This window comes from Helianthus annuus, chromosome 13, assembly GCF_002127325.2.
Source record: "Helianthus annuus cultivar XRQ/B chromosome 13, HanXRQr2.0-SUNRISE, whole genome shotgun sequence".
NCBI lineage: Eukaryota > Viridiplantae > Streptophyta > Magnoliopsida > Asterales > Asteraceae > Helianthus > Helianthus annuus.
The window spans coordinates 60,880,508-60,952,596 of NC_035445.2; the positions used below are offsets into that span (position 1 = coordinate 60,880,508).

At 38.8% G+C, this 72,089-nt stretch overlaps 3 protein-coding genes across 4 annotated transcripts; all 3 read right to left on the bottom strand.

Moving 5' to 3' along the window:
* Positions 1–4,191: 4,191 nt before the first annotated feature.
* Positions 4,192–4,785, bottom strand: LOC110900965. Its single transcript, XM_022147819.1, has one exon. It carries the CDS (start codon positions 4,783–4,785, stop codon positions 4,192–4,194), a length of 594 nt encoding a protein of 197 aa, XP_022003511.1.
* Positions 4,786–15,807: 11,022 nt separating this feature from the next.
* LOC110898019 (probable transcription factor KAN2) lies at positions 15,808–22,211 on the bottom strand. 2 transcript variants are annotated; one of them, XM_022144758.2, is made up of 6 exons: positions 21,320–22,211; positions 21,143–21,219; positions 18,125–18,173; positions 17,842–17,998; positions 16,860–16,917; positions 15,808–16,253 (listed from the first exon to the last, which is right to left on the bottom strand). In XM_022144758.2, exons 1-6 carry the CDS (start codon positions 21,921–21,923, stop codon positions 16,146–16,148), a joined length of 1,053 nt encoding a protein of 350 aa, XP_022000450.1. In that variant the 5' UTR covers positions 21,924–22,211; the 3' UTR covers positions 15,808–16,145. The 2 variants fall into 2 exon arrangements, with proteins under 2 accessions (XP_022000450.1, XP_022000449.1); XM_022144757.2 differs by having other exon boundaries at positions 16,860–16,920.
* A 23,451-nt stretch (positions 22,212–45,662) lies between these two features.
* On the bottom strand, positions 45,663–46,817 carry LOC118485766 (zinc finger CCHC domain-containing protein 9-like). The gene is made up of 2 exons (XM_035982208.1): positions 46,457–46,817; positions 45,663–46,003 (listed from the first exon to the last, which is right to left on the bottom strand). The coding sequence occupies exons 1-2, from the start codon at positions 46,815–46,817 to the stop codon at positions 45,663–45,665; spliced, it is 702 nt and encodes a 233-aa protein (XP_035838101.1).
* Positions 46,818–72,089: the final 25,272 nt, after the last annotated feature.

The window sequence follows — 72,089 nt, forward strand, 5'->3', positions numbered from 1 at the left end:
GTTCTCAAGATAACCCTCCCCTATATATATATATATATATATATATATATATATATATATATATATATATATATATATATATATATACACATATATATTTACATATATATAGGGTCTGGATTTAGGGAAAACGGTGAAAAGTGTGAGAACGATTTTGGTGTTGACTGGCATTGATGCTAAATTACACTAAGGGTTATTGTCAAAAAGCCCACTCACATGAATTGGGTGTTCAAATAAAACGCCATAAAACATCCAATTCAGAAAAAACGCCATGAAAATACCTAGTTAAAAACGCCATAAAACACCCAGTTCAGAAAAACGCCATGAAAAAACTCAGTTGAAAACGCCATAAAACTCCCAGTTCAGAAAAACGCCATGAAAATACCTAGTTAAAACGCCATAAAAACACATAGTTCAGAAAAACGCCATGAAAATACCTAGTCTAAAACGCCATAAAACACGAAGTTCAGAAAAACGCCATAAAACCTAGTTCATTTTTTTTCATAAAGTATATCAATAGTATACTCGTTGGAAAGATAAAAAACGCTGAGTTTTATGGTGTAATTTGTTTAGAAAAATAATCACGTATAAAAAAGTTATTAGCGTTTAAATATGATGGGGGAAAATGGCATGTGATTAGCATGTGCACCCTTATTTGGATCTTCCAATTTTACCCCTCCTGGTAGTTATAAGGTTCCCATTATTTACAAAAATGTTAGCGCATCATCTTAGCCACAAATCACAAAGATCCTATGGCTGAAAATCGTTCTCACTGTTCTCACACTTCAAATCGTTTTCTCCTGATCCTATTCCTATATATATATATATATATATAGAGAGAGAGAGAGAGAGGGAGAGAGAGAAAGGGTGGGCTTCTACTACAAAGTGTGTTTTTTCTACAAAGTGTAGGAAGTAATCTTGACCATTGGACGAGTTTATTTGATGGTTGAGATCATCTTGGTGGCATTTTGGTAATATATGTGTCTTAAAAATATGCTAATTAAATTTGATTCGGTGTAAATGTGTCATTTAACTTGTTTTAAATAAGGAAATAACCGTCATACCATAAACTCCCCACTTTTCTCACAAGTTTCTCTCTACTTTCTCTCCTCTGAAACTAGTGTGTTTTAAATAAGGAAATAATTGTCATACTATAAACCTCCATAATTCCGAACCCGGTGTTTTTATATTGTGTATTTAAGACACTAAGGTGTCTACATCGAATCAGACACTGATGTGTTTTATATTGTGTATTTCAGACACTACACTAGACACTACATTGGTGTGTTTTATGTATAACAATTGTGTTTAATTATGAAAACTGATATAACACAATGTGAAGAACCCAAGAACTAACAAAACACAATGTCAAGAAAATAATGAATGTGTTTAATGTTTCGAAATGTATGAGAGGTGTGTTTTATGTTTCGAAATGTGTGAGGGGTGTGTTTAATTGTGAAAATTTATATAACATACTGTGAAGAAACAAAAACTGATTAAACACATCGTCAAGAAATACTTGAATGTGAATATGAATTAGCGGTCTGCATGATAAAAGATAATTGAACGATTTTGAAATCAAAGAAGATATTATATCTTCCGTAATTAAAATAATTATCCAATTACTATTATGCCCTCTTGTATAAAATAACTAAATGTCACATGTCACGAGGAGATTGCTTCCTACACTTTGTATAAAAAGTAGGTTTTGTAGCCAACTCCTACCATATATATATGCACCTATTCTCATTTACATGTATATAAACCATATAATTAAATGCTAAAACTGAATTTATATTCACAAGTCCAAATTACATACATTGTGTGATTGTTTACAAATGTGTAGTTACAATATGTACATGTGTATGACCAATATGTTATTCGCCAACAAACCACATGTTCATATATGTAGCTCAAGACTCGAGAGAATATTCTTAGTGTTCTTCATTGATACACTAGATACATATATGTAGCTCCAACATGTTTTTTGTGTTCTTTATCAATACACTAGATTAACATATATGTAGCCCACGTATTTTGCCCTACTATCTTATATAATGATAGTTACGCTTGCATGTTACACGTGTAGTTAGTTTTGTTGATATTTTATTTTTTAAAGCTAGTTTGTGCATCCTATCAATTTTGTATTACTATTTGCACACGTCACAGGCCACCATCAACGCACAAAAAAATAGACATAAAAACCTCAACCGGGTATCACCGGCTACATCATCACTGCTCAAGAGCGCCCGAGGATAGATCGATGAATAGTTACCGAAAACTCTTTATTGGTCCCTTTCTTCTCTCTTTATAGATTGTAGAGAGAACATAGAACTTTAAATAATTTAGAAAGCAAATTAAGAGTTAGAGAGAAAACAGAGCACGTGACGATTTAGAGAAAGAAAGAACTTCTCTCTCTTTATCTTTAATGTAGTGTGTGGTACAACAAAAAAATTAGAAGCAGATACGTGTCATGTACACAAAACAAGAGTACCCTGCTTCACATGATTGTAAACCATGCTTTAAGTAATGTATTATTAGCTACAATATCCTTTGCTCACATAAGAAAATTTCCAAATAATTGTTACTTAAGTGGTTTACAAATCTCTTTATAAACACAAATAAACGTCCCCTAGTAACCACTTATAGTGTCAATATGAGATGCCTTGAGCAATAGTTAACTATAAAACTCAATCAAATTAGCATGAACTCATCATAATCATGTACCTTATGAATAACGTTACTGAGAGAAACCCATGTTATGTTGTACCCAAATGAAAATCAACTAAAAAGACTAATTCTTATCGAACCTGTCAGACCCGCTTTTCAAGTAACAAAATGGCGACCAAAAGACATTAAAAATTTGAACTTTTTGAAACGCCCTTTCTTTTTACATTCGAAAGTAAGGATATTTATAATATTAATATACAATTTTTTGACAAAATTTGGGTATGGCCCGTCCATATAACGAACGTATACCTGTTTTAACCATCATCTTTACAACCAAAACTACGACCCATTCAAAGACACGACAAGGACTTAACTTTATGTTTTAAAAGACTAGCTAATAACAAGGTTATTCACAACAAGATATTTTCAACTCAAAATTTCGATTCAAAATAGCGGAAGCGCATGATGGTCATGATTCGTGCGTGTGTTCGCTCCAAGTCGTCGTGCTGCCTAAGTTGAGGATTTACCTACAACATCATATAAATGAACTTCGTCAGTTATATTAATTCATGACTAATAATCCAACTAATCCGATTTATACTTTCATATCATACATTCATCTTCTTACCCGGTGAAACGGGTCAAAACATACTATCTCACACTTGAGATAAAACTTGCCATTCCTTAATCCGTTATAACGGTCATTTGCAAGCATACATAAACATCCATTCGGTTCGTTTATAACGAATCGAATACATCCCTTTCATCACATTTACATTCATTCATATCAATCCGTCTACAACAGATTTAAATCATTACTTTCCTTTTTCCTTTGTAATAACATACATTTTCTCGATTTGTTTTAAACAAACCGACTATACTATTTTCCGTTCATAAACATTCATTCCCAATAACCCGTTCACACGGGTTAGGCTGCTTACTTCATTTTTACAATAACATAGCAAAGTCTAAACTTTTTTTAAACAAAAACATTGAACAACTAAATAAATTTTATGCCGGAATACCATGTACCTCGATCTTGTGTGTTTTCCGTTTTCCTAGCACTTGAGCTTTCTTCTTTCACGCCATTTCACTATATTAGCTTAGATGATCGAAACATGAGTTCATGCAATGTATTATCTTTGAGATTTCCTTCTAATTTGGCTGAATTAGCAATTAGGGTTGAACCCTTGTTTCTCCCTGCCCTGATCGATCTCCAGAGACACACACAGTGTGTATTTTTTTGTTTTTCTTTCTTTTTGATATTTGGAGTTTCAATATTTTCACATTTGGCCCTTCTTGTTTGTTCATTCATTTAACTTAGTCACCTACTATCACTTAACTAGCATTTTAACACATTTCACCAACTAAGTTAAGTCTTTTAATTATTCTAAGTTATTTTCATATAATCCCCTTTTTGGGGTGTTACAAGTCTACCCCCCTTAAAAGTGGTTTCGTCCCCGAAACCTGATCATATAACAAATTAATTATTTACATACCGAAGAGAAAAGGGTAGTGCTTTCACATTTCAGCTTCCGCTTCCCATGTAAGTTCTGATCCTTTCCGGTGTTGCCATTGCACTAAGACTTGTCTAACGGCTTTATTGCGAAGATTCTTTACTTTAACATCTTTCATGGCTATCGGTCTTTCGACATAATTTAACCCCTCATCCAATTCAATGCCGCCAAGAGGCACAAACGCCCTTTCATCCGCAAGGCACTTTCTTAATTGCGATACGTGGAAGGTATCGTGAATCCCCTCTAGTGTAGATGGAAATTCTAAACGATATGCAACCTTTCTGACTTGAGCCAAAATTTTAAACGGTCCAATATAACGAGGACCTAACTTACCCCGTTTACGAAAGCGGATTATACCCTTCCATGGAGATACTTTTAGCAAAACATAATCTCCGACTTGAAACTCGATAGGACGTCTTCTCTTGTCTGCATAAGCTTTTTGCCGATCCTGAGCTGCTTTCAGTCGAGCTCTAATCAAATCAATCTTTTCATTTGTCACTGCTATTAAATCACTTGGCGCAAGCTCCCTTTGCCCTACTTCACCCCAACATACGGGAGTCATACATTTTCTCCCGTATAGTAATTCATAAGGAGCCATTTGAATGCCACTATGGTAACTATTATTATAAGAGAATTCCACTAGTGGTAAATGGTCATCCTAACTTCCCCCAAAGTCTAAGGCACACACTCTCAACATATCGACAAGTGTTTGAATGGTTCTTTCTGACTGACCGTCAGTCTAAGGCACACGCTCTCAACTTCCCCCGTGTGATTTTTGATGTTCTGCTTTCACTTGGGAGCATGTTAAGCATTTCGTGACATACATAACAATATCGCGTTTCATAACCGGCCACCAATAATTGGTCTTCAAGTCCCGATACATTTTTGTTGCCCCGGGATGGATTGAATACCGTGACTTATGAGCTTCCTCGAGTATCGCGGTCTTGACTTCGCAAAACCGTGGTATCCAAATTCGACCGAATCTTGTTTTGAGTCCGATCGAATTTTCTTCTAATTTTTCGGCTATACCTTTCATTCTTTCTTTCTTTGGGTCTTCCGCTCCAAGAGACTTAATTTGGGAGTCTCGTATCATTTCAAGTAAGCGTGGTGTAACTATCATCTTCATGGATTTTACTTGAATCGGAGGTGGATACTCTTTTCAGCTTAACGCATCTGCCACCACATTCGCTTTTCCCGGGTGATAAAGGATATCGCAATCGTACTCTTTGATAATTTCTAACCATCTCTGCTGCCTCATATTTAAATCTTTCTGTTTGAAGAAATATTTGAGGCTTTTGTGATCTGAGTAGATTGTACATCTCGTACCATATAGATAGTGCCTCCAAATCTTTAAGGCGAACACTACCGCTGCCAATTCTAAATCGTGTGTTGGGTAGTTTACTTCACGCGGTTTTAATTGTCGTGAAGCATCAAAACACACCCTAAACCCTGCTGTGAGGCATCTGAATAAACAACCAGGTCTTCTGTCCCATCTGGTAATGTTAAGACCGGGGGACTCGACGGTTTCTCCTTTAACATTCGAGAGGCTTCATCCTGTTCTTTACCCCACACAAACTTCTCTTTCTTCCTCGTCAGTTTTGTTAAGGGTAACACTATCTTCGAGAAATCATGTATAAACCTTCTATAATACCCCGCAAGGCCTAGAAAACTTCTTATTTTAGTTGGATTTTTCGGGGAAACCCACTTGATCACGGCCTCGATTTTTTACGGATCTACTAAAACACCTTCCGAATTTATCACATGACCTAGAAACTGCACCTCTCTGAGCCAAAAGGCACACTTTGAAAATTTTGCATAAAGTTTTTCCTTACGGAGAATTTCAAGTACTTCACGCAAGTGTCTCGCATGTTCAGCCATGCTTCGCGAATAGAATAGAATATCACCTATGAACACGATCACAGATTTATCTAGCATGGGTCGACATACCCGGTTCATAAGATCCATAAATGCTACTGGCGCATTCGTCAACCCAAAGGACATAACTAGAAACTCGTAATGTCCATATCGGGTTCTAAATGCAGTCTTTGCAACGTCTTCTTCTCGTACCCTGACTTGATGATATACTGAACGCAAGTCTATCTTTGAGAACCAATTCGCCCCTTGTAATTGATCGAAAAGATCGTCAATTCTGGGTAAGGGGTAACGGTTCTTTATGGTTATTTTGTTCAGTTCCCTATAGTCGACACACATGCGCATCGACCCATCCTTCTTTTTTACAAACAAGACAGGTGCTCCCCAAGGTGACACACTCGGGCGTATAAAACCCTTATCAAGTAGATCTTGTAATTGCGTCACTAACTCCCGCATCTCAGTGGGGGCCAATCTATACGGGTCTTTCGCTACCGGTTTTGCACCCGGATTTAATTCGATGCGAAACTCTATTTCTCATTCGGGAGGGAGTCCCGGTAATTCCTCCGGAAATACGTCCAGAAATTCGTTCATGATCTCAACATCTTCAAGCTTCGGGGGACTTTGTTGAGCGTCTACCACATAAGGTAGGTATGCCCTACTCCCGTTAAGTACATACTTAACGGATTGAACGAGGGTACAGAGTTTCGCTTCCACATTTCTCTCGCCTTGTATACTTAATCGCCTTCCACTTGGAGATTGAACAAGTACTGTTTTAGCTTCACAATTAATCTCTGCATGGTGTCGGGCCATCCAATCCATACCCAGTATCATTTTAAATTCCCCCAAAACCATAGGTATGAGGTCGATATCAAATTCTTCATCTTCTATAGTGAACTTGCAATTTCTACAAATCTCGTGTAATAAATAGTTCTTACTACCAGTTATCTCTACCTCTAAGGGTACCGACATTCGTTCAATCTTAAAAGAGGGATGATTTACTATTTCACTTGAAATAAACGACATTGTAGCTCCGGTATCGAACAAAACATAAATTGGCATGGAGTTTAATAAAAAGATACCTGAAACTAGATTCAGATGAACCTTTTCTTTGGATGTGATTTGGAACATCCTCCCTTTCGCCCTAGAGCCCTCTTCCTTCTTCTCCTCTTTCTTTGATCCTTGCTGAAGTTTAGGGCACTCCGATTTAATATGCCCCTTTTGAAAACAGTTGAAACAAGTCTTCGGGTTGTTAGGGCATTTGTAGGCAGGATGTCCCTCCTTACCACATTTATAGCACCCCTTCTTGCCAAAAGGCACTCCCCAGTATGAAGTTTCCCACATGTCTTGGCCCTTTGACTTATCCTTCCTTCCATGCTCTTGAAACTTCGCCTTCTTAGACGGACTTGAATTGGTCCCTTTTTTCCGCCGATCTCTTTTCACCACGCTCATCTTGTCTTTTGAGTTCAAGTTCTCTATCCCGAGCCAGATTGATAAGCTCATCGAGAGTTTCACATTTTGAGGGAGTGATAAACTCCCTATATTCTGCCTTTAATATGCCATGATAACGATTGATTTTCATTCTTTCTGTCTTCACAAAATCTCCATAAAACTTCATCTTATCCAGAAAGGTGTTTGTAATCTCGTTGATTGTTTCATTTTTCTGTCGAAGGCGTAAGAAATCCTCCTATATCTTATCGATGGCTGACTGAGGACAATGATATCTCAGAAAAGGCTCCTTGAATTCCTGCCAAGTCATCGCTTGAAGCTTATCCTCACCTATTTCCTTGCAATACGCGTCCCACCAATCTTTCGCTTACAAGGTGAGTTGTCCAGTAGGGAACATAACTTGGTCTTCCTTATCACATCGACTGCGTATGAACACTACCTCTATGTTTGAGATCCATCTTTGGCATGCTATCGGATCAATCTTGCCATCATAAGTTGTGGGATGGCATGACATGAAATCCTTGTACGTGCACCTTCGTTCCATACCCTTACTTTTAGACCTTCAATCATCTCTGTTAACTCCTCAATTTTACTAGTCATCATAGCATCTACCACTCCTAAGACACGGCTTTCGACTTCTTGAGCTAACTGGGGAATGTTAGCATGTATAACCTTTTCTGCTGCTTCCATGACCTTATTATCAAATGCTTTTTGTCGCGCTACTTCAACATCGTTTACATTTCCTGTGTCCATCATCTACATAAAATATTCATCATATTAATTTGGAGTTCTTTTCACACTTTTAGTTCACCATATTTACTTGTGTTACCACGCTACATTCCATTTATAATTTATACTTCATACATTATCGTCATTGACGGTCATGTTGTATCGCTTTGACCATAATCTTTCATCATAACAATTTAACATTTCTCCCTTCGTTTATGGTTCCCTCATCATTCTTAATATACGAATAACCTTAATATTGATTATGGGGCCTTAGAAACCGATTAGAGCAAGTCCCACATTCAAAATAATAAAAATAAAATTTTTTGAATGTTTTATGGTCTCTCGCGGCACGCGACAGATTGCCTTAATTCTGTCGCACTCCGCGAGCATTGTTGCGTGTCACGGCAGGAATCCTGGATTCTGTCGCGTGGCGCGGGGGAACCACATTTCCAGCAGGTCTGTTGCAAAATCCTGCATTTGTCCAGCTCCAGTTTTTTATTCTAATCAACTTGAAACTCTCATAACTTTCAATCTACAAGTCCGTTTTTCGTAATTCTTTTTCCTACGCGTTGGTAATTTAAATACGGACCCGTTTCACATCATCATATGCTTTAAAACTCAGTTTCTAAGCGATTTTCCTAAAAATTCCCTTTTTCATCTCTAAATATATGTATATTCAAAGTTTACAATTTACTTACTTGCATAGCGCTTCGGAATGAACACACCTTCATTTGAGCTTTCGGTTTGAACACACCTTCATTTGAGCTTTCGGTTTGAGTTCAACTAGGCTCCCTCAAATCTAGGCTCTGATACCAACTTGTAAGACCCGCTTTTCAAGTAACAAAATGGTGATCAAAAGACATTAGAGATATGAACTTTTTGAAACGCCCATTCTTTTTACATTCGAAAGTAAGGATATTTATAATATTAATATACAATTTTTGACAAAATTTGGGCATGGCCCGTCCATATAACGAATGTATCCCTGTTTTAACCATCATCTTTACAACCAACACTACGACCCATTCAAAGACACGACAAGGACTTAACTTTATGTTTTAAAACACTAGCTACTAACAAGGTTATTCACAACAAGATATTTTCAACCCAAAATTTCGAATCAAAATAGCGGAAGCGTATGATGGTCATGATTCATGCGTGTGTTCGATCCAAGTCGTCGTGCCGCCTAAGTTGAGGATTTACTTACAACATCATATAAATGAACTTCGTCAGTTATATTAGTTCATGACTAATAATCCAACTAATCCGATTTATACTTTCATATCATACATTCATCTTCTTACCCGGTGAAACGGGTCAAAACATACTATCTCACACTTGAGATAAAACTTGCCATTCCTTAATCCGTCATAACGGACATTTGCAAGCATACATAAACATCCATTCGGTTCGTTTATAACGAATCGAATATATCCTTTTCATCACATTTACATTCATTCATATCAATCCGTCTACAACGGATTTAAATAATTACTTTCCTTTTTCCTTTGTAATAACATACATTTTCTCGGTTTGTTTTAAACAATCCGACTATACTATTTTCCGTTCATAAACATTCATTCCCAATAACCCGTTCACACGGGTTAGGCTGCTTACTTCATTTTTACAATAACATAGCGAAGTCTAAACTTTTTTTTTAAACAAAAACATTGAACAACTAAATAAATTTTATGCCGGAATATAACGTACCTCGATCTTGTGTGTTTTCCGTTTTCCTAGCACTTGAGCTTTCTTCTTTCACGCCATTTCACTATATTAGCTTAGATGATCGAAACTTGAGTTCATGCAATGTACTATCTTTGAGATTTCCTTCTAATTTGGCTGAATTAGCAATTAGGGTTGAACCCTTGTTTCTCCCTGCCCTGATCGATCTCCAGAGACACACACAGTGTGTATTTTTTTGTTTTTCTTTCTTTTTAATATTTGGAGTTTCAATATTTTCACATTTGGCCCTTCTTGTTTGTTCATTCATTTAACTTAGTCACCTACTATCACTTAACTAGCATTTTAACACATTTCACCAACTAAATTAAGTCTTTTAATTATTCTAACTTATTTTCATATAATCCCCTTTTGGGGTGTTACATAACCCAACTATCAAAAGTCTGGAATTAGAATAAGTACATTTACCACACTTTAAGAATCACATATTTAAATATTTGCTTATTATGTTATAATATAACAAACAGAAAGTAGTTACTTGATAGATGTCCTACCATGCAACATAACATCATATGCACACTTTACATATAGGCATAGTTTAAAACAATTCAACACAATTTTCAAAGGTTGCTCAAGACTCTACTTACTTACAACCTCCCACACAACAATCTTGTAATCCAACTATTGATATGTTGTTAAAGTTAAACTAAATTATTCTTGTTAATGTTACAATTTATTAATTGTAAATTATTCTTTGTGGATTTTGTTGTTAATGCATTATTACGTGATGTTTTTATTTTGAATACCCATTATGTGATTTCCTTATAGTATTTATATGAAAATCCATTAAGTGATTACATAATTAGGTAGTAACTGTTACTGTAATAAAAAAACATATCATACATAATATTTCACAGAATGCCTAATATTTCAGGTTTAATCACTTATTAATGATAAATGTAATGTAATACAAAACATTAACCAATCAACCTATAATAACCACGTAATGTTGTATATTATAGATTTAATCACGTAATAAAGTATAAACAATTACGTTCTTACTATGGAATGTGTAATCCCATAATAAGCATAACTGTAATAACATCAGTTATAACAAATGATATTAAATATGTAATCATGTAATGATTTATATTGAATGTGTAATCACGTATCCTGTAAAAAAAATTAAAAATTAAGAAAACTCCAGCAATAGCCTACTCAAAATAAAGAGAATAAAATGCTTGCTAATACGGTTTAATTTAAAACAAGTTATTATCATATGAAAAAGTCATAGTTGTTTGAAAATCATCGGGGAAGTAAGTTTATGAGTCAACAATATTGAATTTTCCTAAGATACCATTGTCTTTAAATGCCTAGTAAACTTCTTACGAATTGGCCCTCTTGTGCAATAACAATTCCCTATATAGACAACTAAACAAAGTAAATTATTACAACATAATCATTTGCACATGTCACATAAACACCATTCGCATAAAAAGGGATCATAATTTACATACTCTTAATTTACAACATTTTTGTGCATAGAGGTGTTGTACATCATGCTTTAGGAGGTTTACAAAAAAAAATTGTTTTTACACTTTTAACCCAAAACCTTATTGATTTTTTTTTACTTTTAACGCCAAAACTTTCGTCTTTTGCAATTTAACCTCACAACTTTTTTACTTTCAACTTTGGTCTCCTATACTTTTGATCATTCACAATTTTTTTGTTTTACCTTCGATTCTAAATTTTACGAGTTAATATGATGTAACGTGCATGTGTGGTTCAATGTTTTTATGTCGTCTATTTTTTCCTGATTAACAAGTTTGTTGTAACGCACGGGTCCTAAATTGACTTAGTTTATTTTTCTATATTTTACGTTTCGGTCTAACTTGTTCACATTGTCACGCTGAACGTCAGTGCTGATGGCCTTCATCGCAAAGCAGGGGGCTTAATACTAGTTGTTATAGAAAACCAATATATGAGTAGTATGAAATACATAGGTAACCAAATAATTAAATGCATAATAGAAATACACAAAGAAAATTATGTAAAGCATACGAGTAACGCAAAACATACATAACAGGAAACAACATTACTTATACAATAATCACATAAACATATGCAGACCAATGGTTTCTTGCATAATGACACCAAGTGTTTATCCTCCATCAAGTTTATGCATGTCAAAGTCCCCAAATATATTTTATTGGAGTGTGTGTTTACACTTATAAAAACAGAATAGTAAATTGTAGTTTGTATCCCTTTTGCATATACTTTTTGTTTTACCACCTCAAACTTTCCAAACGTTTCACAATGCCTCCCTGACGTCAACGACCATTAGTTTGACTGTTAAATTTGGGTGAAAAGACCAAGCTACCCTTTTCTTCTTACATTATGTGCCACTTCGGTTTTGCTATTATTACAATCACCATTCCAACCCGTGTCCACATTCAATGAATTTTTGCATCGGATCAGCCCCATAACCACCAACACAACCTGATTCAAAAACATCCCCAAAAGAAGATCGAATCATCCAAACATCTTATAATTCATATGCTTAGCAAACCCAACCTCAAATTCATCTAGATAAACATTCAAGAAGTTTAATTAAAACATTATAACATTATCAGACTGACCTAGCTAAAGTGTGTAATCAAACAACCAACCATTTTTGGACAAACCTAAGTATAGTGATCAATCAATCTAGAACTTATAAACCATTACGTACCAATCAAGCATCCAACCCACCTGGTACAATCACTAAACCTTTCCCACACTACAATTAATCTAGAACTTACAAACCATTGCGAACCAATCAAGCATCAATCCAGACGTTGTGCTGCTATTGTTTTTCGGCATCACTCTGGCCACCGTCACTTTAAATCTTATGTCTTTAAATCCACAACTACAACTTCCATATATCCTCAAGCGATGCCACCTGCACCCACTGACACTCCGCCTTAACACCACTACTGCACCACCCGTCCAATGTTGTTCACCCACCAGTACCACAACCTGCAACATCACACTGTGACAACCATCAAAATACCACAACTCCACCAACCACCGTATCACCACATACAATGACTGAACCACTTTGACACCTTCGTCAAGCACCACAACTACCCCTGTTCACCACCACCTCATTCACTATAATCATCCACCATCAAACACACACTCCCTTTGTTAATTTCAAACCCCGACTACCTCTTGACAAACCATCTCATGTTCGTTACACCAATCATCACTCCAACATATATGTTGTTTGTGTTGAATCGTAGAAACAAAGATAGAAAGGAAGAAAGAGCTAAGTATTGTTGATGTTGCTGTCGTTGGAGAGAAAAGATTCGATAGAGAGAGACAGCAAGCAGTGTGCAGTGGCGGCTAAATTTTGAAGTAGGGTTTGTGTCACACCCCCAAAATACCACATGCGGAAACCACCGCAAGGCGTGTGACGTACCAGGATCTAGCTACTAATCACATTGAACTAGCAATAAGATAATAAATTCGAAATCTCATTCAACGTGAAAAGTGTAATCCAAAACATCTGATTAAAACAATTATACGTTCAGCGGAAGCATTTGAGGTTGTACTAAGTAATTGAAACCAATTGTTCATAAAACATAGCATAACTTTAGACGTGTTATTAAACGGTATGACCCACGACATCCTCAGCTCCCCCGATTGCAAGTTTCGTTCAATGAAGACACCTAACGACCTGCAAGCATGTAGAAAAAGTGTATCAACATAAAGCTGGCGAGTTCACAATTTTGTTTAACAATACCTCAAGTGCGGACATTTCACAATACCTCAAGTGCGGACTTGATAACCTTTTTAACATATGTGCGGACTGATTATCCTTAAAATACATGCGCGGACATATAAAAGAAAACCTTATGTGCGGATGCTTTTGTTATACATATGCGGACCAGCTTATACTTTTAACTAAGGTCGGACCCTATTAAAGCTTTTATAAGTTTGGACATCTTAAATTGAATAAGTTCAGGCCTTGTTTAATCGACACAAATGCGGACCTCAACTATAATCTCTAAGTGCGGTCTGTATTGCTATTTATAAGTGCGGACAACCAACGGATCACATGTGCAGACAACATCAGGACTCACAAATGCGGACACCACTGAAAAATAACAAGTGCGGACAAATAAAAATACTTATGTGCGGACCAATATGTAAGTTTAACAAACACGGACAACTTTGTGACTTCACAAAGTCTGACAATCAGGAATCCCTTTCTTCAAGGTTTCCACGAACAGAAACCCCCAAATGCACAGTAACCAATAATGTCAGGTATCAAATCAATCAATCTAGCAGTGTTAACATACCACAATCATCAAACAATCATTGCACAATCATTTGTCTAAGCCACTACGTATTCATTGGCATAATCAATCACACACAATCAATTATTTGGATTATCTAGGGTTTCTATAAATCAAAAGAACAAGATCAACAACATATCATATAATCATAAACACTTACCTCTGATTAAATCCAGATGGATTGAAGATCAAGAATTAATGTGTGTGAACTTGTGAAGCCAAATGATTGAAGAAGGATTAGAGATGGTTAGAGAGTGATGAAAATGTCGTACAGAGAAGTTATGGGAAAATTCTAGGGTTTTGAGTAGTTTATTAGAGTTTCACATACACTAAACACCCCCTAATATTAAACTTTTACACAAAAGCCACATAGTACCATGTAATTTACAATTATAGCATACAGTTCACGTATTTGTCATGCAGCACATAAGTTTCGTATAAACCATCCGTTTATAATTATTATCCCGCGTTAGTTGCCAATGTTCAAGAGTTATCATGTATGTGTTCCGGTAATTCCCTGAATTACCAAAGTAGACTCATTTAACTAATCCTAGTTAAATGCAGTGCCATGAATGTATGATTAAATTAATTGTGGTTAGGTTAAACTAGTCCCTAAAGTTGCAGGTTGTCACAGTTTGGTTTGCATGTTTTGTGGAGAGAGAGTGTGTGTATCAAAACAGCTAAAAATTTTAAAAATATTAGAGTTTCGTTTAATGTATGTACACTTTTAGGAGATGGGGGTGAATGTGGTGGTGATGGATGATGGTGGAGTGGTGGTAATGGTGTGTGCTGGTCGAGTGAAATTGATGAGGGAGAGAAAAAAGTGACAACAATCACCTCACCATTTGAGATTACCATTTTTCCCTTCAACATATACGACAGGTTGACAGAAGTTGATGGCAGGGATGCATATTGCAGCATGCGGAAAGTAAACGGTGGCAATACCCAAATGTTTTTGAGATAGGGAGACAAAGTGAAATTTGTTCCAAAATAAAGGGAGGCAAAGTGTAATTAACTAAAAACATAAACATATAAAAATTTAGATAATGTAGAGAACATTCCAAAACAAAGGGAGGCAAAGTGTAATTACCTGAAAACATAAACATATAAAAATTTAGATAATATAAAGAACATGAACATCTCGGTGAACAACAATCCACACCAACTTGTAGAGTTCACTAAGACTCAAACAAGAAGGTGCGGCCTCTAGTCATTTTCCTATTAGCCTTTAATTTGAATACCAAATGAAAATATATATCCGACACATTTTGAATCATTTTTATTGATTTTCCCATATATAAAAAGGAAATCTAAACATTCTTTAGTTCTCTTTTGTTAAGGTGATGCTATCCTTTTCTTTACTTTTCTTGTTTTAGCAAGTGTAAAGCATATGACACTCCCATGGAAAGAAGAGGGAGCTCTCTCTTACACCTTTCGTAAAAATATACTCTTCCTTTTTCTGCTCTATGTAAAGTGTTGCATTACAATTACCAAAGATCACCTCATCGTCCTTTTAACAAAGCTAAAGGACTCTCGTCTCTTTCTCATGCAAAAACCAGTTAAAATTAACTGAGACTTCATCTTTCTTGCATAAAGAATATATATATAATTATAAAGATGTAATATTTTAAATGATGATCACATATTTGATGGGAAGGACATGCTTTTCAAAACCTCCTCCCTTTTGTTGCCTTCTGTCTTTAGTTCTCTCTTTCACTTTTCTTTTCCTTTTTTCTGATATCATAGTGGGGACCTGAATCTTTTTCACTAGCAACCATTTAAAAACATAATGATATTGAAATGAATAGTACAATCTATATGTAGAACATCATAATCATAGTCATCATCATCATCATCTCAAACGCCAACATGCATCATGTCAGTACTAGTACTGTGGCCTTCCCAAAGTGAACTCTAGATTCATAGGGAAATGGTTTGGTGAGATTATGTCTTGTAATCTCTCATAGTTCATGCCCTTTGGATTTGTTTCCTCCTGAAAGAAATTATGGCATCAATGGACCAAGATTAGTTATATATCAATATAAGACCAAAAGGCATGTTGATTTTGCAAGCTAGAGGCACTCTAAAAGTTATAATTAAGTTACATACACTTATACATAACCTAGCTAGATTTATGTAATGCACAAGGCAACATCTTTGAAGCCATCCACATATCAACATTTTAATAGCTTATTGGTAATTATTAATGATGTTTAACTTTTTTGGTATGTATATTAATATGTGTATTAGTGTATATACATACATATTCTACTATCCTTATAGTGCTCACTTTAAGGGTTCGGAGATGTTGCACCCTTTAAAGTGTGTTCTTTTATTTGCTTTTAGCCTTAATTCCCTTATCTTTAAAAAAAATATAATCAAGCCTTAATATATTTGTATGGCTTGACTAGTCTTTGAAAAGCTTTCATCTTTTCTACTCCTTTTTTCCCACACGGGATAATATTCTTGTTAAATAAAGCTAGAGCATTATAGAATGCTATCAAAAGTGGTGAAAGTGAAAATTTATCTACTCTTAAAAAACTATCAAATGACATTTAACTATAAAACAAAAAGAGCACAATATATATATAAGATCTACCTTTAGAGATGGTATATTTACTTGAGAATCTTTATGTTTGCCATGCAACCAAGCTTCCCTGCTACATAGACCAGTACATTGAGAAGGGAATATTTCCAATCAGTGGGAAGCCCATGCAGAAGGAAGGAAAGGAGAGAAAAGGCACACTCATATAAAGAAAATAACATCTCACTGGCTTAAGATAAAGTTAAAATCATCCCATGTGCATTGCCATTACCCATGACATACATAGAAGATGAAATAGGGGTAAAAATGGAAGAAAATTTGGTAAACATACACGCTATACACAGATAAAAACAGAAAGAAAGTACACAGAAGTCTCAAAGAGAGCAAATTTAGCACCCAAAAGTTTCTCTCATTATAATGGGTATTCATTCTTCACCTAAAGGTCTTAACTTTGACATCTAGTTTAGCAAGTAGTGGATCCCACTTAAAATGACCTTGTGAACCCACAAAATCAGTGGGAAAGAGATATGTTCGTCTTTGGCTTAGTTTGTTAAAGCTGGTTATTAAGATATTCTTACTATATAAAGTAACAATCTCTGATGCTAATTAAACCCTGATTTCGTAGATATGTATTCAAAGACACTCCTACATCTTTTTAATGAGTTCTAAGATCACCAATATGACACGTCTACATGGTACAAACTACAAACCTAACAAAAAAATAAAATGATCCTAATTAAGATCTATCTTAAATATGCACCAAATATTAAACAACTATGAACATTGTTAGCCATGCGTATAAAGCTCTAATATGACCCTACTAACTTGTGTACTTTTCTTAGTGTACTTTAGACAATGAAGTTGCTTGTGTGTAAGTGAAATGTAATGATCCACTTGGGAATAGCCCAGTGGTATTGGTGAGTTTAGATAGAGCTTAGGATAGGAGAAGTCAGGGGTTCAATCCCCATAGTGTGCAACGTTAGCCATTCAAAAAAAATAAAAAAATAAAAAAAGTGAAATGTAATGTAGTGCTAACCTTGAAGAGTTACTCCAAAGTCCATACTGATGATCTCCTTCAAGATGACCCTTAGGACTTCCTCCATGATCCGTCGATGAGCCCGTCCTCTTTAAATTTCGAATATCAAGCAATATATCATCACAGATATTTCGCGAGGATCCATTTCCATGAACATCTGATAGCCCCAGTTATAGGTTAAACACCATCCTTTTGAATTTAATAAATGCAGACTCCAACCCTCCAAAAGTTGATAATAAACTTAAGAAGAAATCGAAACTGAAGGTCAAAGAAAGTGATATACCTGAAGAAGTTGCTGCTCTATGATCAGTTGTTTTAATAGTTCTATACATCTGAAAAACAAAAAACATTAATCTTAGAACCCTTCCATTTATACTCATTTTTTTTTTGTTTTTTTAGTTCTTCCCATATTATAAGAATATGAACCTATATGTTTAACATTAATCTTTTTGGACACTTCCATTTATACTTTTTTTTCTAGTCTTATAAGAAATTAGATTTATATGTTAAACGAATAACTAAACTAGCTAAAAATTTTAGCAATAGTAAAGACAATAAGAACTACATGCATGATAAATGCCCAAAACTACCTAGAATAAAATTACTCCAATATATTACTCTCTCGACCTTATTTTCACAAAAAAAAGGTTTGCTAATTTACGATATAAAACTAATTAAATACAATAAGTATTATGTTAACATATTCATAAGTATTCATGACTTAACTCACACTTATAATTTGATGGCACTTAAATTCACTGAATAATAATCAAGGCTGAGTACAAATTAAGAATGAGGTAATGACCACATATGTACGTGACCATGCACAGAAACTGCGTATATTTATGGTGCATGCCCATACAGGTGAAAGTCATCTGGCTAAATTGACTCAACCATGGTTAAGTACGGTTATGAAACCACAATTTACGCAAGGCATACATATGCATCCACACATACATATCATTGATGAATGATGGCGTTTTCTGTACCTTTTTAAATCTCTAAGTTCTGAAAAGGGAGAATATAGATATTATAAAGAGTTAATTACTGTTTTCGTCCCTGAGGTTTGTCAAAAATAACGGTTTCAGTCCATTAGTTTAAAAATTGCGATTTCAGTCCATTAGTTTCATTTTCGTAACCATTTCAGTCCACTAACTTAACTCCATCCATTTATTTTGTTAACTTTGAGTTAACTAACTAATTCAGGGACGGTTTGCGTCAGTTTTAGAAACACAGGGACTTAAGTGTAAACTCTAAAACATTAAAACAAAAAAAATATTAAATTCCAAAAAATCAAAAAAATTCCAAAAAAACCAAACAAATTCCAAAAAATTCTAAAAAATAATAAAAATTCTAAAAAAGTCTAAAAAATCCAAAAAATCCGTTTCGGCGCGAACTGTTTCGAACCCAAACCGTTTCGAGCTTAACCGTTTCGACGCGAACCGTTTCGACCCGTACCGTTTCGACCCGAACCGTTTCGAGCTGAACCGTCCGTACCGTTTCGACCGGAACCGTTTCGAGCTGAACGGTTTCGACGCGAACCGTTTCGACCCGTACCGTTTCGAGCCGAACCGTTTCGACCCGTACCGTTTCGAAGCCGAACCGTTTCGAGCTGAACCGTTTTGAACCGAACCGTTTCGACCCGTACCGTTTCGAAGCCGAACCGTTTCAAGCCGTACCGTTTCGAACCGAACCGTTTCGAGCTGAACCGTTTCGAACCGAACCGTGCCGTATCGAACCGAACCATTTCAAGCTGTACCGTTTCGACGCGAACCGTGCCGTATCGAATCGTGCCGTATCGAACCGAAACGGTTCGGCTTCGAAACGGTACGGCTTCGAAACGGTTCAGGTCGAAACGGTACGGTTCGATACGGTTCAGCTCGAAACGGTTCGGTTCGATACGGCACGGTTCGGTTCGAAACGGTTCAGCTCGAAACGGTTCGGTTCGAAACGGTACGGCTTGAAACGGTTTGGCTTCGAAACGTTACGGCGCGAAACGGTTCGGTTCGAAACGGTTCAGCTCGAAACGGTTCGGCTTCGAAACGGTGCGGGTCGAAACGGTTCGGCTCGAAACGGTGCGGGTCGAAACGGTTCGGCTCGAAACGGTGCGGGTCGAAACAGTTTGCGCCGAAACGGATTTTTTGGATTTTTTAGAATTTTTTAGAATTTTTATGATTTTTTAGAATTTTTATTATTTTTTAGAATTTTTTGGAATTTGTTTGGTTTTTTGGATTTTTTTTATTTTTTGGAATTTACTATTTTTTTTTTTTAATGTTTTAGAGTTTACACTTAAGTCCCTGTGTTTCTAAAACTGACGCAAACCGTCCCTGAATTAGTTAGTAACTCAAAGTTAACAAAATAAATGGATGGAGTTAAGTTAGTGGACTGAAATGGTTACGAAAATGAAACTAATGGACTGAAATCGCAATTTTTAAACTAATGGACTGAAACCGTTATTTTTGACAAACCCCAGGGACGAAAACAGTAATTAACTCTATTATAAAATATGTCACTTGTTTCTACCAAAACTATTTAAAAAGAAAGACCACACCATGGAGTCATGGATTGTGTGTAATCTTGTCTCAACTTGGGCTATGTGTCTGTGTTTTCATTTTCTTGGTCTTTGTTGTCTTGTAAGATATAATATAGTATCTGGGTGTTATTTTGTTTCATAATAATTAAAGTGTTTTGAATATACATAAAAAGTTAAGTAACTAATAAGAAATTATTGAAAAAAAAAAAAACTTAAACTTGTTAAGTAACTTAGTATATATATTAGTAAAAAATGTATTAGTGGTTGTCTAATAATATCTCTTAATAACAACAAAATGAACTTGATAGCCAAAATTGGGTTTAGTGACTTTTTATATTTTAATTAGGAAAAAAAACAAAAAAAAAACTATATATAGCCTCGTAATTTTTTAGAGAAAAGTTGATTGAAAAAATGTATAGCTTATGGAGAAGCGTCAGGTCTACAGCAGTAGCTGGAGAAAAATAGGTCCCAAGAATTAGAAATACCTGTCTGCAGGTAAACAAGCATCGGTATTTGTATGTTTTAACCTAATTATATAACAAAGCTGTATTTTTTTCTTAATAAGATTGTTTCAAAGTCAAGATAAAATAAAATTAAATAGAACAGTTAGCATCTTCATCTGCATATATTTTTATTCATACACTGCACAAATAATGAATCTTAATAAAGTTTGAGGAATAAAGATTCTTCATTAACTCAAACAAATGACATAAAGGTAAAATTATTATATTGAAATTATTGGAGAATTGAGAAGATGGTTTTAATTACCTGCAAGTGAGATTTAACATGTGCTAAAGTTATATCTTTCACATCCATTAGCTCAAGAACTGACTTGGGTGTTGCTCCTAAACTCATTAAAAGAACATTTTCATCATAAATAAAATGCAAAATATACATACAGATAAATAAATTTAAATATTCTGAAAAACACTAGGTTAAACATACTTTCATGGCCACCCAAGAGATCAACAGCATGAACAAACCGAGCATGAAGGGTTGTGGTCCACCGCATCCTGGGAGTTCTCATGTTTCGCTTAGCCGAAAACCTCGCTGACAAGAATCTTGATTGGGGAATGTTATTGGCATGAGTTAGAGAAGAAGGTGAACTGTTAGTGGGAGAGATAGTACAAGAAGAATCTAGTACTAAAGAAGACTGTTGTTGATCATGGGGAATGGTATTATGGTAATAAACTGGAACCCCTCTTATGGGTCTCAAGAAACCTAGCTCTGATCTGAACCCTAGAGTGTGGTTTTGGTTGGTGAGATTGGTGTTTTGTGGGGAGAGGATGTGATGGAGATGGGATAGGTTTGGATTGGTGGAATGTGTTGGGTGGGGTGAGTTGAGTTCAATAGATGGTTTAGGTATTGTTGTTGCTGTATGGTGGTCATGTTGTGAGTTTAAATAAGCTCTCTTCCTGAAATGCCCTAAATCTTGATCTTGTTCTTGATCATGATCAATTTGTGTTGATGTTAAAGTTTTTGAAGTGGGTTTGGTGTTAGGTGGGCTGATCTGGAGAGATAAGTCTGGTTGTGCTGGAAAAAGTTCCATTACACTTTCAAATATCTCACTCCAACTTTCTTTCTTGTTCTTGATTCTTGGTTGTTTGTGTTAGGTTATGTGTAGGGTTGGAAATGGTTGTTATACAAAAGAGCAAGAAGAATACTAGGGCATGAGGAATGGGTTTAATTATTATAAAGTTGTGATCTTGGATATGGAGTATGATGAGAGAAGTTTTATGTTGTTGAATTCAAGACTTCTTTAGACTGGATTTTGCCATCAATGGTGATGGGATTGCACTATTTTGAAATTGAGAGGGAGAGAGAGAGAAATGACAAGGTATGAGTTGAAGGATTGTATCTCTCCTCTGAAGTATATATGAGAAAATGACCCCTAGAGAGAGAGAGAGAGGCGTTTTCTTTAGGGTGCTACTATCTACACCCCCCCTATTTACTTTTTTCACCCCCCTCCTCTCACATACTTACAGGTGGGGCCTGCGTGGGACTGACAGTTTTCCTCTCACAAGGGGGGGTGTAATCAGGAAGGAGGGGGGGTGTGTATAGAATGGGCCTTTCTTTATTCTTTGGACGTGAGGGAAAGAAAAGAAAAAAATGGGAAAAAATAGGAAATGAAAAACAAAAAGGAAAAAGGAAATAACATTTTGAAAGATATCATTTAGGACACACGCTTCGCGACGGATCTGTTAAATCAAACAAAAAGTATACGTAAAAACGTTAAACCACGCAAGCGTGTTGCACCGTCTTAACTCGATAAAAAAATTAGACTAAAACCTAAATCAAAGAATACAATAACTGAATCGGTTTAGGATTCGCAAGTTGTGAAGGGGTCGTTAAACTACCAAAAAATAGACGTAAAAATTTGAACAACACGCACGCGTTGCAGTGTTTTTACTCGCAAGGTTTAGACCGCACGTAAAACAACAATTTATAAAAGATGAAAACTATAGGGGATAAAAGTCAAAAGTGGAAAAGTGTTAAGATTCAAAATGAAAAGTGAAAACTAAAGGAGTTGAAAACTAAATGATGAAAATTAAAAAGGTTTATAAATGATAACTAAAATGGTTGATATGTATAAAAAATGAAACTTGAGGGGTTAAAATATGTAAATAAAATTGAATAGTAAAAAACTCTCACAAGATATTTTTGCTAAATTAAGGATAGATAATACTATGGAAATGAATATGTGTACCTTTTTATTTCTAGCTTGACATTTAGCAATCATATTACCTTATAAACTTAAAGTACAAAGTCGGTGGCATACGCCACCGACATGCACATGCCATTCCCCCTTTTCACTCAAATGCATATGCCATTTTCCTTTTTCATACAATACTTTGAGTAAAATACATTTAGACTCCTTGCTTTTAGTTTTTTTAAATTGTGTTTTGAGTCCATTTTGATATTTTCTCTTTTCACCCATACTTTGAGTAAAATACATTTTGACCCCTTGCTTTTAGTTTTATTAAATTGTGTTTTGAGTCTTTTTCCTTTTCAAGTTAAACTTCATGCATATGCCATTTTCCTTTTTTCACACAATACTTTGAGTAAAATACATTTAGGCCCCTTGCTTTTAGTTTTTTAAATTGCGTTTTGAGTCCATTTTGACATTTTCTCTTTTCACCCATACTTTGAGTAAAATACATTTTGACCCCTTGCTTTTAGTTTTGTTAAATTGCGTTTTGAGTCTTTTTCCTTTTCAAGTTAAACTTCAGTTTTTCACCCATACTTTTAGTAAAATACATTTTGGCCCTTTGCTTTTAGTTTTGTTAAATTGTGTTTTGAGTCCATTTCCTTTCCAAGTTAAACTTCAATTATATTGCAATATTAGACCATTGAGGTTTAATCTCAAAAGTTTATAATGTTTCAACTTTATTGTTGTACGGTATATCTATACATTTTTAGCTTATTGCTTTCTTTAATTATTTCCGTTCGCTAATTGCTTTTTTAAAAAACTAAACGTTTGGATTCAACCATACATTGAGTTGAACTAAATACGTCAAGACATGCGCTTTCATATGGTTTGCGCATGACATAGCGCTTGGACTAATCTATTTGCAACGTGCCTATGACGCATCGCCCGTGGATTGCATTATGAATATTAAAATTTATGTGTCGGTATAAATTCGAGTTGGTATACGTTTCGATATAAACTCTTTTGGGGAACAAGTCAGGTCAAATATATTTGGTTTTTGATTGTTTTATGTATGTTTTCCAATTCTACGTTTCGACCATACCGCAACACGCTAAGAGTATAATTTTTTCCGTTGATATGAATATCACTTTTAATTACACGTGTTAGTTTTCCCTTAATACACATTTTATGCTTTTTGTACGTTTCCTATGTATGAGTCGGGTCACACATAAATACGATATACTTTACATTTTTATCCAGCTACAATGCTATTGAATTAAATTGAATACGTCAAAATGTGTGTTTTCATATGTTTAACGCATTACATAACGCTTCGACTAATCTATCCGATGTTTGCAATGTACTTGCGTCGCAACGCGCGCAGGTTTCCCACTGGCTTTGCCTCCCTGCCCCCATACGTTCATGATGTTGCAATTGTAGCCCCTTGACTTTGGTATATTCAGTGTTTCATAAAATGACAAATTTAGTCCCTAAACCTTCTACTTTGGATTTCCAAAACCACAACCTCATCTTTCAAACTTTGCTAGCACCAACACTCTACTTTGGTTTTCCACCATCACCCCTTAGCTTTTACACAGTTACGCCACCAACCCTTTTCTTTTACATTTCCACCTACACCCCCTCATCTTTTACACATTTCCGTCACCACCCCTACCCCTTGCACTATTACTCCATTTTTACACCCGCGAAACTTTAAAAAATTTGCAATTGTAACCCCTAGACTACAACTCCTACTTTTGCAAATGATAATGCATTGTGTTTTTCGAAATGTCTTTGACATTGTTTTGTACACTTTGTGTCTACCTTTGTGATTTACATTTTTTTTCTGTAATTGTCTTTTACGCACTGAGGTTTACGAATCGTGTTTTGTCTTACTATATGTTTCCACCCGTCGCGCGCCGCCGCAGCGCGCGGCGGGCAAAATCCTAGTTTGATAATGATAAGTTATATTCGTCGTATATCATTTCTCTAAAGTTATTCTACAAAAGCTCATAAATAAAGAAATTTACAAAAAAATATAATTAATCACAAAATATAACACAATATCGAGCAAAATACAATATAATATCGAAATACATAACACAATGTCAAAGAAAAAAGACACAATTAGTCACAAAAAAGACACAATGACGCAAATATAGAAAAAATACAATAATAAATAAAAAACACAATGCTTAAAAAAAAGTCTAAAATTTACAAGCTAAACATCTAAAAACGAAAACCTAAAATCTTAAATAGTAGAGTTCGATAAGACGTTTTCAATGCCACTTAAATGAGGTTAATCGGAGTCCATTTAATACCTTTATTACGACTTTTTATTTTTAGAATACTTCACATTTTATCCTAACCCCTTGTCTTGTAACCTAACTTTATTTTTCATCTTATTTTTATGCATGTAAACACCCAAAATGCCATGTCTTATATTAAAATGAGTTTGCATAACTAAAACGCCATATGCTGTTTTTTTCAGGAGTACCGTGTTCAAGCTGGAAGGAGTGTCAGAACTCTCAAGGGTGATTTGTGAGAGCATGAGACCAGGATTCTATGCACACGTCGCTTTTGTTTTATGTTGGGCGAATATCCCCAACTATGAAGAAAGATACAAGGCTCCAGAATCACTCTCAAGAGTATTTTGCACAGAAATAATGTTGGTAACTCTTTTGCTATATTTAATTGATGCAATTATATTATGACTTTGTTTTGTTGTTAAAAATGTGGTTCTTCAAAATTACAGAATACGCCCGCGTATGAAATGTCACACCCCAACCTATTGCGGAAACATCGGGGTGCGAGCACTAAGCGTTCAGATTGCTCATGAGATTCCATAACACTAGATGTTTCAATAGTAATTAAATTGATTTCATGCATTGTCTAAACCATACAATCATCACACTAAGTATCAAATTACATCATCAGCAAATATTGTCTCAAAGTCTCTAGATTAACTACGTGACGTTTCTAGGCATCGTCCTAGCTTGATTCCATTAGATCCCGTAGCGTCCTATCAGCCTGAAACATGTATTAAAATATCAATACAGAGTATTGGCAAGTATACAAGTTTGAATAATAGCATAATAGATTTAAAACAACTCATATCCACAGCGTAAGTATAAAAATAGTTTCAGCCGTGCTAGTGTCGTAGTCCACGCAGCGATAGCTCAAGTATCCCGATGCTTTGGTGTTTACCCAAGACTCAAGGTAAACTAGAATCCTCCTAACAATACCCCCTGAGAATAATGGGAGGGGTGCATCTCCTATAGCGCTACTATTGTTAAGGCGGAACTACGCACTCTGGATTAAGCGTCACATAGCACAAGAATCAAGAATCAAGAATCACAAGTTTCACTTACACGTAGGATAGAGTTTAGATTCAAAAGTTTCAAGTATCGTAGTTTATAGAATACATGTTACATCCCAAGGTTTAAAACAAAAAAGGATCGAGTATACTCACAGTGATTACTTAACAGTATAGACTGTTATTGGATCAAAGGAGCTCGTTTTAGAATTAGCCTGGTTAGATTACAACAGATAAGAGTCGGGCAGAATAACGAGATTGCGCAAAGTGTCGGATCAGTCACTGGATCGGATGGCTGTCCGATCGGATGGCTGTCCGGTCGGATGGCTACTCGATCGGATGGCTATCCGATCGGGTTGCCACTCGATCAGGTTTTCCCAAGGTTCCAAGTTTCTGAAGAGGGTTTCAAAGTGTTGAAGAGTTTCAAAGTCTCAAGTATTTAAGTTAGCTAGACAACTATTACCCGATCGGGTGGCTGTTCGATCGGATGGTCATCCGATCGGATTGCCACTCGATCGAGTGATCCTTGTCCTGTTTGTAATTTTATAAAATTTCTAAGTTTCTAGACTAACGATGACGGCACGGGACGTATTGAGACAATGGTAAACTCATCATCTTGCAGCCCTCCTGATCGGATGGGAATCACCCCTGTCCGGTCAGTCGTCTGTTTGTAACGGTTTATGTCACAATCCGTTCCATAGTCGTCTTCTTCGGTAACAATCCGTTCCCAAACCTACTCTAGACCACACATCGAGTCCACAGTCCGTTTATTCCCAGATTTCCACCGTTTAAAGTAAAAGTTTGAGAAAAAGATGAAGAAAACTTAGGTTTTATTTATGAAATCCTAGATTTAGCTTAGATTCGGTGCAAAACACATGAAATTTCTTAGATCCGAGCTAGATCTTGCCAGGAATGACATTATATAGTCAGTTTGTACAACCACCATGATGACATCATCCTCAAGAACTCAGGACCAAGAGATTTCACGGTGAAAAGTGTGATTTCAAAGGTGAATCGTGTAGAGAATGAAGTATAGATCAAGAAAGTACAAGAATCTAGCCTAAAACGTACCGGAATCGTCAAGAAAAAGGGAGAAATGTAGTGTGCGTGCGTCTGGTCGAGCAGGGATGTCACATCACTGAAAAAGGTGATGTGACAGGCCTATTTATAGTGTGAGAGGGAAGGCTAAGAGGGTGCACTCGGATCGGATGGCAGGTCGATCGAGTGGCCATCCGATCGGGTGGTCATCCGATCGGGTGGTTATCCGATCGGATGGTCATCCGATCAGATTGCCACTGGGTCAATCTCATCCTTTCCGCGTTCCCATGTTTGATTCGTTTCGCGAGTTAGATTAAGCGTTGCGTTGCGTATAGTTTGGTAAAAGTATCACATTACTAGACTACATCATAAACACAAAAGTTTCCAAGTTTCTTAAATTCCGCCAGTGACAAGACTCTAGTCTCTCGTTCAACAAAGAATCAAGGTTCACGAGTCTAAAGAGTCAAGCACCAAATAAATATCAAGAGTCAAGAATCATAGCTTCTCAAGTATCAAGAATCAAGAGTCTAGATTTCCAAGTATCAAGTATCAGGAATCATCATAGTATTAAAAATCAAGTGTCTAGATTAAGCATCAAGAGTCAAGTATCTAGATTTAAGTGTCAAGTATCATAGTTTAAGTATAAAGAATCTAGATTTAAGCATCAAGTATCCCGTTTCAATAAGATTCAGAGCCAAAAGTGTCAAAGTATCCACTTCTCATAATTACAGGGACTAGAACTGACAATAGACAAAAGTTCAGGGACCGATCCTGCCAAGAGCCTAAACTTTAGGGATGCTGGGCGTTACAGTCTCCTCTCCTTTAGGAGATTTCATTCCCGAAATCTTAGAAGAAGACTGCTCAAAGAGCTGCGGATACTTAGTCTTCATATCACTTTTCAACTCCCAAGTGAATTCGGCGCTACGCTTTCCTTCCCATCGAACCTTAACAATGGGAATTTTGCTGCGCCTCAAACGCTTGACAGCTTGATCCATGATTTTGACCGGTTTCTCCACAAATTGAAAAGCCTCGTTTATTTGCAAGTCTTCGAGGGGAACCCGCAGTTCCTCGTTGGCTAAGCATTTACGTAGGTTAGATACGTGGAATACTGGATGCACGTTGTTTAGTTCTTGTGGCAAGTCGAGTTTGTACGCCACCTTGCCAATCCTTTCAAGTATCACGAAAGGACCCACATAGCAAGGAGCGAGCTTTCCCTTCTTTCCAAAACAAACTACTCCCTTCCAGGGAGATACCTTGAGAAGAACTCGGTCACCAACAGCAAATTCCAGAGGCTTCCGCCTATTATCAGCATAGCTCTTTTGTCTGCTCCTAGCCTTGATCAAGTTATCACGGATCTGGAGAACCTTATCCGTTGTCTCTTGAATGATTTCAGGGCCAGTAAACTGCTTGTCACCAATCTCATGCCAGTTGAGAGGAGATCGGCATTTGCTGCCATACAAAGCTTCGAAAGGAGCCATCTGAATACTGGAATGATAGTTGTTGTTGTACGAGAACTCAATCAATGGTAAATGTACATCCCAGTTACCACTAAAGTCGATGACACAAGAACGGAGCATATCCTCTAGGGTTTGAATAGTACGCTCGGTTTGTCCGTCCGTCTGAGGATGAAAGGCCGTGCTAAGATTCAAGTGCGAACCCATAGCGGACTGAAATGTTTGCCAAAGACGCGAAGTAAAACGACCATCACGGTCAGAGATTATGTCGAGAGGCATGCCATAACGGCATATAATCTCATCGGTATAGATTCGAGCAAGTTTCTCCACTTTGTAATCTTCACGAATAGGAAGAAAATGGGCCGATTTGGTCAAACGATCAACAATCACCCAGCTGCTATCATGACCAAAAGGCATACGGGGTAGTTTAGTAATAAAGTCCATAGCGATGCTATCCCATTTCCAAACTGGGATCTTAGGTTGCTCCAAGAATCCAGAAGGACGCTGATGTTCAGCCTTCACCTTCGAGCAAGTGAGGCACTTAGAAACATACACGGCAATGTCCTTCTTCATACCAGGCCCCCCAATATGTCGAACGCAGATCCTGGTACATCTTATCGGCACCTGGATGGATAGAGTATCGAGATTTGTGAGCCTCATTCATAATGAGCTCACGTAGATTATCGCTATTTGGTACCCAGACGCGATTGAGATAGTACTGAAGACCATCAGATTTAGTTTCGAGTTGATTAAAGTTAGCGCCAAGAACTTCAACAGATAGACTTCCTTCATTAGCTGACGAATATTGAGCTTCGCGAATACAAGTATGCAAGTCACTAGAGATACGAATAGTCTTAAAATGAGTTTTACGACTAAGGGCGCCGGCTACTACATTCGCCTTGCCAGGATGGTAGCGAATTTCGCAGTAGTAGTCATTTAGTAATTCCACCCAACGCCTCTGTCGCATGTTCAGTTCTTTTTGGTCAAAAATGTCTTGAAGACTCCTGTGGTCAGTGAAAACCACGCACTTTGTACCATACAGGTAGTGTCGCCAAATCTTTAACGCAAAAATAACCGCACCAAGCTCCAGATCGTGAGTAGTATAGTTCTTCTCATGTACCTTTAGCTGACGAGAGGCATAAGCAATAACCTTGTCCCGCTGCATGAGCACACAGCCCAGTCCCCGGTTCGAGGCATCATAATATACCACGAAGTCGTCATTGCCATCAGGAAGAGTCAACACAGGAGCATTGCATAACAAGTCCTTAAGAGTCTGAAAGGATTCCTCTTGTTCGGGACCCCAAATAAAAGGTTTCTCCTTTTGGGTTAGAGTAGTGAGAGGAACAGCGATTCTAGAAAAATCTGCGATGAATCGACCGTAATAACCCGCCAATCCTAGAAAAGAACGAATCTCAAACATGGATTTAGGCGTACACCAATTCTTCACTGCCTCGATCTTAGAGGGGTCAACATGAATTCCTTGCTTACTAACGACGTGACCAAGAAATTGCACCTCATCGATCCAAAACTCACACTTAGAAAATTTGGCATATAGACGTTCACCACGTAAGAGTTCAAGCATAAGACGTAAATGACGAGCATGATCAGCTTTAGACCTTGAATAGATGAGAATATCATCAATAAAGAGTATCACAAAACGATCCAAATAGGGTTTACACACACGATTCATAAGGTCCATAAACACGGCGGGTGCGTTGGTCAGTCAAAAAGGCATGACAACGAACCCGTAGTGTCCATATCGAGTACGAAACGCAGTTTTAGGAATATCATCTTCGAGTACACGAAGCTGATGATAACCAGTACGGAGATCGATCTTAGAGAAACAGGACGCGCCTTGTAGTTGGTCGAATAGGTCATCGATACGAGGGAGCGGATAACGATTCTTCACGGTAAGCTTATTAAGTTCACGGTAGTCGATACACATACGGAAGGAACCATCCTTCTTCTTTACGAATAAAACGGGAGCACCCCATGGGGAGGCACTTGGACGAATAAAACCTTTATCGAGAAATTCATGTAGTTGGCTGGATAATTCTTGCATCTCAGAAGGTGCAAGACGGTAGGGAGCCTTGGCGACAGGAGTCGCGCCAGGTACGAGATCAATGCGAAAATCAACGGATCTAGGAGGAGGAAGACCAGGAAGATCTTCAGGAAAGACATCAGTGAAATCACACACCACTGGAACGTCGCCGATGTTCTTCCCCTTGCCCTTTCGTTCCACCACGTGGGCCAAGAAGGCAAAGTTCCGTTTACGTAAGCTTCTGCTCGCTTGGGTGCATGACATCAGCCTCTGTCCTTTTGAAGGTTGGTCTCCATAGACGTTCAAAGTATCACCAGACGGAAGAGGAAGACGAACGAGTTTCTCGTGGCAAACAATCTTAGCATGGTTCATACGTAACCAGTCCATACCGATAATAACATCAAAGCTACCCAAACGCATGGGTATGAGATCAATAGAGAACATGTGATCATTAAGAGTCAAGGAACAATCACGAATGATAGAATTTACAATAATCGACTTCCATTGGCAACCTCAACCGAGAACGACTCAGGTAACTTAGAGCGTGTACAGTTTATCAAGGACTCAAATTCTACGGACACAAAGCTTTTGTCGGCACCAGTATCAAATAGGATCTAAGCATAAAGATCATTAACAAGGAACATACCATTCACCACATCATTGTTGTTGCGAGCCTGATTAGCATTGAGATTGAATGCTCGTCCACGAGCGGCTGCTTGTTGATCTTGGTTTAGATGGGGGCAACGATTACAAAGGTGGGTGGTATCACCACACTGAAAGCATGCACGGACAGCGTTAACTGGACCTGGGTTCTGCGAAGGAGCTGGGAGAGCTGCTTGAGCTGCCTGAGCCAGGGCTTGCTGACCTGGCTGTGCAAGGTTAGCTTGACGACAGTAGGGGGTCGTGTGACCATAGCGGTTACAGTTGGTACACAAACGGCATGCAGAAGCAGCAGGATGATGGAAGTTGCAGGTGGTACACTTTGGATGAGCACCAGTGTACTGTTTCTTAGCTTCAGGAGCAGCAGGGTTAGCAGCAGCAGTAGCAGGAGCAGGTTTAGCAGCAGGGTTTGCAGCAGGAACAATAGCATTGCATCCTGAACCCTGAGATTTCCTTTTCTTGTTCTTGCTGCCACTTGGCTGCTGGGTAACTTGATTTGCAGACTTGGAGGGAGCAGGTGTAGCAAACTGCTTATCACGCACGCGGTTGTTGTTCAAACTCGCTGCCAAACGATAGACTTCTTCAATAGTTTCAAGCTGAGCTGCCTCAATAGAATCGCGCATAGCGGGAGGTAGGCCATTGATGTACTTGGTTATCATGCGCTTAGGAGTAGAAATGTAACACCCCAAAAACGGGTTTGGTAATCAAACCACGTAAATAGTAAAGACGGGTAAAATACTGTAGTGGAAAAAAATTAACCCGGTAAATATTATGATTTAAATAAATAAACTAGATGATAATTAAAAGGAGAACGAATACTTTGAGAAAAAAACAAAGTATATAAAAGGCCCGAGTTAACGGGACTTGAAATAAAACGTGTTATAATTTCCCACACCCACCAAGTTTACTAGGAATAGTTAACCTAGTTAGTAATGGGTAATTAAATGAAAAACTATGAGATATAGCTTCTTTTATAATAAATGAAACAAGAGGGACTAATATGGTCAAGAAGGGAAACTTGTTTTTATTTAAAATTAAAAATAAAACACAACACACACACACACTTAGTGTGTGTGTGTGTGTGTGCGCGCGTGTGTGTGCGTGGATCGACCAGAGGAAAGGGGAAAGAGAAGCAAACCCTAACTCACTCAAGAAGCATCAAATTGAAGATCAATTCGAGCCTGAAATCTGCAAATAAACACATATTAATGATCACCTAGTCGTGGGGATCACAAGGTATGTTGAATTTTATGATTTGGTGATACTTTGAGATTATGATGAACAATCATAATCGAAATTCTGGAATGAATGTTGATGTATATAAGTATTATTGTGATGAAATCTTCATTTAAAAACAAATCCTAGTTGAAAACTTGATGAATTGGTGTCAAAACTAGGGATTTGATAATTACCCTTAGGGCTGTAAACGAACCAAATGTTCAGCGAACAGTTCGTGAACCGTTCGGCGAGAAGTTCGTTTATGTTTGTTTGATTAGCTTAACGAACGAACACGAACAAAAAATTTCGTTCGGTTAGCTTAGTGAACGAACACGAACAAAGGTCTCGTTCGTTCGACTGCGTTCGTGAACGTTTGGTAATATGTTTGGTTACGTTTTTTACGTACCTCCGTTCGTGTTTGTTTGATTATAGTAAAAAATAATAAATTATAAACCTTTTATTTAAAAATATTAAAAACTTGTAACCTTTTTTTTTTCTAAGTTAGCTAAAATTTAGACATTCAAGACATCTTTTTAGGATACTTATGTCTAAGTTAGTTAAACTTTGAATAATTATGTCTAAGTAATTCTAGATAATAATGTCTAAGTTAATTAAACTTGATTCATCATTTGGTGGCTATAGTAGACTTCATGTGTTTTGATGTATCATTTGATGGTTGTACTTAAGTACTTATGTCCAATGTTTAAGGTTAACAATGTTTTTATTTGTCACACCCCCAAAATCCACATGCGGAACACCACCGCTTTGGAGGCGTGACTGACCAGGATCCAGCCACTAATCATACTGAGCAATGATTTAATAGTAGAAGTATTTACTATCCAAAGTAGTTAGCAACATTTCAGTTTAAGTTCGATGATTAGTTTAACAAAACAGCGGAAGCATAAACCAAATAGTTTTAAAGATAGTCCTTAGTTCAAGATAGTTAAACCCAACACGCGGGTTTTGACGAACACTACACATCCCCAAGCAGCAGCTCCTGAGTCACTAGTTACCTGCAAAACATGCAGTAAGGGGTCAACAATAATGCTGAGTGAGTTCACTAGTTGTCCAGTTTTAGTTTACCAAAAACTTAAGTTGTTTAGATAAAGCATTTATAATCACGTTGTGGGGAGCTACCCCATCTGTAAGCTCACTAAACTGTAGATACCGAAACTGTTGACGGAATAATATCGTGCCCCGAGTCAATGTCTATCGTCATTGACCATGTTGCAAGGTCTACTAGTTCACGCCCGATCTCCCCCGGTCACGGTGTGAGGTTGTCAAACCTAATAGCGCTATCAACTAATAACCCGTTCGCCCCCGGCGACTAATCGGTATTTTAAGCAGGGACTTAGAGTGATAGAGTTTCGTTTAGTATAGCTAGTTGTGATTTATAAATAATGTCCAAACGTATCTCCCCTGGAGATAGTAGTTACCCATTCTGTTTTCCCCCGGAGTAATGGGTCAAAAGTATTTTTCCCAAAGTTGGTAGTTTGTTCGTGTCCCTCCGCGGGACGCATGCTTTTAGTGTGTGAACTCACCTTGGGTTGCTCGGCAGATTAGGTTACTTGTCAAACACGTTGGTCACCACGTCCTAACATGGTTACCGGTATAGGTCAGGTTTGGTGTACAAGCATTCACGTATAAACTATACACATAACTGGCACGTAACACGCATACAAGTAAACAGTCATGGGGTTATTGGGCCGGCCCTAACATTCACACATTCAAACAGAACACATAGTCCAGTTAACAGGTAGCCCATATTACACATTATGGCCCAATAACCAAAGTGGACAGCCCAGTCGCAACCAGATGGTCTCGAGTCGCAACCAGGAGGTCTCGGCTTGTCACGCTGTGGTTGCGAGTCGCAACCGCGTGGTCTCGAGTTGTCATGCTGTGGTTGCGAGTCGCAACCGTCGTAGTCTCGAGTCGCAATCGTGTGGTTTCGAGTTGTCACGCTATGGTTGCGAGTCGCAACCGTGTGATCTCGAGTTATCACGCCGTGGTTGCGAGTCGCAACTGTGTGGTTGCGAGTCGTAATGCTGTCCCTTTCATGTTCACGTGTTGATTCAGGTACATCAGTCCAAGTTGTACTATGAAATCAGGCCCAAATCAGGAAACAACCAATAAGGTTTCCACTAACACTTTTCCTAATCTAACCATTAATCAAAATAGATCAAACTTTGCCCTTTTTGAAATCTTCAAACCACATTCAACAAGTTCATCACAAGTGCATAGTTTTCTAGGGTTTTCACCTTAACATAATCATACATTTGGACCGAAAATCACATATTTCTAACAAGATTATTATGCAAGAACAAGTAAAACATACACTTTGTAGCCGAATTCTTGTGTTTAACAACCTCATATTGCAAGAAACAATGAAGCATAGATTGGTTGGCCATGAACACTCTTAAACTACCATTTTCTAGCCATTTTAAACATGTTATCACATATTTTCAAACTTTACAAATCAACCTAAGAATCATGCATAATACTACTAACCAAGCATTTCATAGTTCATTCAACACACATAAGTCCTATGCGCATAATAACAACACTAACCGGTAAGAAGGAGAAGGAGCCGAAACAAAGGAAAGGAACCGAGAAGATGGAGTGTCCGAGTGATGATCTTGACCGAGTTTCTTGTCCGAGATTCTTGAGCTTGAACCGAAAGTTGGAGGAGAATGGAATGTTGTTTGGGGTTTTCTAGTTGAGAGAGAAGAGAAGTGTATGTGTGGATATGTTTGTGTAACAAATGAGGGAAGTGAGGAGAAGGTTGGGATTATATACCAAGTGTCAAGTTGGTTAAGGGGAGGGTTTCGGCCCAAACCGGTTACGGCCCGAGAGGCCCACTCGAGACCGAGTGGCCCACTCGCAACCGAGTGGTTGCGAGTCATGGTCTCGACTCACATACATATATATAATACGTACATACAACACACATTATGCAAATAAAGATCACGTTTTCATTTAATAACATATATATATACACAAACCTATTACAAGGTGTTCGTTCGGGAAAAAACCTAGAGTGTCACATTATCCCCAAGTTTTAAGAACTTTCGTCCCGAAAGTTAAGGCAGCCACTGCCAAGCTAGCGTGTTTCAACGGGGTGTCACATCATCCCCCCGTTAGTTTGGAATTTCGTCCCGAAATTCGGTTGTAGCTTCAGTGCTTGGGGTTTCATTAGGGAACAACTGGGGATACTTGGACTTCATCTGGTCTTCCCGCTCCCAGGTAAACTCTGGGCCACGTCGTGAGTTCCAACGAACTCGCACGAGAGGTATCTGGCTACGTTTGAGGGTTTTGATCTCTCGATCCGTGATCTCAATCGGTTCCTCAGTAAAGTGTAGCTGTTCATCAATAGTGAGTTCCTTGAAAGGAATTATGAGTGTTTCATCTGACAGACACTTCTTCAGATTAGACACGTGAAAAACATTGTGCACTGCACTCAGCTCTGCAGGCAGGTTCAATCTATAAGCAACCTTACCGATTTTCTCGGTAATTTCGAATGGTCCAACATATCGTGGATTCAGCTTGCCTCGTTTACCGAAACGAACCACACCCTTCCAGGGTGAGACTTTAAGTAGAACCCGGTCCCCGACCTGGAATTCTAGCGGTTTCCTACGCTTATCAGCGTAGCTTTTCTGACGGTCACGAGCTGCCGCCATGCGTTGTCTGATCTGGGTAATCTTTTCCGTTGTATCTACCACTAGTTCTGGGCCTGTGAGTTGACTATCACCGACTTCTGCCCAGCAGAGAGGTGATCGGCATTTACGACCGTACAATGCCTCAAAAGGTGCCGCCTGAATACTGGTGTGGTAGCTGTTGTTGTAGGAGAATTCTACTAGCGGTAGATGCTTCTCCCAGTTCTTGCCAAAATCGATCACACATGCTCTAAGCATGTCTTCCAGGGTTTGGATGGTGCGTTCAGACTGCCCATCCGTCTGTGGGTGGTAAGCGGTGCTCATGTCCAAACGTGAGCCAAAGGATTTGTGCATAGCTTGCCACAACTCGGAAGTAAAACGAGCGTCTCGGTCGGAGATAATAGAAGTTGGCACCCCGTGCCTGGAGACTACTTCCTTTAAATAGATTTCTGCCAAGGTAGAAAACTTGTCTGTTTCCTTAATGGCCAGAAAGTGTGCAGACTTAGTCAATCGATCTACTATCACCCAGATAGTATCATTCCCGCGTTGGGATCTAGGTAGCCCCGTAACAAAATCCATGGAAATTTGCTCCCATTTCCATTTCGGGATTTCGGGTTGCTGGAGTAGGCCTGCTGGTTTCTGATACTCAGTCTTGACTCTTGCGCAGGTCAAACATTTGCTAACGTAAGCTGCTATGTGGGCTTTCATGCCAGGCCACCAGTAAGTGGTCCTTAAGTCGTGGTACATCTTATCTGAACCAGGATGTACTGAATAACGGGACTTATGGGCTTCGTCCATCACCAGTTCTCGTAGATCTCCGTAGAGTGGGACCCAAATGCGCCCTGCCACATAGTAGGCGCCGTCTTCTTTTTGCTCTAATCGTTGTCTCGATCCTCGCAGGGACTCAGCCCTGATGTTCTCCGGTTTCAGAGCTTCAGTCTGAGCATTTCGAATCTGGGTAGGGAGATTAGACTGGATGGTAAGTTGTAATGCTCGCACGCGCTTGGGCGTAGTGTCCTTTCGGCTGAGGGCGTCTGCCACGACATTGGCCTTGCCCGGATGGTACTTGATGGCGCATTCATAATCATTCAAGAGTTCGACCCATCGACGTTGTCGCATGTTTAATTCCTTTTGCTTGAAGATATGCTCGAGACTCCTGTGATCGGTGTAGATAGTGCACTTGGTACCGTACAGGTAATGTCTCCATATCTTAAGCGCAAAGATCACTGCTCCTAGTTCCAAGTCGTGCGTAGTGTAGTTCCTTTCGTGCGTCTTAAGTTGTCGAGAGGCGTAAGCAATAACTTTGTCGCGTTGCATTAACACACAACCGAGCCCATGGATGGATGCATCGCAGTAAACCACAAAGTCGTCAGTTCCTTCAGGTAACGAGAGAATAGGAGCACTACAGAGGTTATCCTTTAGTGTCTGAAATGCGGCTTCCTGAGCTTCACCCCATATATAAACCATACCTTTCTGAGTAAGAGCCGTGAGAGGCTGAGCAATCTTTGAGAATCCCATGATAAATCTTCGATAGTACCCTGCTAGTCCCAAGAATTGGCGGACTTCGGTCGGAGTCTTAGGGGTAGGCCAATTCTTTATAGAGTCGATCTTTGCAGGGTCGACGTGAATTCCATCCTTGTTAACCACGTGCCCAAGAAAATGGACTTCTCGAAGCCAGAAGTCGCATTTCGAGAACTTGGCATACAGTTGCTCATTGCGAAGGAGTTCGAGGATAAGGCGTAGGTGCTGTTCATGCTCTTCTTGACTTTTCGAGTAGATCAGGATGTCGTCTATAAACACGATCACAAATTTGTCGAGGTAAGGTTTGCACACTTGATTCATGAGATCCATGAATACCGCAGGCGCGTTGGTCATTCCAAAGGGCATAACAAGGAATTCATAGTGACCATAGCGAGTTCTGAATGCAGTTTTGGAGATATCTTCATTACGGACCCTTAGCTGATGATAGCCTGATCGCAGGTCAATCTTAGAATAGTAGCTCGATCCTTGCAACTGATCAAATAGGTCGTCGATTCGCGGGAGAGGGTAACGATTCTTGATGGTAACCTTGTTCAGCTCACGATAGTCAATGCACATTCGGAACGTGCCATCCTTCTTCTTAACAAAGAGTACCGGTGCTCCCCAGGGCGATGAACTAGGGCGAATAAACCCTTTATCCAATAGTTCCTGTAGTTGAGTAGAGAGTTCCTTCAATTCTGCAGGGGCTAGACGGTACGGTGCACGAGCTATGGGTGCTGCTCCGGGAGCTAGCTCGATTTGGAATTCGACCTGACGGTGGGGAGGGAGTCCAGGTAGTTCCTCAGGGAATACCTCGGGGTAGTCACGCACTACTGGAAAGTCTTCAATCCTCTTTTCCTTTTCCTGCGTGTTGATGACAAGTGCTAGGATAGCGGTGTGCCCTTTTCGTAAACACTTCTGGGCCTTCAAGAATGAGATAACGCCGGAGATTTCTCCGCCTTTGCCACCTTGTACAATAAGAGGTTTGCCAGAGCGGCGGGGAATACGGACTGCTTTCTCTTGACAGAGGATCTCAGCGCGATGCTTGGATAACCAATCCATGCCGATGACGACGTCGAAGCTTCCAAGAGTAACAGGGAAAAGATCGATGCTAAACGTCTGACCAGACAATTCTAGTTTGCAGCCTTTGATAACATGTGAGGCCTCGTTGTTTCTACCATTAGCTAACTCGACGATATGATGAGAACTTAGTAACGAAAGCGGACGCTTAAGCTTCTTACTAATACGTAGGGACACATAACTAGCATCGGCTCCAGAATCAAATAATACAGAAACATAACGATCATCGAGTAGGAACTTACCCGCCACGACATTGGGGTCATTCCTCGCTTCGCCAGCTCCAATCACAAAGCCCTTCCCCTAGCACCATTCCCAGCATTGTTGTTCTGATCGTTGTTTCCAGCTCCCTGATTGTTGTTGCGGTTCTGGTTCAGTTCAGGGCAATTCTTCTTAAAGTGCCCCTCAGCTCCACACTGGAAACAACCCTTAGCGTTCCCATGATGTTGTTGCTGCTGGTTCTGCCCCACAGGACGTGGACTCCTACAGTCCTTGGCCTCATGCCCCATCTTGTTACATCGCTGACACTGATTTTTCCCACAAGGCCCACTGTGATGTCGATTGCACTTGTTGCACTTGGGGTGGTTACCGCGATAGCCACCCTGTTGTTGAGTGCCCTTGTTGTTTTCAGTTTTCCTTTGCTGTGCTGGGGCCTGAGTGGGGTTAGCATCCTTGCTTTGATTTCTTTCCCACTTACGCTTGTTGTCACTAGAACTCCCGACAGTAGCACTGATCCTTTTGGGCAACCTGCCCTCTTCTACGGCCTGATCAGTAAGTTTGTGAGCAAGTCGAACGATCGGCTGAATGGCAGTGAGGTTGGCTGAAGTTACATGGCTTTGAATTTCTGGAGCCAAACCCTTGACGTACAACTCGATTCTTCGATACATGGGTCGAGACATGTTTGGGCAAAGAGCAGCATAGTCATTGGACAGCTTGGTGTAGGTTTCAATTTCTGACCCAACCATCTTAAGCGCATAGTACTCGTTCTCAAGTTTGTGGATGTCATCCCGGTGACAGTATTCCTCCTTAATCATGTCCTTGAAATCCTCCCACGCAGTAGCATTAGCAGTTTCCAACCCAAACATCTGAATCTGCGCCTTCCACCATGTCACACCCCGATTTCCACGTGTATCACCGGTGGGCCCGGTGGGGATTACCGTGACGTAGTTGGAGACATCATAGTCAAACCACACAATATAATAATGCACAGCGGAAGCATAAAGATAATTATATTCAACTATTGTTCGTAATATCAAATGTATTACAAATAGTCGAAAGGTATCCACAGGGGATCAAATAATAATATCGAAAAGTATTGTTCAACAGACTTTGACATCTAAAGCTTGCAAGACTTGAATAATGATGCCTGGAGTAGCCAGCCTATTACGTATAGCACCTGCACTTAATCTTTTTGGAAAAATACGTCAGTTTACACTGGTAAATACACTCAACTGACTCATTTTGGAAAATGATTGAAAATTTATTTGAATGCACATGGCACAAAATATCTTTTGATTAAAATACCCAGAGGCAAGATTAATCTTTTTATAACTTGGGACAATCATAGTTATGATCCTGTATACAGATTTACATGTTCGTTGTACGTTCAGGGCCCGATGTAGAAACCGAGTCATGATTAATAGACACATCACAAGTATAGGCCCACTGAGCGTGAGATACCGTTTCCCTTATGCAACTGTCAGGTGTATGCCTACACCACGTGCATAAGACGTGACCATTTTATAATACAATGATGTCAAGGATATCCGGGACATGGTCATTAACCCCTAAAGGCTTTTGTTTCAAACAATACAGATCAAACCGGGTTACCTCAATGATTTAATCACAATCCGATTAAATATTCAATACCCGACCAAGCGGTATTATTATACCGTATCCCAAGCCCGTATAGGGAAAATAAGTTAAGAGTATTTACCTGAGCTAGCTCCTGTCTTAAATAGCAAGAATAATAACTCAGCCGTATATTCTAATCAGTAGTCGCAAGTACTTTTACTGGGCTCCTAATCTGGAACGAAGGTTTTATCAACCTATTAGAATCCTAACGGGTCTTTATAATAGCCGTAGCTTAGACCGGTCAGTTTCAAAGGAATATATACGGTTTAATCGCGTGAAAGGCGAAAACCGGGAACAAGTGGTGATTTCGCCCAAACAAGTTCGAAGACTTGTTTTATATGGGTCTTACATTCACACTCTGGATTTTGGGGTCAAAACAATATGGTTTGACCCGCATCGGCTAATTCATGTAAACTAGTTACGTACGCCGAACCGTACGCGCAAAAGGCGCATCGGGTAACCGTAAGAGTCTTACGCTTGTTTCCTAAGTTAATATGCCTTAAAGAGGTTGTGGTATCAGTAGGATACCTTCCGTAATGCCCGTAACGAGTTTTTGTCCTTTATACGCCCCGTAGGGGTTTTTCGGTCATTTTAAAGATTCTTAAAGGGGTTTATGAGTTCTACAGGGAATCTGAGTTTCCCGACCAGTTTATACAGTCTAAAATACTTTATTTATTATTTAAAATCAGAAGCAACTGGAATCGGGTCAAAAGACCTTATAGAACTCAAGTTACGGCCCAAAAGGGTATATTCGGTATTTACCGAACCGTAGCCATAACCGTAGGTTATGAGCAGGGTAAAAATGATTAAAAATCTTTAAAAATCCCCAATTATTATTTTACAACAGTGGGTAAAAGTTTTGGGGACGAAATCTTGGTTTAGGTAGGCGTTATGCTAAATGCGCTATTTAATTACCAAAGTTTCGAAATTTGCGCCATTTGGCATAACTCCTATTCTGGACCTCGGATTGACATGAAATTTTAGGGACATGCTTAGAAATCAGTAACCAAGGTCATGATCCGTTCTCATGTCCGAAAACCTCGTTTAAATTTATAAAGGGCGTTACGGTCAACTTTTAGGCGATTAGCGGAAATGCGTAAAAGACTCGGACAAACAATGAACCGGTCACAGAGGGTTATACCATCATGTAACCTGGTCCTAAGAGAGTCCTAAGGCATATCTATACCTCACTAAAACGGGTCAGAACTGAAGTCAATGCAAAAGTCAAACTTTTGCGACATTCGGCTCCGAACCGGTTCAATATAGCAAATGGTCGATTCAAACGAGCGCAAACAAGTTTATATACTTAATATCATGTTTTATGAGTGTCTAAACAGGTTTCATAGCATATACATTACAGATTATGCAAGATTCGCCAAAACGACATTCTGTTGACTTTTTTTTTAGGTGCACGTTTGACTCGACATTTGACATGGTTAGAGTGGTGATCAGGGGAAACCCTTTTAGGGGTTTATTACCCACATAAATACCAACTCATAACTACTTTTGATCCGCAATAAGACTGAGCCATTACGGATTTATTTTGAAGTCAAACCGTAGTTACGACGGTTTGGTTTCTAGTAGTTATCTAAGCATAAATCAAACTACAAAGGATCTAGACGACTTACAGAAGTTGGGTCTTGCTTAGAGTATACAGAGAAATGCTTGAGAGCCTTTAGAATGACCAGAGGAGTGTGTTTTGAGTTGTGTGTTGGTTATGAACCAAACATGCCCTTTTATAGTAAGGTTTCACAACAAATTTTGACACACAAGTCCCCCAACTAACCCCAACCTTCCAACATGTGTCCCTAGTGTTTAGGAGTTGTTTAGGGGTCACTTTGAAGGTTTAAATGCAGGTCATGGCTTTTAGAAGGCTGAACAGCCAAGTTAAGCATGTTTCTGCATCTGGGCGCCTGACGCGGCCCGCATGGGGGAACCATGCACCTTGTACGCGGGTCGCCTGGTTTTTAAAATCATGCGCGTATCTTAGGGGGCTCGCGGCCCGCCTTCACTTACCCCAAATCTCAACGCGGGTCGCGAGAGGGTGGTTTTTCAAGGCTTTTAAATCTTTTGAAATGATTACGAGAATCTGGTAATTAATAACGAAATCTTTCGTAATCATTAACCTGACCTTTCGGGTTTTGAAGGGGTAACTTGAATATTTTATAATCATGACTAAATCTTGGTAATAATGATAAAATCTTTAGTAATAAATAATGAAATCTTTAGTAATCATCAACTTGACCTTTCGGGTTTTGAAGGGGTAACTTGAATCTTTTATAATCATGATCAGAATCTTTGTAATTAATAACCTGACCTTTCGGAACCGAAGGGGCAACTTTGCGATTTGGCCCTTGGTTATTTACAACTAAGGGCCTCGTGTTATTTATATGTATTATTCAGTCCCTTGGTTATTTTCAATATTATTAGAAAGGTTTTAACCTTTATTATTGACGCTTTTTACCCCTCGCATACGGATTTGATCATAACTTTCTCGTTTTAAAACGGAACTTCGCGAAATTTATATATTATATTCTAGTGAGCGTATTTTACTGTTACGAAGCCCCGGGTTCGTTAAATGGTCACTCAGAGGTATAATTAAACATGTTGACACGTTTAACCCCTATAGCTTGTAATCTCTCACTTTCTTTCGCGTTTCGTTTCCGTACGATCCATGATTTATCCGTTTGAAGGTACGAGCATCATTTAGGGATACTATAAAGTATATTACCCTTGATTGACATTTATAATCCTCGAATTTACATATGTTCAAGGTTTGTCAATTTTAGTCCTTCAATGCCACATGTAAACTTAGGACACGTGTCGGCACATTATTGGACGCAAAAATTTCGAGGTGTTACATCCTCACCCCCTTAAAATAAATCTCGACCCGAGATTTACTCAAATAATTTGGGGTATTTTTCTTTCATCGTGGATTCAACTTCCCACGTATTTTCGGGATCTCTCCGGGCATCCCATTTAACCTTTACTATAGGCACATGTTTTCTTCTAAGCTTCTTCACCTGTCGGTCTTTAATTGACAAGGCTTTACCACAAACTTCAAGTTCTCATTTATACGTTCATCAGTATGAGGTATCATCAATGATCCATCGGTGAAGCATTTCTTTAGATTGCAGATGCGGAGCACATTGTGAACTCCATTGAGCTCTTCCTGTAAGTTCGACTCATAGGCGTCGGACCCGACACATTTGGTAACATTGAAAGGTCCTATGTATCTCGGGCTTAGCTTGCCTTTCTTCCAAACCGCATCACTCCAATTAATGATTCTGGGTGTACGTACTCTTCTGCCTATCTCGGGCAGACTTGAGTTGGCCTCGAGTCTGGACAATCTTGTCCGTTATTTCGAAGGCTATTTCTGGTCCTGATAGTTGGACCTTTACAACATCCGTCCAACAAACAGGCGATCTATACTTACTACCGTATATGCCTCGAAAGGCGCAGCCTTTATGCCGGTACGGCAGTTATTGTTGTAGGAGAATTCGATTAGTGGTAGGTCTCATATTAATGATGCAGTCCTAAACGGGATATGCATCTTAACCCTTCTCACCTTTCGGGAGATAAACAGGATAATCTTAGAAAGAGATAATCGAGATACAAGGAGACTACAGAGACTTTCCATATTTCAGGCTCCTGTTCCTTCATTATTATTTGTGTTAATACGTGATATGTTTATGTTATAAGTCCATGAATTCCTTATTTCGGAACGCTTTACTTGGACAATATTATGGATATCTTCTTCGAATACTACTAGTCGATATTTGTATACTATGATCATTGGGGTAGTTCCGGGGTTCCATGTATTAACTTCCATACTGATCAGGCATGGAAATAATCTATGGGACACGCCAGTATACGCCAATCCTCATATGGTACTTTTATCAAACATAGTTTGGCATTCGTAGGTGATAGAAAAACAATGAGAAATAATAACATATGTTGTCGTACTCTATTGCGAAGAAAGAGTACTTTTAGATTTTTCGGAAGGATTCTTATGAATTTTCCATCCGTAGGTTTTTACATTATGCTAAATATATAGGGTTTTATGAAACGTTTGTAAAAAGCTTGCTATATTTATTGTTTATGAAGGATTTATTGGTATCTGATTCAAAATAAAACTTTTGGCATTTAAATTTATGATAAAGGTTAGGGAAAGTACTCCAGATTTCTAATGCCATTAAAACAATTTATTAGTTGCAAACCAACAACTGTTACTCTTTATCTACATGGCCTTAATATATACTAACCATGGTATTTATAGACCATATAGGTTAATATAGTACTAACATTCTCAATGAACGTTATTTAATATATATATATATATATATATATATATATATATATATATATATATATATATATATATATTCATTATGTTTAGTCTAGGTCATGAAAGACCATAAACGGCATTTAAGGTTCGGCCGAATTCATCATTTTCTTGACAGGGGATCAAAACGTCACTTCTGTCTTTATTATATTGATGAATTTTTTTTTTGGACAGCTCAAAAGTCTGCCACGAGGATATCAGAACAGAGTGATTTTTTTTTTTATAGATACAACATCGATCTAAGATTTGTTGGAGCGTTTTCTTAGGTACAAATGACAAATTCCTATCTCATATCAAATGATTGAGATCCTAAACATGCGGAGTCAATAGTTCTCAACAAATATGATCTCTTATGGAATTATATGTGCCAGTAGTAACTATTTTCTTCATAACCGTTTGATAAGAAAGGTACCCGCTGTATCCTTATAATACTGCGCCATCTTCTGGCCGTTCATTCCGAAGACTCATGCGTTTGTTCTTTTGGCTTCTTCGGGTTTCTTCTGATTCTTAGGGCAGTTGGTCTTGACATGCCCCCTCTCGTTACAACCGTAACAGGTTGCATCTTTTAGCTTTTCGCAATCCAGGGTTTTATGTTCCTGTGATTTGCAAATCCCACAAGGTAGGGGTTGAGATTCGAATCTGCATTTCCCGAGGTGGTATTTCCTACAGGTTTCGCACTTGGTCTTCTCAACCGACTGCTGACTGTCTCTTTTTAACCCGGAACTCTTCCTATCGGAGCGACGAGAATTCTCATCCTCCCTTTTTCTCTTTCCATTTTCAGAGGCCTTGGCAGCCATGCCTCTGACTATATCAAGTGTAAGAGATAGCGACAGGTCTGCCGCTGACCTGAACGTAGTAGGCCTTGAGGCCTTAACACTGGCCTTGATTTCTGGGGCTAAACCCCCAATGAAGCGAGCAATCCTCTTTGGTTCCGGTGTTACTAGGTAAGGAACCAGTCTGGACAGTGTATTGAAATTGGTGAGGTACGCTTGACAATCTAAATTTGTCATAACCAAGGATATAAAGCCAGCTTCGATTTTCTCAATTTCATGTTGAGGACAGTAATTCTCTTTGATAAGAGTAACGAACTGATCCCAAGTCATGTTGTACAAAGGGATTTTCCCGGTGGCTTGAATCAACGACCGCCACCAGGCTAAGGCCTCACCCTTAAATGATTGCGACACGAACTTGACCACATCCCTCTCAGCGCATCCGCTGATGTCCACAACCGTATCCATTTCATCTAACCATGTCATACAATCTACAGCTCCATTCTCCCCAGTGAAATCCCGGGGTTTACATGAAACAAAGTACTTGTCGGAGCAACCCTTATCATGGGGTCCTTGATTCAGTATGATCTGTTGAGACGGATCGCTGTGATTATTAGAAGGGTGACGCTCGTCATCTTCCTTCTTGGGTTCATCCTTCTTGGAAGGAGGCTTCGAATGTGGTATAGATAGGGTCCTACTACGAGTCCCACTATACTCTTCGTACTGCCGCTCTAAGGCCTTCTTAACTGCGTTGTCTACCAACGCTTTTAGTTCAGCACCCGTTAAATTAATTCGGGCGTCATCATTGTTCTCCATTGGGTGGCTATTAATTTTATCTGAGCCAGCCATTTAATTGAACTGTTACATAAAACAAGGACAATAGTTTACTTGGGAGCTTATTATGGAATTGTCTTTTATGGCAATTCATTAACCATGGTAACTGAGACCATATTTGGTTAATTTATTAATCACATTTGTTTAGGATTTGTATTATAACTTAACCTAATTATAAAAACAATAACTGTTTTACTAGTGGCACGAAAGGCCTAGTCACATGGACGGTTTAATTTATAAGTCATGATTTCAGAGAATTAAGGTATTAAGGTTTGAATTGCATTCAGTACCTTCTCTTGACAGGGAGTTGTAGACTTCAACTGTCTTTTGTCTTTTAGGACAACAGGTATAGCCCGTGGGCATTTCCCTTCTGAGGGATGGTTATAATATGATCATCTTCTCAGATGCTATTAGTCGAGATCGTATGGATCCTACCGATTATTTTGCTTGGACCTGGTCCAACACTTTTAGACAGGAGGTCACAGACCACCACTGTCATTGTCTTATCGGACAACAAGCTTAGCCCGTAGGCACTGCATCACTATCGGATGTTTATAATGTGATCATCTTATAGGATGACACAAGCCGTGATTTCTAAATCACTAGGCCAGATAAGAAAATTGGAAAAATCCAATATAAGGATGACTGTTGTGATTTTCCCGAATCACATTTGTCAATAGTGTTAACACGTGCTTAGGTGTTAACAAGGATCTGAATCCCTTGAGTAGGTTTCACCATCTTGGCCGTGTAGGCTAGGTCTCACCTTTAAGATTCTTTTTAAACTGCATACTGGCAGGGAAAAGAGGGATGTTTATTTTATTCAGGATTTTTATCATAAATCCTAATTTAATATTATATATAATTATGGCACAAGAGACCAAGTCACAGGGACAACTTTATATTATCAACCTTGATTTTGTAGAATTAAGGTATTTAGGCCTGAACGTGTTCTTGCCTTTTCTTGACAGGGAGTTGTAAGTTACGACTGTCTTTATTAAAATTTCTGGCCTGGGGGCCTATCAATTAACATCTCGTAAGATGTTAAGACATATAGTCATTGCACTGATGATACGTTCAGCGGTCACAGTAATGACATGACGACATGATCAGTGCCATTAATTTAATCAACTGTCGTTCAGTGGTCATAATAATGACATGACGGCAGGATTAGCACTTAATTTAATCAACTGACGTTCAGTGGTCATAATAATGACATGACGACAGGATTTGCACTTAATTTGATCAACTGTCGTTCAGTGGTCATAATAATGACTTGACGACAGGATTTGCACTTAATTTGATCAACTGACGTTCAGTGGTCATAATAATGACATGACGGCAGGATTAGCACTTAATTTAATCAACTGTCGTTCATTGGTCATAATAATGACATGACGGCAGGATTAGCACTTAATTTGATCAACTGTCGTTCAGTGGTCATAATAATGACATGACGGCAGGATTAGCACTTAATTTAATCAACTGTCGTTCATTGGTCATAATAATGACATGACGGCAGGATTAGCACTTAATTTGATCAACTGTCGTTCAGTGGTCATAATAATGACATGACGACAGGATTAGTACTTTAATTTAAATCAACTGTCATTCAGTGGTCATAATAATGACATGACGACAGGATTATCGTCTAGAGGGCTTTGAGCATAGCTCATCCCCTTAGGATGGGGAATTTCAAAAGATCACAATTGTTGATGTCGCAATCGGACAGTGTATTATAGCCCGTGGCACTTCCTCCTTAAGGGATGATTATTTTAATAAGGAAGGTTTGGAATAACCCAATCTAGGGATGACTTACGTGATTTTATCGAACTACGTTTGCCAGGAGTGTTAACATTTTGCGGATGTTAACAAGGATTTGAATCTCTTGAATAGGTCCTACCATCTTGGCCTCGTCATATAGGCTAGGTTTACCCTTGAGATTTCTTTTTAAAAATGCCTACTGGCAGGGAAGGAAGGATATTTATTTTATTTAGGATCTTATCATAAATCCTAATTTATAAGTTAATAATAGCACAATTGGCCTAGTCGCGTAGACAAGTTTAATTTATAAGCCATGATCGTCTGGGATCGAGGCATTTAGTAAGAGCACAAAAGGCTTAGTCACAAGGACATATATAATTTATAAGCTATGATTTCAGAGAATCACAGCATGAAGGTATTTTGGCACAATAGGCCTAGTCACTAGGACATTTATACCTTATAAGCTAGGATTTCAGAGAATCAAAGCCTTGAGGTTTGAACCTAGTTCATTACCTTTTTCTGACAGGGAGTCATAGACTACCACTGCCCTTTTGTTTTATATGACAATTTGTATGGCCTGTAGGCTCTACACCACTAATGGATGTTTTAATAAGTTTGGCCCGTAGGCACTACATCACTAATGGATGTTTTAATAAGTTTGGCCCGTAGGCACTACATCACTAATGGATGTTTAATAAGTTTGGCCCGTAGGCACTACATCACTAATGGATGTTTAATAAGTTTGGCCCGTAGGCACTACATCACTAATGGATGTTTAATAAGTTTGGCCCGTAGGCACTACATCACTAACGGATGTTTAATAAGTTTGGCCCGTAGGCACTACATCACTAATGGATGTTTAATAAGTTTGGCCCGTAGGCACTACATCGCTAATGGATGTTTTAAAAATGATCATCTTTATTGTCGATTTAACCCATGATTTATAAATCACTAATTTGGGTTTTGGAATCCATAGAAGGATTCTCTTATAGGAATGACGCGTGCGATTTTTAACGAATCACACCTGCCATGGATGTTAACATGATCACAGAGGTTAACTGAAATTCTGAATCTTTTAATCAGGTCTTACCATCTTGGCCCGGTCTTATAATTGACCCGAAGGCTAGGTTTCACACTTAAGATTCTTAATTAATAATTATCGCAGATCAATTTTAAATTGAGGTGTTAAATATGGATCTGAATCTAATTATGGAACTACCATCTTGGCCCGATCTTTATAATGACACGTGGCTAGGTGTTGCCCTTTTTAGATTCTGCCATTTTATTATAGTGGTAGATCCTACAATAGGAAATATTATTTTCCATTTATTTAATATTCTTGTTTAGAATGAAAGTTTAAATTAAATCATTCCACTATATGAAAATAAAAATATAAGGTTGCCCTAAGCGGGACTTGAAAATAATAATGTTGTTCTCGAAGGGACTGAAAGGTAAATTTGTTCTTATAAAGACTTATTAAGGAAACGATCTTCAGCAAGAGGAGTTTCTTCTTCATTCATTTCCTGAATGCTTTCTCCTTGGTTGCACGTTTCATCCTGGTCGCGGTACGAAGCTCTGCAGTTCAAGACTCCGGATGTGGAGACTTCCTATTACAGCTCCTTCGCCTGGCGACGTATCCAATATAAAAATAATTGGAAGCAGTAAATTCTAGTTTAGAATCGGGAGTATTCCTATGTTAAGTCTAGACTCAAGTATGTGCAATTGTGTCATTGAGATTAAACACATTAGGATAGTGTTTAATTCACTCAATGTTGGCTCTGATACCAACCTGTCACACCCCGATTTCCACGTGTATCACCGGTGGGCCCGGTGGGGATTACCGTGACGTAGTTGGAGACATCATAGTCAAACCACACAATATAATAATGCACAGCGGAAGCATAAAGATAATTATATTCAACTATTGTTCGTAATATCAAATGTATTACAAATAGTCGAAAGGTATCCACAGGGGATCAAATAATAATATCGAAAAGTATTGTTCAACAGACTTTGACATTTAAAGCTTGCAAGACTTGAATAATGATGCCTGGAGTAGCCAGCCTATTACGTATAGCACCTGCACTTAATCTTTTTGGAAAAATACGTCAGTTTACACTGGTAAATACACTCAACTGACTCATTTTGGAAAATGATTGAAAATTTATTTGAATGCACATGGCACAAAATATCTTTTGATTAAAATACCCAGAGGCAAGATTAATCTTTTTATAACTTGGGACAATCATAGTTATGATCCTGTATACAGATTTACATGTTCGTTGTACGTTCAGGGCCCGATGTAGAAACCGAGTCATGATTAATAGACACATCACAAGTATAGGCCCACTGAGCGTGAGATACCGTTTCCCTTATGCAACTGTCAGGTGTATGCCTACACCACGTGCATAAGACGTGACCATTTTATAATACAATGATGTCAAGGATATCCGGGACATGGTCATTAACCCCTAAAGGCTTTTATTTCAAACAATACAGATCAAACCGGGTTACCTCAATGATTTAATCACAATCCGATTAAATATTCAATACCCGACCAAGCGGTATTATTATACCGTATCCCAAGCCCGTATAGGGAAAATAAGTTAAGAGTATTTACCTGAGCTAGCTCCTGTCTTAAATAGCAAGAATAATAACTCAGCCGTATATTCTAATCAGTAGTCGCAAGTACTTTTACTGGGCTCCTAATCTGGAACGAAGGTTTTATCAACCTATTAGAATCCTAACGGGTCTTTATAATAGCCGTAGCTTAGACCGGTCAGTTTCAAAGGAATATATACGGTTTAATCGCGTGAAAGGCGAAAACCGGGAACAAGTGGTGATTTCGCCCAAACAAGTTCGAAGACTTGTTTTATATGGGTCTTACATTCACACTCTGGATTTTGGGGTCAAAACAATATGGTTTGACCCGCATCGGCTAATTCATGTAAACTAGTTACGTACGCCGAACCGTACGCGCAAAAGGCGCATCGGGTAACCGTAAGAGTCTTACGCTTGTTTCCTAAGTTAATATGCCTTAAAGAGGTTATGGTATCAGTAGGATACCTTCCGTAATGCCCGTAACGAGTTTTTGTCCTTTATACGCCCCGTAGGGGTTTTTCGGTCATTTTAAAGATTCTTAAAGGGGTTTATGAGTTCTACAGGGAATCTGAGTTTCCCGACCAGTTTATACAGTCTAAAATACTTTATTTATTATTTAAAATCAGAAGCAACTGGAATCGGGTCAAAAGACCTTATAGAACTCAAGTTACGGCCCAAAAGGGTATATTCGGTATTTACCGAACCGTAGCCATAACCGTAGGTTATGAGCAGGGTAAAAATGATTAAAAATCTTTAAAAATCCCCAATTATTATTTTACAACAGTGGGTAAAAGTTTTGGGGACGAAATCTTGGTTTAGGTAGGCGTTATGCTAAATGCGCTATTTAATTACCAAAGTTCCGAAATTTGCGCCATTTGGCATAACTCCTATTCTGGACCTCGGATTGACATGAAATTTTAGGGACATGCTTAGAAATCAGTAACCAAGGTCATGATCCGTTCTCATGTCCGAAAACCTCGTTTAAATTTATAAAGGGCGTTACGGTCAACTTTTAGGCGATTAGCGGAAATGCGTAAAAGACTCGGACAAACAATGAACCGGTCACAGAGGGTTATACCATCATGTAACCTGGTCCTAAGAGAGTCCTAAGGCATATCTATACCTCACTAAAACGGGTCAGAACTGAAGTCAATGCAAAAGTCAAACTTTTGCGACATTCGGCTCCGAACCGGTTCAATATAGCAAATGGTCGATTCAAACGAGCGCAAACAAGTTTATATACTTAATATCATGTTTTATGAGTGTCTAAACAGGTTTCATAGCATATACATTACAGATTATGCAAGATTCGCCAAAACGACATTCTGTTGACTTTTTTTTAGGTGCACGTTTGACTCGACATTTGACATGGTTAGAGTGGTGATCAGGGGAAACCCTTTTAGGGGTTTATTACCCACATAAATACCAACTCATAACTACTTTTGATCCGCAATAAGACTGAGCCATTACGGATTTATTTTGAAGTCAAACCGTAGTTACGACGGTTTGGTTTCTAGTAGTTATCTAAGCATAAATCAAACTACAAAGGATCTAGACGACTTACAGAAGTTGGGTCTTGCTTAGAGTATACAGAGAAATGCTTGAGAGCCTTTAGAATGACCAGAGGAGTGTGTTTTGAGTTGTGTGTTGGTTATGAACCAAACATGCCCTTTTATAGTAAGGTTTCACAACAAATTTTGACACACAAGTCCCCCAACTAACCCCAACCTTCCAACATGTGTCCCTAGTGTTTAGGAGTTGTTTAGGGGTCACTTTGAAGGTTTAAATGCAGGTCATGGCTTTTAGAAGGCTGAACAGCCAAGTTAAGCATGTTTCTGCATCTGGGCGCCTGACGCGGCCCGCATGGGGGAACCATGCACCTTGTACGCGGGTCGCCTGGTTTTTAAAATCATGCGCGTATCTTAGGGGGCTCGCGGCCCGCCTTCACTTACCCCAAATCTCAACGCGGGTCGCGAGAGGGTGGTTCTTCAAGGCTTTTAAATCTTTTGAAATGATTACGAGAATCTGGTAATTAATAACGAAATCTTTCGTAATCATTAACCTGACCTTTCGGGTTTTGAAGGGGTAACTTGAATATTTTATAATCATGACTAAATCTTGGTAATAATGATAAAATCTTTAGTAATAAATAATGAAATCTTTAGTAATCATCAACTTGACCTTTCGGGTTTTGAAGGGGTAACTTGAATCTTTTATAATCATGATCAGAATCTTTGTAATTAATAACCTGACCTTTCGGAACCGAAGGGGCAACTTTGCGATTTGGCCCTTGGTTATTTACAACTAAGGGCCTCGTGTTATTTATATGTATTATTCAGTCCCTTGGTTATTTTCAATATTATTAGAAAGGTTTTAACCTTTATTATTGACGCTTTTTACCCCTCGCATACGGATTTGATCATAACTTTCTTGTTTTAAAACGGAACTTCGCGAAATTTATATATTATATTCTAGTGAGCGTATTTTACTGTTACGAAGCCCCGGGTTCGTTAAATGGTCACTCAGAGGTATAATTAAACATGTTGACACGTTTAACCCCTATAGCTTGTAATCTCTCACTTTCTTTCGCGTTTCGTTTCCGTACGATCCATGATTTATCCGTTTGAAGGTACGAGCATCATTTAGGGATACTATAAAGTATATTACCCTTGATTGACATTTATAATCCTCGAATTTACATATGTTCAAGGTTTGTCAATTTTAGTCCTTCAATGCCACGTGTAAACTTAGGACACGTGTCGGCACATTATTGGACGCAAAAATTTCGAGGTGTTACACACCAGGAAAGCGCGTTTCCTTCAAGCGTAGCAGTAGCAAACTTTACCCAATTCGCAGGGGGACACTCGCAGATAGCAAAGACAGCTTCAACTTTCTAAATCCAGTGCGGAAGACCAATGGCACCCTCAGTGCCGTTGAAAGGGAGAGGCTTGCAATCCATGAAAGTTTTGAAAGTACACACGGGTGGTTGCGCAGGTGCATGCTGACCTGTTCGTGAGAAGCGAAGCGTATAGATTTAGGGATAAAAGGCGATGTGGCGGTAGGATCTAAACATCCTAGGATATCGAGTTTACCTCCAGGGTGAGCTGCGAAAGCTGCAGCCACCGTGTTAAGCAGGTTAGTGAATTGAGCCTGAGTCATGTTGATGTTTCCTCTTCCGCGTCCACTCATTGTCTTCATAACCAGAAAACACAGTGTGAGTGTGATGTTGTAACGTAGCGAGAATAAGATAGAAGAGAGAGGTGTATCTATCTAATTTAGGCACACTAGTACGTATAGTAAAACAGGAAACACAAGGTAAGCAAACAAGTAAACACTGGTCCGAGCTATGAGGTCAAAAGTGTTGAGCCTTGCACTTGGAGTGTAGTGTCGTCGCGAGTCACAGGTTATAGTCTGGTTTTTTTTCCCAAAAAGATTTTCCCCTTTTTAAAACCAAGTTCACTATAACCAATGGCTCTGATACCAATCTGTCACACCCCCAAAATCCACATGCGGAACACCACCGCTTTGGAGGCGTGACTGACCAGGATCCAGCCACTAATCATACTGAGCAATGATTTAATAGTAGAAGTATTTACTATCCAAAGTAGTTAGCAACATTTCAGTTTAAGTTCGATGATTAGTTTAACAAAACAGCGGAACCATAAACCAAATAGTTTTAAAGATAGTCCTTAGTTCAAGATAGTTAAACCCAACACGCGGGTTTTGACGAACACTACACATCCCCAAGCAGCAGCTCCTGAGTCACTAGTTACCTGCAAAGCATGCAGTAAGGGGTCAACAATAATGCTGAGTGAGTTCACTAGTTGTCCAGTTTTAGTTTACCAAAAACTTAAGTTGTTTAGATAAAGCATTTATAATCACGTTGTGGGGAGCTACCCCATCTGTAAGCTCACTAAACTGTAGATACCGAAACTGTTGACGGAATAATATCGTGCCCCGAGTCAATGTCTATCGTCATTGACCATGTTGCAAGGTCTACTAGTTCACGCCCGATCTCCCCCGGTCACGGTGTGAGGTTGTCAAACCTAATAGCGCTATCAACTAATAACCCGTTCGCCCCCGGCGACTAATCGGTATTTTAAGCAGGGACTTAGAGTGATAGAGTTTCGTTTAGTATAGCTAGTTGTGATTTATAAATAATGTCCAAACGTATCTCCCCTGGAGATAGTAGTTACCCATTCTGTTTTCCCCCGGAGTAATGGGTCAAAAGTATTTTTCCCAAAGTTGGTAGTTTGTTCGTGTCCCTCCGCGGGACGCATGCTTTTAGTGTGTGAACTCACCTTGGGTTGCTCGGCAGATTAGGTTACTTGTCAAACACGTTGGTCACCACGTCCTAACATGGTTACCGGTATAGGTCAGGTTTGGTGTACAAGCATTCACGTATAAACTATACACATAACTGGCACGTAACACGCATACAAGTAAACAGTCATGGGGTTATTGGGCCGGCCCTAACATTCACACATTCAAACAGAACACATAGTCCAGTTAACAGGTAGCCCATATTACACATTATGGCCCAATAACCAAAGTGGACAGCCCAGTCGCAACCAGATGGTCTCGAGTCGCAACCAGGAGGTCTCGGCTTGTCACGCTGTGGTTGCGAGTCGCAACCGCGTGGTCTCGAGTTGTCATGCTATGGTTGCGAGTCGCAACCGTCGTAGTCTCGAGTCGCAATCGTGTGGTTTCGAGTTGTCACGCTATGGTTGCGAGTCGCAACCGTGTGATCTCGAGTTATCACGCCGTGGTTGCGAGTCGCAACTGTGTGGTTGCGAGTCGTAATGCTGTCCCTTTCATGTTCACGTGTTGATTCAGGTACATCAGTCCAAGTTGTACTATGAAATCAGGCCCAAATCAGGAAACAACCAATAAGGTTTCCACTAACACTTTTCCTAATCTAACCATTAATCAAAATAGATCAAACTTTGCCCTTTTTGAAATCTTCAAACCACATTCAACAAGTTCATCACAAGTGCATAGTTTTCTAGGGTTTTCACCTTAACATAATCATACATTTGGACCGAAAATCACATATTTCTAACAAGATTATTATGCAAGAACAAGTAAAACATACACTTTGTAGCCGAATTCTTGTGTTTAACAACCTCATATTGCAAGAAACAATGAATCATAGATTGGTTGGCCATGAACACTCTTAAACTACCATTTTCTAGCCATTTTAAACATGTTATCACATATTTTCAAACTTCACAAATCAACCTAAGAATCATGCATAATACTACTAACCAAGCATTTCATAGTTCATTCAACACACATAAGTCCTATGCGCATAATAACAACACTAACCGGTAAGAAGGAGAAGGAGCCGAAACAAAGGAAAGGAACCGAGAAGATGGAGTGTCCGAGTGATGATCTTGACCGAGTTTCTTGTCCGAGATTCTTGAGCTTGAACCGAAAGTTGGAGGAGAATGGAATGTTGTTTGGGGTTTTCTAGTTGAGAGAGAAGAGAAGTGTATGTGTGGATATGTTTGTGTAACAAATGAGGGAAGTGAGGAGAAGGTTGGGATTATATACCAAGTGTCAAGTTGGTTAAGGGGAGGGTTTCGGCCCAAACCGGTTACGGCCCGAGAGGCCCACTCGAGACCGAGTGGCCCACTCGCAACCGAGTGGTTGCGAGTCATGGTCTCGACTCACATACATATATATAATACGTACATACAACACACATTATGCAAATAAAGATCACGTTTTCATTTAATAACATATATATATACACAAACCTATTACAAGGTGTTCGTTCGGAAAAAAACCTAGAGTGTCACATTATCCCCAAGTTTTAAGAACTTTCGTCCCGAAAGTTAAGGCAGCCACTGCCAAGCTAGCGTGTTTCAACGGGGTGTCACATCATCCCCCCGTTAGTTTGGAATTTCGTCCCGAAATTCGGCTGTAGCTTCAGTGCTTGGGGTTTCATTAGGGAACAACTGGGGATACTTGGACTTCATCTGGTCTTCCCGCTCCCAGGTAAACTCTGGGCCACGTCGTGAGTTCCAACGAACTCGCACGAGAGGTATCTGGCTACGTTTGAGGGTTTTGATCTCTCGATCCGTGATCTCAATCGGTTCCTCAGTAAAGTGTAGCTGTTCATCAATAGTGAGTTCCTTGAAAGGAATTATGAGTGTTTCATCTGACAGACACTTCTTCAGATTAGACACGTGAAAAACATTGTGCACTGCACTCAGCTCTGCAGGCAGGTTCAATCTATAAGCAACCTTACCGATTTTCTCGGTAATTTCGAATGGTCCAACATATCGTGGATTCAGCTTGCCTCGTTTACCGAAACGAACCACACCCTTCCAGGGTGAGACTTTAAGTAGAACCCGGTCCCCGACCTGGAATTCTAGCGGTTTCCTACGCTTATCAGCGTAGCTTTTCTGACGGTCACGAGCTGCCGCCATGCGTTGTCTGATCTGGGTAATCTTTTCCGTTGTATCTACCACTAGTTCTGGGCCTGTGAGTTGACTATCACCGACTTCTGCCCAGCAGAGAGGTGATCGGCATTTACGACCGTACAATGCCTCAAAAGGTGCCGCCTGAATACTGGTGTGGTAGCTGTTGTTGTAGGAGAATTCTACTAGCGGTAGATGCTTCTCCCAGTTCTTGCCAAAATCGATCACACATGCTCTAAGCATGTCTTCCAGGGTTTGGATGGTGCGTTCAGACTGCCCATCCGTCTGTGGGTGGTAAGCGGTGCTCATGTCCAAACGTGAGCCAAAGGATTTGTGCATAGCTTGCCACAACTCGGAAGTAAAACGAGCGTCTCGGTCGGAGATAATAGAAGTTGGCACCCCGTGCCTGGAGACTACTTCCTTTAAATAGATTTCTGCCAAGGTAGAAAACTTGTCTGTTTCCTTAATGGCCAGAAAGTGTGCAGACTTAGTCAATCGATCTACTATCACCCAGATAGTATCATTCCCGCGTTGGGATCTAGGTAGCCCCGTAACAAAATCCATGGAAATTTGCTCCCATTTCCATTTCGGGATTTCGGGTTGCTGGAGTAGGCCTGCTGGTTTCTGATACTCAGTCTTGACTCTTGCGCAGGTCAAACATTTGCTAACGTAAGCTGCTATGTGGGCTTTCATGCCAGGCCACCAGTAAGTGGTCCTTAAGTCGTGGTACATCTTATCTGAACCAGGATGTACTGAATAACGGGACTTATGGGCTTCGTCCATCACCAGTTCTCGTAGATCTCCGTAGAGTGGGACCCAAATGCACCCTGCCACATAGTAGGCGCCGTCTTCTTTTTGCTCTAATCGTTGTCTCGATCCTCGCAGGGACTCAGCCCTGATGTTCTCCGGTTTCAGAGCTTCAGTCTGAGCATTTCGAATCTGGGTAGGGAGATTAGACTGGATGGTAAGTTGTAATGCTCGCACGCGCTTGGGCGTAGTGTCCTTTCGGCTGAGGGCGTCTGCCACGACATTGGCCTTGCCCGGATGGTACTTGATGGCGCATTCATAATCATTCAAGAGTTCGACCCATCGACGTTGTCGCATGTTTAATTCCTTTTGCTTGAAGATATGCTCGAGACTCCTGTGATCGGTGTAGATAGTGCACTTGGTACCGTACAGGTAATGTCTCCATATCTTAAGCGCAAAGATCACTGCTCCTAGTTCCAAGTCGTGCGTAGTGTAGTTCCTTTCGTGCGTCTTAAGTTGTCGAGAGGCGTAAGCAATAACTTTGTCGCGTTGCATTAACACACAACCGAGCCCATGGATGGATGCATCGTAGTAAACCACAAAGTCGTCAGTTCCTTCAGGTAACGAGAGAATAGGAGCACTACAGAGGTTATCCTTTAGTGTCTGAAATGCGGCTTCCTGAGCTTCACCCCATATATAAACCATACCTTTCTGAGTAAGAGCCGTGAGAGGCTGAGCAATCTTTGAGAATCCCATGATAAATCTTCGATAGTACCCTGCTAGTCCCAAGAATTGGCGGACTTCGGTCGGAGTCTTAGGGGTAGGCCAATTCTTTATAGAGTCGATCTTTGCAGGGTCGACGTGAATTCCATCCTTGTTAACCACGTGCCCAAGAAAATGGACTTCTCGAAGCCAGAAGTCGCATTTCGAGAACTTGGCATACAGTTGCTCATTGCGAAGGAGTTCGAGGATAAGGCGTAGGTGCTGTTCATGCTCTTCTTGACTTTTCGAGTAGATCAGGATGTCGTCTATAAACACGATCACAAATTTGTCGAGGTAAGGTTTGCACACTCGATTCATGAGATCCATGAATACCGCAGGCGCGTTGGTCATTCCAAAGGGCATAACAAGGAATTCATAGTGACCATAGCGAGTTCTGAATGCAGTTTTGGAGATATCTTCATTACGGACCCTTAGCTGATGATAGCCTGATCGCAGGTCAATCTTAGAATAGTAGCTCGATCCTTGCAACTGATCAAATAGGTCGTCGATTCGCGGGAGAGGGTAACGATTCTTGATGGTAACCTTGTTCAGCTCACGATAGTCAATGCACATTCGGAACGTGCCATCCTTCTTCTTAACAAAGAGTACCGGTGCTCCCCAGGGCGATGAACTAGGGCGAATAAACCCTTTATCCAATAGTTCCTGTAGTTGAGTAGAGAGTGTATGTGTGGATATGTTTGTGTAACAAATGAGGGAAGTGAGGAGAAGGTTGGGATTATATACCAAGTGTCAAGTTGGTTAAGGGGAGGGTTTCGGCCCAAACCGGTTACGGCCCGAGAGGCCCACTCGAGTCCGAGTGGCCCACTCGCAACCGAGTGGTTGCGAGTCATGGTCTCGACTCACATACATATATATAATACGTACATACAACACACATTATGCAAATAAAGATCACGTTTTCATTTGATAACATATATATATACACAAACCTATTACAAGGTGTTCGTTCGGAAAAAAACCTAGAGTGTCACATTATTTTCAAGTTAAATGTCGTATACGTTCGTTTATATTCGTTTGTGTTCGAGACCAGTGTTCACGAACTGTTCGCGAACAAGTGAATTTTATTAACGAATGAACACGAACACAAACTTATGTTCAGTATGCGTTCGTGAATAGTTTGCGAACATGTTAATTTCCTTAACGAACGAACACGAACATGGCCTTGTTCATGTTCGTTCAGTTCGATTACAGCCCTAATTACCCTATTATGTGCTAGGTGGGTTTTATGATAATATGATGAACACTCGGATTAGAGTGTTAAATTGATGAATATTGATGTTATTATATAAGTTTTAGAGGTAGCTCATGAACGCTAGACATAGAGGGTTGATTTTGATGTAAATCTTGGTAAAAATAACTAGTTATGAACTAGTTAGTAAATATGTAAAATTATGCACATTAGGTGTTTGTTGAAATGCCTAAATGAGAACTAAAGTGTTGAAATTTAGAGTGTAAACGCTTATTTGAATGGTATGGCAATTATGCGTAATATGACGTGATAAGGGTTCTAAACATCATGTCGATTTAGACTTAATGTTGTAAACCATGTGATTGAAAATAGTTAACTTTGATAAACTAAGTTAACTAATCATGAAGTCGAATAGTAGCTTCGACATAGAAAATAAGTGAGGTGGAATAGTCGGGATTGTTAATGACTAATTTAACCGCCTTGTAAATGATTGATAATAGTTTGACGCTTAAACGAGCTAGGTGGAGGCTTGGGAAAGAAGCGGTCAAATAAATCAAGTACGGGAAGAGAAGCGTAATCCGGATGAGAGGCAAGTGAAACTTACACCCCCTTGTGGAATATTTGCTTATTTTATGAGTATAAATACGATAAATATAATACAGGAAACATCGATTTCCGACGCAATTGATGCGGGTCGGACTAATATAAACAACAAAAACCATGGGTTATGGTAAAAAGGGCGAAATGGTAACTTGGTCATGAAAGGACTAAGAAATTATGAGTTTTCGATAAGATTACCTTGTAGTGTAATCTAACATTAAGAAAAAAAGGTAAAAAAATGGAAATTTGGTCAAGGGTCGATTAATGTAAATTGAAGTTAAAAATATACCCATGGCGTAAGCCGAAATGGGTTGAGCGTGTATGAAAAGAACTTGTGAAAAATCCGAAATGGTCGGATGTATAAATTGGGAATCAAAAACCATGTTTTAAAATTATTGCAACGTTTGGTCATATAGTCCAAACGGGTCAAATGGTGGTGATAACACCATTTGACAATATCGACTAATGTGGTTATCAAGTCTTATGTTAACAGGAGCATTTAGCAATTTGGATAATTGCGTCGCCATAGAATATGGGATAATTAAAGCAAGGTATAAATCGGGTCTATTTGCTGACCCGAGCCAGGTACGCATATATAGACTTATAGTTAAAAATGCAATGTTGGTTAAATAATTAGTGGAAGTCCTTCATCATAAAAATGAAGGATTAAAATTGACCAAAAAGGCCCTTGATGGGTAAACCGAGCAAACGACCCTTAGAGGTTGTTTAGAAACTTATATTATGACTTTGTAACTCTTAGATGCGTGTAAAAGTTGTAGGTATAAACTTTCAACGGTTAAATGCCTTAAAATGCGTCTTGCCGTAAAATGACATATCTGAAGGATAGAACTCGGAATAAGTAGTCTATTACATTACAGCCACCACAATTATAGTTGTGGTGGAAGACTAATCAATATGAATGGGTGGGGTTATGAGGCATACAAGGAATGAGCGTAATTTAAGCTTAAAAGTGCACAAATACCCTTAACGGGTCAAAATAAGCATCTAAGCAAAAACGGGTTAAGAATGCATAAAAACCCGTGATTTGAACCTTGTATAATAGGAAATAATTATAACATGATGTTCATGAGAGTTTGAATGCTACAAACAAGTTTGTTTGATAAAATCATGAACGGGTCAAAAATTTTGTAGAAATATATAAAGCCGAAGGCTTAAAGACTTGGAAAATTGTTATTCCGAATATTGGATTTTTACTTCATATGATGGAGCATTAAATTATGATCACGTAGGAAGAAACGTGACGCAAAATGGATCAAAAATGAGAGAGTTATGTCCGTTTTGTTAGGAATTAGTTAGCTGGAAAAGTGCAGAGCTGACATGGCCGGGTGAACACTTGACACGGCCGGGTGAAGGTTCTGTGAAAAATACATGTTTAGCTGACACGACCGGGTGGAAACCTGACACGGCCGGGTGAAGGGGCTGAAAAAGAACTATATAATTTCTTGTGTTTAATTCTTTTGTTCAAATGCTTTGATTTCTAATCGTTTGAATGAAATTGTATGATAGGTAATGATGCACTTTAGACCTCGGAGGATGATCCAGCCATGTCAAGAACCGAACATACAATCTAACGAAGCTTCCTCTACTTTAATAGTCTCTTTTGTTACCAAATTTATGTAAAACTATTATAACCATCTTTTGGATGTTTTAAACTTTTGTAAATATCGTTTGAAGGTTTTGAACTCTATGACATCGTTTCATCGATGTTTTGGAAAACGGCGTTAAGAATGCACTATATATTATATGAAATATTCAATAAATGTAAGGGTCTTACAAGTTGGTATCAGAGCTCAAGGTTAAAAGAATAAAGTGTTCAGTTCGAGGCTTGATCGTAAATCCGGTAAGTACATGTATGTTAATAGTTTAGCATGCTAAGGTGTTGTAAACAACACATAGGGCTATCGTGTGATACACGTTACCTCAATTAAATGATAAATATAGTTGACGAAATTGCGCGCGTTGACGCGTATAGTAGAAAAGCCTTGTATTATAATACGGGCGATTATTGAAGTTGATGTAACTAATTCTTGTAAATGTTTAATTGAAGGACACTCGCATCTGAAGATAGCGAGAGTTTAACAAATTGCATATTTGAAGAAGGAGCGGTCCAAAGAGTATGCTCATCAAGGACCTAAATCGCGTAGTGATCACGAACAAGGCTAATGGCAAGAGAAGCCCGTTAGGGCAAGCATTACCAGGTGCACATATTAAATTTAATTGCACAAATAGTAATATGCAACAAATACGTAGACATTGAAAGTTGCATATGTAGATTGAAAACTTGGAAAAACCCGAATAGAAAATCTATCCGGGATATTATTTCCAAGAGAAATAAATAGAGGCATTACTTACATGGGGTGTAATGTGAAAATTATAAAAAGGTCATGTATACCAGGTATTGATCGCTTACTCTGGCCAAGTAAGTGGTGAGCACGTGGTACCATGAACTTTTTATGATGGACATACTTACACCCGATGTAGTAAGGACAGGGTAAATGGGACAAATTAAAAGCACCCAAATGAATCAAATGAGTAAAATACTTGAGAATAATGTAAACATAAGCCGGGTGACGGAAGCGTATTACATTAGAATGATGAGCCCGAGAGAATGGACGAAAGAGCCATGGTTGACAAAATGGACAAGTAAAACCAAAGTATAGATGATCCGCCAGATCATAAAAACGAAGGTATTGCCCACACGAAAAAGATAATCAAAGTAGTTAACTTTGGTTATAGTAAAGAAAGGATGACGATGATAATCGTCACTCATAATCTATAAGGCCGTCAAGGATGGTCACATAAAGAATAAAAGACATGGTCGAATAAAAGCGATGGACTTCGCTAAGACAACCAAATAAATTGAAGCGAAGTTTTAATGCATACCGGAAGGGTTGCAATAATAATGACTTCAGTAAATCACCCGGTTGATGGGTAGGAAATTAAACGCATGCGTAAACCGAGAGACGGGAACACGGATTGAAGGTCAAAGGACTCGGATTATGAGTCATGACTAAAAGACTATAAAATTTCGCAAGCAGAAATTTTAATAATTGTGTTCAACTATTGTGAGGTTGAACGGGGTGAATAAAGAATAAAGTTTGACTGTTCACAAGTGATGGATTTCACATGAATAAGTCAAATGGGTTGAATATAATATAATGCTGGATGGCATAAGTAAGCGCAAGCTGGATAACGGTAGCGTTGAATGCAAAAGAATAATGAGCCCGGTAATGGGACATAATCAAATACGAATATATGTAAACTGGATAATAGTGAGCATAAAATGAACCGACGCATAAATGACGTGAGAAGTCATAAAGTCGGAAAATTTGTCTGAAAGAAAACAAATATAGCCTTAGACTACGGTCAAGGTTAAAGGAAATACCGAAGCGAAAATAAATGATTTTGAACATAAAAAGGTGCCTTAACGCCATATACATATATAAATGTATATACCATTGAATAAAGACTTGAATAAAAGATGATCTACGTGATTATCATAACCTATGAGATTATAAATGATGTTAAGGTCTACGGGACCAAAAAGACCTTCGAGTCACAAATAGAAAGAAACGAATTGTTGGGGTCTCATCTTAATAAGGTAAAAAGGTGAAAATCTAAAGTAATAGCCTATGAGTCTAAGTGAAAGAACCTACGGGTCATTAGTATAAAACAAGGAAACTGGTTGTAACATCCCGCGTAAAATAATAACGAGAGATAAAGTTAGTATAAAAGCGATGGGTTTCGCTAAGTTAATTAAATGGGTTAAAAGCGAAGAGATTGTGAAAGGTCTGGTTGACAAAAGTGAAGAATTTCCCTAAAATATTTAAATAGGTAAAAATGACAAAAGAATTCACAATTATTTAAATTGTGCTATGTCACAAAAATGGGTGAAGTCATTACCGAAATGACAACGGAGGGGGATAAATCCTTGGACGTAAATTCCTTGGAATTGATATGAGTTAAAGAGAAAACGTGAAACTAAAATACAGTTTTAGTGAGAAATAATGTTTTAACAAATATGAATATTATGAAACAAATTCGGAAAATGATTAATATCAAGGAATATAGATCCTAACACCGATAGGTGCAAGGCGATACATTCGAAGGAAAGATTTCGATAATGAAAAGTCGAAATAGACTTAAACATGACGTGATGTGATCATGGTTACAAAAGTGATATAGAATATACTCACGTCATAACGTGAGTTTTGAGATATGAAATCAGAAAAACACGCAAAAGGCCGGGTTGGCAATAAGATATACCCGCATGACGGGGCATAAAGGGACGGCGACTAATCAGTCTAGCCGATAAAACGTTTCACAGTCGGAATAGTGTTACGACTTATACAAAACGCCTGTTGAAATAAGATTTGCTTGAAGTAAACACGTTGAAAATAAATACAACCGAGTGATTAGACGACAACTCGGTCAAATAAGTGACTAAAATAAGAAATACAAGCTGAAGGTAATGGCCTACGAGGCCTTACACGTGGAAGGCGCATACGTCATATGTTTTAAAACCAAAACATATTACCATACTTTTGGGTAAGACTATTATATGCGAGCAATGTGCAAGTAGTTGCTGAAACCAAGTCCGTAGAGTTGAACCTAAGGCACTACATAAGAAAGGTTTCGGGAACGAAACTTCTTTAAGGGGGGTAGACTTGTAACACCCTAAAAACGGGTTTGGTAATCAAACCACGTAAATAGTAAAGACGGGTAAAATACTATAGTGGCAAAAATTAACCCGGTAAATATTATGATTTAAATAAATAAACTAGATGATAATTAAAAGGAGAACGAATACTTTGAGAAAAAAAACAAAGTATATAAAAGGCCCGAGTTAACGGGACTTGAAATAAAACGTGTTATAATTTCCCACACCCACTAAGTTAACTAGGAATAGTTAACCTAGTTAGTAATGGGTAATTAAATGAAAAACTATGAGATATAGCTTCTTTTATAATAAATGAAACAAGAGGGACTAATATGGTCAAGAAGGGAAACTTGTTTTTATTTAAAATTAAAAATAAAACACAACACACACTTAGTGTGTGTGTGTGTGTGTGTGTGCGTGGATCGACCAGAGGAAAGGGGAAAGAGAAGCAAACCCTAACTCACTCAAGAATCATCAAATTGAAGATCAATTGAGCCTGAAATCAGCAAATAAACACATATTAAAGATCACCTAGTCGTGGGGATCACAAGGTATGTTGAATTTTATGATTTGGTGATACTTTGAGATTATGATGAACAATCATAATCGAAATTCTAGAATGAATGTTGGTGTATATAAGTATTATTGTGATGAAATCTTCGTTTAGAAACAAACCCTAGTTGAAAACTTGATGAATTGGTGTCAAAACTAGGGATTTGATAATTACCCTATTATGTGTTAGGTGAGTTTTATGATAATATGATGAACACTCGGATTAGAGTGTTAAATTGATGAATATTGATGTTATGATATAAGTTTTAGATGTAGCTCATGAACGCTAGACATAGAGGGTTCATTTTGATGTAAATCTTGGTAAAAATAACTAGTTATGAACTAGTTAGTAAATATGTAAAATTATGCACATTAGGTGTTTGTTGAAATGCCTAAATGAGAACTAAAGTGTTGAAATTTAGAGTGTAAACGCGTATTTGAATGGTATGGCAATTATGCGTAATATGAAGTGATAAGGGTTCTAAACATCATGTCGATTTAGACTTAATGTTGTAAACCATGTGATTGAAAATAGTTAACTTTGATAAACTAAGTTAACTAATCATGAAGTCGAATAGTAGCTTCGACATAGAAAATAAGTGAGATGGAATAGTCGGGATTGTTAATGACTAATTTAACCGCCTTGTAAATTATTGACAATAGTTTGACGCTTAAACGAGCTAGGTGGAGGCTTGGGAAAGAAGCGGTCAAATAAATCAAGTACGAGAAGAGAAGCGTAAACCGGATGAGAGTCAAGTGAAACTTACACCCCCTTGAAGAATATTTGCTTATTTTATGAGTATAAATACGATAAATATAATACGGGAAACATCGATTTACGACGCAATTGATGCGGGTCGGACTAATATAAACAACAAAAACCATGGGTTATGGTAAAAAGGGCGAAATGGTAACTTGGTCATGAAAGGACTAAGAAATTATGAGTTTTCGATAAGATTACCTTGTAGTGTAATCTAACATTAAGAAAAAAAAGGTAAAAAAATGGAAATTTGGTCAAGGGTCGATTAATGTAAATTGAAGTTAAAAATATACCCATGGCGTAAGCCGAAATGGGTTGAGCGTGTATGAAAAGAACTTGTGAAAAATCCGAAATGGTCGGATGTATAAATTGGGAATCAAAAACCATGTTTTAAAATTAGGCAACGTTTGGTCATATAGTCCAAACGGGTCAAATGGTGGTGATAACACCATTTGACAATATCGACTAATGTGGTTGTCAAGTCTTATGTTAACGGGAGCAATTAGCAATTTGGATAATTGTGTCGCCATAGAATATGGGATAATTAAAGCAAGGTATAAATCGGGTCTATTTGTTGACCCGGGCCAGGTACGCATATATGAATGGGTGGGTTTATGAGGCATACAAGGAATGAGCGTAATTTAAGCTTAAAAGTGCATAAATACCCTTAACGGGTCAAAATAAGCATCTAAGCAAAAACGGGTTAAGAATGCATAAAAACCCGTGATTTGAACCTTATATAATAGGAAATAATTATAACATGATGTTCATGAGAGTTTGAATGCTACAAACAAGTTTGTTTGATAAAATCATGAACGGGTCAAAAATTTTGTAGAAATATATAAAGCCGAAGGCTTAAAGACTTGGAAAAATTGTTATTCTGAATATTGGATTTTTACTTCATATGATGGAGCGTTAAATTATGATCACGTAGGAAGAAACGTGATGCAAAATGGATCAAAAATGAGAGAGTTATGTCCGTTTTGGTAAGAATTAGTTGGCTGGAAAAGTGCAGAGCTGACACGGCCGGGTGAACACTTGACACGGCCGGGTGAAGGTTCTGTGAAAAATACATGTTTAGCTGACACGGCCGGGTGGAAACCTGACACGGCCGGGTGAAGGGGCTGAAAAAGAAATATATAATTTCTTGTGTTTAATTCTTTTGTTCAAATGCTTTGATTTCTAATCGTTTGAATGAAATTGTATGATAGGTAACGATGCACTTTAGACCTCGGAGGATGATCAAGCCATGTCAAGAACTGAACACACAATCTAACGAAGCTTCCGCTACTTTAATAGTCTCTTTTGTTACCAAATTTATGTAAAACTATTATAACCATCTTTTGGATGTTTTAAACTTTTGTAAATATCGTTTGAAGGTTTTGAACTCTTTGACGTCGTTTCATCGATGTTTTGGAAAACGGCGTTAAAAATGCACTATATATTATATGAAATATTCAATAAATGTAAGGGTCTTACAAGAAACCAAGTGAGGAACGATCAAGCTGAGCTGCTTAAAACGGGTAGTATAAGCCAGATTATCATCACCAATCTGTTTCAAGTGCGAAAACTCTTCTTCAAGCTTCAACTGTTCTTGAGGAGGGCAGAACTCAAGCATCGTTAGTTCACGCACCTCGGTCCATGGAAGAGCACAGGCTTCTTCATTTGAGTGGATGTTTCTCTCATTCGACCACCACTCCAACGCTCTGCCTTGAAACATTCTAGTCGCACTCCTAGTCTTTAGATGGTCTGGGCATTCGCTGTTAATGAAGGTAACTTCAATGCTGTCGAACCACTCGAGCATAGCAGTCACCCCATCAGTGCCCGTGAAATGCTTAGGGTTGCAAGAGATGAAATGTTTGTAGTTGAACTTAGTAGGCTTTTGCTTCTCGACCTTTGAGTCCACAGAGGATGGAGGGGTGTTTGATCCTTGGATCTCATAGACGATTTTGGCACAACTCGAGCAATCTGGTCGGCCATGAAGGACATCATCTTTTTCTGAGATTTCTCCCTGGATCTCTTGAGATTGTCGGATAGCTTTCGAGACGACATCTACAGATCCAATCAAGAGGATGGTATCAGTCTAGATTACGAAGTCTCACAAATAAAGGATCACACATGATAGATTTAAGAATCAAGGCTCAACACCGCATACTCACGACCTTCACATGGCACGTTGTACGAAGTTTGGTCAACATGCCAGAAACGCTTATATATAGGAAGTACCAGCGGCGTATCCACCACGCTTCGGGCACATCGCCTTGCCTCGTACTCGGTGTCATGCTGCGTGTCGCAATTACCAAACGCAACAATTCACTCATCATCATCATCATATGCATATAGATTTCCCAAATAGGTTCACATAGATTACTCAAAACAGGCTTTCATAGGTTACTCAATAGATCTTTATAGATTACTCAAATAGATGATCATAGATTAACTCAAATAGATTAACATAGATTAACTCAATAGATTAACATAGATTTCACTAGAGTTCCCATAGATTGCATAGGTTACATTTACTTCTCATAGACTTTCCGTAGAGCACATAGATTCCCTAAATCTCTCATAGATTGGATTTCAACATTCCCCACATCGGTTTGCAAACACTAAGTCTCACATGGCACTTGGTACGAAAGTTGGTAACATGCCGGAAGCACTTATATATAGGAAGTATCAGTGGCGTATCCACCATGCTTCGGGCATGCCACTTCTGTCTCGTATTTCCATGCCATTTAGTGTTCCATACCCACAACAACACCCATATATTCATCAAATAGATTTCGCATAGTATCAAGATTTCCACATAGGTTACATAATGTAAAAGCTTTATAAATTTAGTTTGATCCTGAGATTAGAATTAACGTTTTAGATTGCGGACACACGTGTGAATAGTGTAAAAGCACACCAAAATGAACGAAGAACCAAGTTTAAAACCACATACATAAAATCGAGATAACACAAAAGATAGGCTTATAAAACATAGGATTGTTCCAGGTAGAGGAACGGTGACTAACCAAAGTGATTCGAACCCCTTTCGAATTGAGGTAACGTGTCTTGACTTACTTAGACAAATACGTCATCGATGTTAGGCCTACGATATTCGTCCTTTTAGTGATTTCACGTTCCTAATTGATTGGAAGTTGCGAGACTTTGGCGAGGCATAAAACCATCACGGAGTGGGACTAGTTATCAAGGTCTGAGTTTCACCTCTATCTTGACAACATCGTACCCTAATAACGTTGGTACTTATCCACAGATAAGACCTACTAGAATAATATGGAGAATTTTCTTCAAGGTTCGGATGTCCCTCCTGTCTTGAGGGCAAATCTCGTGCAAAATCACAACACTTGTGAACAGTGTTTTCAAAGTATCAAGTGTATATTATGTTATCCTTAGGAAAGGCTTGTAAGTTCAGTAGGAACATGTGCTGCTAGGAAGCAGATGCGGTAGAATGCATAAGTCTTAAACAACAAATAAGAGTCAAAGTTCGAACTTCAAATACCCACCACCCACCACCATCAATTATATGTGCACAAAATGCAACATATAAACTACATCAATTGTGGCATAAAATTAACCCTTTTTAGTACTAATGTTGGAAAAAGTGTGTTTTTGTCTTCCTTTTGTATTTTCAGGATTAAATGAGCTCAAATAAACAAAAGAAGCAAAAAGGCAGCAAAATCTAACATAAATACAAGAAAAGAAACAAACGTGGCATGCCCGACCCCCCGACAGCATCTTCCCAAGCAAAGCAAGAGAACAGAAGGCTGAACACACCCCGTGCTCAGTGAGCACAGGGGCGTGCCCAAGTGTCAGCAGAAAAGACAAAGTTGTAGAAGCTTCTATCGCCCACCACGGGGCCGTGCTCAGCGGACACGGGGCCGTGCTCAGCGGACACGAGGCCGTGCTCAGCGGACACGGGGCCGTGGTCAACTATAAGATTCGCAGAATCCAGGAAAATCTTGATAGTACAGATACGCTTCTGCACACGGGGTCGTGCTCAGCAGACACGGGGGCGTGGTCAATTAATGCAGATAAACTACAATTAATGAAGAAAGAGAGAAGGATGGACACGGGGCCGTGCCCGAGCTTCTGTTTAGCCTATAATTAAGAGTGCTTGGATCACTTGCAACTCATCCCTTGGCACACCACCTCTCTCATACTTCACCCACCACCCACCACCATCACAACACCATCATCCACCACCATCATCCATTGTCCATCATAGAGTGTGTGAGTCGTCTCGGGATCCAAGAATGATCGTAAGAGTTCTTGACAATCAAAGGCCATGTTTGCCTAAGTCTCTTACATCACTTGGTGAAGACAAGTGTTTAGTGTAATACTTTTTTATTTTTAATCTTTTCGCACTTTTTATTTGGTTATGTATTAATGACTTTAATAACTAGTTTCTTATGTTGAAGGTGATTCTTCCTTATCGTTTGTCCGTGGTGTCTTGCCATTATTTTACTGTCTATATAAAATAAAAGATTTTCACCATTCATATCTCCACGGTCTATATGGAGATATGTTGGCTACCTGGTCGGGGGTTAAGGGAACGGTTTGGTAAGAGTCTTGCCATTGTTCAGTGTATAGATCCTGCAAAGGACCTGGGTCAAATTTAATAGGACCTCCTTCAATACCCACCGGTATTGGATGGCGCGGGTCCAAACTCTTTGACCCCCTCATAAGTTAAACTACTATTAAAACTTTAACCTGGCTACTTAGGACTGTATCCCTGCTGACTCAGACTACTTAGCCGAGGTTAACGTCACCTTCAAAAGAGGGGCCTACCACATTATGAATTAATAACTTAATTAATTATCTTTTAATAATCCGACCCGTTAGGATTGTATCCTTGCTGACTCAAACTACTGGGTTGAGGTTAACGTCACCTTCAAAAGAGGGGCCTACTACAATAACTAAGATAATCTCTTAAAATGTGCAAAAGTGCGAAAATAATCAAAGGTTACACTACACACGAGTCGAATCCAAGTTATTCATCTTGTCTATCTGTTTTTATTTTATTTTATTTTTCAGCATTTTAGTTAGTTTTATTTTTCTAGTTTAAAACCTTTTTTCTAACTTTTTATTTGATTAGACGTTGAGGATAAACCAGAACTAAAAGCTCTTGTGTCCTTGGACGACCTCGGTATCTTACCAACACTATACTACGTCCACGATG

Bases quoted from the DNA above. Each gene is read 5' to 3' on its own strand.
- LOC110898019 (XM_022144757.2), bottom strand. From the start codon at position 21,923: ATGGAACTTTTTCCAGCACAACCAGACTTATCTCTCCAGATCAGCCCA. The intron at 18,174-21,142 runs GTAATTAAAACC...TTTGTTTTTCAG, and splicing joins ATGTTAAATCTCACTTGCAG to ATGTATAGAACTATTAAAAC. The intron at 16,254-16,859 runs GTAGATCTTATA...AATTTCTTTCAG, and splicing joins TAAATATACCATCTCTAAAG to GAGGAAACAAATCCAAAGGG.
- LOC110900965 (XM_022147819.1), bottom strand. From the start codon at position 4,785: ATGGCTCCTTATGAATTACTATACGGGAGAAAATGTATGACTCCCGTA.
- LOC118485766 (XM_035982208.1), bottom strand. From the start codon at position 46,817: ATGGCTGGCTCAGATAAAATTAATAGCCACCCAATGGAGAACAATGAT. The intron at 46,004-46,456 runs GTATGACATGGT...CACTTGATATAG, and splicing joins GGAGAATGGAGCTGTAGATT to TCAGAGGCATGGCTGCCAAG.